This window comes from Urtica dioica, chromosome 2, assembly GCF_054948205.1.
Source record: "Urtica dioica subsp. dioica isolate 48M chromosome 2, U.dioica_male_clone48M_v1_H2, whole genome shotgun sequence".
Lineage (NCBI taxonomy): Eukaryota > Viridiplantae > Streptophyta > Magnoliopsida > Rosales > Urticaceae > Urtica > Urtica dioica.
Genome location: NC_142757.1, coordinates 55345855 through 55417943, shown reverse-complemented (window position 1 = coordinate 55417943; position 72089 = coordinate 55345855). Strand labels below are relative to the sequence as shown.

General features: G+C 34.9%; 7 protein-coding genes and 1 non-coding gene across 9 annotated transcripts in view; 3 read left to right on the top strand and 5 right to left on the bottom strand.

Moving 5' to 3' along the window:
- Positions 1-2411, bottom strand: part of LOC149405873 (uncharacterized) — a 3861-nt gene extending 1450 nt beyond the window's left edge. Inside the window, exon 1 of the mRNA XM_089630418.1 lies at positions 1-2411. This exon is cut by the window's left edge and continues 198 nt beyond it. Within this exon, the coding sequence (XP_089486544.1) occupies positions 1-1825 (1825 nt within the window). The 5' untranslated portion in view covers positions 1826-2411.
- Positions 2412-11182: 8771 nt separating this feature from the next.
- TRNAK-CUU (transfer RNA lysine (anticodon CUU)) lies at positions 11183-11255 on the bottom strand. The gene has a single exon. It is a non-coding gene; the product is annotated as a tRNA-Lys (tRNA).
- A 16198-nt stretch (positions 11256-27453) lies between these two features.
- Positions 27454-28584, top strand: LOC149405871 (YCF49-like protein). Of its 2 annotated transcripts, none has more exons than XM_089601718.1 (4): positions 27454-27782; positions 27872-27945; positions 28030-28098; positions 28202-28584. In XM_089601718.1, the coding sequence occupies exons 1-3, from the start codon at positions 27511-27513 to the stop codon at positions 28095-28097; spliced, it is 414 nt and encodes a 137-aa protein (XP_089457844.1). In that variant the 5' UTR covers positions 27454-27510; the 3' UTR covers position 28098; positions 28202-28584. The 2 variants fall into 2 exon arrangements, with proteins under 2 accessions (XP_089457844.1, XP_089457836.1); XM_089601710.1 differs by having other exon boundaries at positions 27872-27950; positions 28202-28574.
- A 133-nt stretch (positions 28585-28717) lies between these two features.
- On the bottom strand, positions 28718-29362 carry LOC149405870 (protein LITTLE ZIPPER 1-like). The gene is made up of 2 exons (XM_089601728.1): positions 29153-29362; positions 28718-29069 (listed from the first exon to the last, which is right to left on the bottom strand). The coding sequence occupies exons 1-2, from the start codon at positions 29257-29259 to the stop codon at positions 28841-28843; spliced, it is 336 nt and encodes a 111-aa protein (XP_089457854.1). The 5' UTR covers positions 29260-29362; the 3' UTR covers positions 28718-28840.
- Positions 29363-42411: 13049 nt separating this feature from the next.
- ARK3 (armadillo repeat kinesin 3) lies at positions 42412-49651 on the top strand. The gene is made up of 19 exons (XM_089630409.1): positions 42412-42919; positions 43411-43511; positions 43615-43737; positions 43865-44050; positions 44411-44632; positions 44719-44872; positions 44977-45126; positions 45594-45682; positions 45774-45977; positions 46061-46207; positions 46651-46779; positions 46906-47037; positions 47121-47259; positions 47339-47431; positions 47531-47656; positions 47987-48112; positions 48544-48687; positions 49019-49147; positions 49240-49651. The coding sequence occupies exons 1-19, from the start codon at positions 42709-42711 to the stop codon at positions 49398-49400; spliced, it is 2766 nt and encodes a 921-aa protein (XP_089486535.1). The 5' UTR covers positions 42412-42708; the 3' UTR covers positions 49401-49651.
- Positions 49652-51412: 1761 nt separating this feature from the next.
- LOC149405868 (Putative AT-hook DNA-binding family protein) lies at positions 51413-53503 on the bottom strand. Its single transcript, XM_089604058.1, has one exon. The coding sequence runs from the start codon at positions 52848-52850 to the stop codon at positions 51984-51986; it is 867 nt and encodes a 288-aa protein (XP_089460184.1). The 5' UTR covers positions 52851-53503; the 3' UTR covers positions 51413-51983.
- A 12708-nt stretch (positions 53504-66211) lies between these two features.
- On the top strand, positions 66212-67924 carry LOC149405867 (MATE efflux family protein). Its single transcript, XM_089630388.1, has 2 exons — positions 66212-67254; positions 67436-67924. Exons 1-2 carry the CDS (start codon positions 66379-66381, stop codon positions 67922-67924), a joined length of 1365 nt encoding a protein of 454 aa, XP_089486514.1. The 5' UTR covers positions 66212-66378.
- A 33-nt stretch (positions 67925-67957) lies between these two features.
- LOC149405866 (ATP-dependent Clp protease ATP-binding subunit CLPT2, chloroplastic-like) lies at positions 67958-69494 on the bottom strand. The gene is made up of 5 exons (XM_089630398.1): positions 69222-69494; positions 69090-69131; positions 68877-68986; positions 68360-68539; positions 67958-68272 (listed from the first exon to the last, which is right to left on the bottom strand). Exons 1-5 carry the CDS (start codon positions 69443-69445, stop codon positions 68115-68117), a joined length of 714 nt encoding a protein of 237 aa, XP_089486524.1. The 5' UTR covers positions 69446-69494; the 3' UTR covers positions 67958-68114.
- Positions 69495-72089: the final 2595 nt, after the last annotated feature.

Genomic DNA, 72089 nt, shown 5'->3' with positions numbered 1-72089 from the left:
CCGCCACTTTCGGCAGCGCCGAGAAGTGAGTCAAGTGAGTCTCCCAAACCAACCGGCTGCTCTGCGGGTTCGCGACCCTCATCGCCCCCGTGAGCGGGTCCCGCTCCCGCATCTGCACGGCCCGCGCGTACACCGGATCGAGCCCCTCGGCCCGCCACTTCATCAGCTCCATCAGAGCTATGTGGGCCTCGTCGCGGGCCACGAGCCGCGTGATCAGACGGTCCACGTCCTTCTCTTGATCCCCGCTCAGGCACTTGAACGGAGGCAAGAACTTCCCCGAGGCGTCTCGGACCAGGTACAGCGGGTCGAGCACGAACGCCGCGGCCCACGCCGGCCGGTAGTTCTTCCGGAACGTTCTCTCGACGATCCGGTCCGACTCGTCGTCCGAGTCTTGGTCGAACCTCGAACGCCATTCTCGGACCTTCGCTCGCAGCTCGTCCCACAACGGGAGGCACCGCGAGACCAGCGGGTTCTCCGACTCGACGGCTCGCGCGAAGTCTCGGGTCAGCTTCGCGAGCGAGTGGGCGGCCTCGGCGCGGGGCCAGAATGTGGGGTCCACCGCGGCGGAGGATGGGTCCCGCGGGGACGAGAGGACCGTCGCGAGGGCCGAGAGGAGCGATTCGGGGGAGGGGAAAGCGGGTGACTTGCGGTCCAAGAAAGAGGCGATCTCGGCGGAGACGGATTTCATGAGCGGAAGGTTCCGGAAGAAGTCGGAGAGGAGGGACCGGAAGGCTCGGGACTGGCACGGGAGGTTGACCATCCACGGGTTCTGCGACTCGAGGCTGCGCAGGGCTTTGGACTTGAAGCGGTCCGAGACGATCCCGGCGCAGCGCTGCGCGGCGGCCGGGTGGGTCCCGCAGATGCCGAGGGCGGTCTCCCACATGACGTTCTCGGCGAAGCGGGACCCGGCGGCGGAGCCGGGCTGGACGAACACGGCGCGGCGGTACACGCTGGTGCCGTTGGGGAGGTTGGCGGAGAGGCTGACGAGGCTCTGCCGGGTCGGCTCGGCCGGGTCGGATCGGCTCCAGCCGTGGGCGGCGAGCTGGAAGAACATGGCGTCTCTGATCCGGGCGTCGGACTCGGCTCGGGCGTCGTCGAAGCGAGAGTCCAGCCTGGGGCCCACGAGGTCTCGGCGGGAGATCGCCGGAACGCCGACCTGGTTCAGGAAGGCTCTGAACTTGGGGTGGTCGAGGCTGGAGAGAGAGACGGAGCCGCAAGACTCGTAGACCCAGTCGGAGAGGAGCTCCACGGCGGAGTCGACCTGGGCTCGGCTCAGCGCCGGGCCGGGGTTCGTCTTCGGGCTCTTCAGCCTCTTCACGCTGTCCTCGAGCATGGCCAGAGGGGCGAGATCGTCTTTTCCGCCGGAGAGTTGGGGGATCGAGATCGGAATCGGAGGGGGTTCGATCATGGAGAGAGGGGAAGGGGATGGGATCGGAATCGGTCTCTTTCGCGCTCCGGCGGCGGAGATTGGCCTCGGAGCTGGGTTTTCTCCGGCGGAGTTGAAGTTGGGGCAAGTTCCGCGCTTGAGGTGCTCGGAGGCGGTCCGGGAAGGGTTCGAGGCGGAGAAAACGGCGTCGCATAGAGAGCATCGGAGCTTGACGGCTTTTGGGAGACCTGAGTCTGGGCTTTGGATCAGAATGGGCTCTAAGTGGGCCCAATACCAAGCTCCTTTCCCTTTCACCGCTTTCGTCCGAACCATAACCAGTCCTTCGTACCTCTTCTGAACCGACTTCGCCGCCGTGGCTTCCGCCGGAGCTTCCGCCGGAGAACCGCTTGGATTGTTGTTGTTTGACGGCGGCGTCGAGCTGTTCGTCGTCGACGCCATGTCCGGCGAATTCTATTCTTTCTCCACCGGAGTAATGAATAATATTAAAGACACGATTTTTTTTTATTTCTTTTCCTTTTTTGTTGTTGCTTACGAGTGATTCTTCTCAGGTGGTGAGAAACGACGGCGTTTTCGCTGCATTTTTATTTTTCTCAAGCTCTTCTTCGGTGGACTGAGGTTCGGCTCGGTGGTCTGAACTTGAAAATCCGGCGAGTTTCCATTCTCCTCTCTCTCTCTCTCTCTCCCTCTCCTTTCACTCTAGATATGAAAAAGTTTAGATTTTGATTTTGGTTTGGGGTTTGAATGTATGAGTGAGTTAGTGAGAGAGTGTGTTTTTGGGGTTTTGGGGACAGTGATGAGTCCGAGTTCAGATGTGTCGTTGTTGAGACTTGAGAGAGAGAGAGAGAGAGAGAGAGAGACTACGTCTGTGTGTATGTGAGAGAGAGAAAGAAAAGAGAATGAATGAAGAAGAAAAAAAAAATTATGATAATAAGAAGAGCGCGCACGCGCTCTCACGCTCTACCGCGGTGCGCGTGGGGGAATGAGGCGGTAAAATATTAAAATAGGAGAGCCACGGACGGGAAACAGTTTCGCCTGACATTCGTCATTACTCTCTCTCGATTGGAGCGTGAACTACACAACAAAACATTACCTTTTCCTTATTTCCTCTTTATTTATTATTGATTTTTTTTTTCTTTCACAATATTAATAAATTTCTTCTCTATATTTTTTTTTTCTTCCTTTTCGTAGTGTTGGGGTCTTGTTTGTGGGGTCTTGTGGGGGAAGGTCTTTTTCTTGTCCGCTTCTCTTTTTTTTTTTTTTTTCTCTCACTTGTTTATCCCTAAAAATGACACAAAATATTGAGGGATATAACATTTTGTGTGTAACATGAAAATATGTAATTTGAGTTTCCTTTATGTGATAACTTCATGTGGTTTTATTCAGAATGTGGACATAAAAGGGCAACCTAGGAATTTAATGAATTCCTACCTGTTCTTTTGTGGGGGCAGTGTTGACCGAGACAAAGCAAGAGAATTGGCCTCAAAAGTTCACCAACTGCCATAGACATATATGCAATCAAGCCTTGGATTTTCTCTTTTATTTTTACCCTTTCATCATTTTTTTTTTAGTAATAACATGGAATATTTTTTTTTTCCAATTGGGAAAGAAGAATTGCATTGGAGGAGCCACATCTTAGACTTTCTATACCCCAATTCCCAAACGGTTATGTATGAAATGTTGTTTTTTTTTCAGCTGAGATTTTTGTTTTTGTGTTTAATGAGTAAGTGTTTACCAAGTGTATTAAGATTTTGAAAAGCCATGCTAAAAGCTCTCTAATTATGGTCACATCTTGTCGCAATACATAACCACCTTAAACAACTTGGATGATCCTAATTTCAATCCAAGCTCAAATGAAGGGGAAAAAAAAGCCTACTGTTATTCTAATTATACAAAACTGATGTTCTACTTGGGGCTTGCAACAGTGTAGCCTAAAATAAGAATCTACTTTTTTTTTTTGTAGACTTATAATATTGCCTTCTTATTTAAATAATTGAATGAAACTTCACAGTTCACACACCTAAAATTAATTTGAACATTATTTTCTATTTATATTAGTCCTTCTCAAACATTTCTATTTCTCTCTTTTATTTTTTTTTTATTTTTTAATCGGAAACATTTATATTTCTCTTATATAGCGTACAAAAATGTTAAAGCAACTCGAAGAAGATACTAGATTTTTTATTTTTATTTTTTTGGAACTATCATGATACTAGGTTTTGTTATTCGGAATCGGAGTTGTTTGCCAATTAGCCAACAACCAAAATATATGTTAGTTATAGCAGATAGAGGTGTTTGGATATATATATATATGTGTGTGTGTGTGTGTGTGTGTGTGTGTGTATGTATATATCGGTGTGTTGAACTTGAATATTTATTATTAAAAAAACAATAAAGAGATTGCCTAGAAAGTTAAGTGAACTCCCAAAATGAAAAAAAAAAATTTGATGTTCAATTAAAACCAATTAATATTTATGAATTAAATTATGCCATATTAGTCGATGGCTGCTTTTGGTATAGTTTTGCTTTTAAAAAATGTTTTTAGATCTGATGTACGAAAAAACTGTTGTTTTCAAAAACAGATGAATGTTGATAAACTATTGTAAAATAGTTGTAATTGTTAGCAATCTGATTTAATTTTTGGTACAATATATATTAATATTTGTGAGTAATAATTATTTATATAAAATATAATTACTAATAATGAGTTATTCTTTGGTATATAAAAAATATATTAAAGTGGGTGTCTATAGATTGTAAAAAATAAATTATAAATTTTTGATGACTTCACAAAACATTATTTGATAAAAACATATACAGATAATTAGAATTAAAAGTTCGTGTAAGAGAAAAAAAAATTAGGAGACAAAAGTATAAAAAAAAAAATACGTACAAAATATTTCAAATTGCAGTTTTTAGCTTTTTAGTTAAAATATTCAAAACATTTTTTAATTTTAGAAAAACCAATTTTACCAAACATTTAAATATGATTTAGTTTTTAGAAAAAACTAAAATCAAACTTAATTAACTAAGCCAAACATAGCCAATGTTTCACTCAGTCTATTATCACATGTTCTAATTATCATCCACCTTTTAATATGAGCATAAGTTCGATTGCCCCTAAATTTTAATTCCGTTATATATTATATGAAATTAGAAGTTTATATTAAATTTGATTACTACTCTTATGATCCCACAACTTCGATTTATTTTTATATCATGCTCATTTTTTTTTTTTTGATAAAAAATTTCTTATTAACAATTAGAACTTACTTTGGACATACAAAGATCTCAGACAGAGACCGGTACTTTATTCAAACAAATAGATGTCCTGAAATGTAAACGAGAAGCAAAAGATGGGCAAAGCAAACAAAGGAGTCTATTCTGTCTTGAATGCTAGATCCCAACAAGAACTCTCTTGGGCCCATTTAGCAGGGATCTTATGCACACCCTAGAGTGAGCAAGAAGCACTGCCTATTGAAAAACAAGAGCTCGATACATACGTCAACCTCGAACTCTCGAGACACTCCAGAGTTGGCAAGAGACTACAATACATGTCTCTCCAACCAACATATATATATATATTTTTTAAAAAAATCATCCACCTGGTAAACTAAACTAATTAAAGCACTCATAAAAAATCTAAGTAGAAACACAAGCCGGGAAAAAAAAAACTGCAAAATACGTAAAAAAAAGGGAAAATAACACATTTATACCATGTGTTTTAGTGAAATGTCGAGTTTAACCCTCGGTTTTCAAAAATGTCGAGTTCATACCCTCTGTTTAACTAAAATGACGAAATTATGCCATCTGTTTAACTAAAATGACGACATTATACACTGAAATGAATAACAGCGTCACAAATCTCTCTTTCATTGATATTAACTCTTATATAAGAAAAACCAAATCAAATATAAATCAGTGCCCTAACTTCCAAATTCTCAATTTTGAAATAAAAATAGCCTTAAATTGAAATTAAATAATAAAACTCATATCGCCTAAGATATGACTTCATTCCGTGTTCGAATTGTATCTCTAAATCCTGGATTCTCTGTTCGAATATGCGATTTTGATGACTATCAACTATCGATGTGTACCCCTTTGCCTCTTTCTGTGTTATTCACGATTGAGATACTGTTGTTTATTTTTTAGTTTTTAAATAAATTACATATATGGCGTGAATGAATAAAGATAATTGGTGTTTATATATAAATATTATAGTCAACGTCAATGAAAAGTCAATAAAAAGAATATTCATGACACTGTTGTCTATTTCAGGGTATAATTTCGTTATTTTAGTTAAACAAAGGGTATAATTTCGTCATTTTAGTTAAACAAATGGTATGAATTCGACATTTTTGAAAACCGATGGTTAAACTCGACATTTCACTAAAACACATGGTATAAATGTGTTATTTACCAAAACAGACATTGGTCCACACCCAACCTCACCATTCCGCCTCTAGCTAGGCCCTTACAGCCACCACCCGAGTCCTCTTCAAAGCAGCACTGAAACAACCTCCTCTCGAGAAGAGCCAGATTCGGCCTCCCCACCTCAGAAATCGTGCATAAGTTTGGTGAAGAGCAACGCCGGAGAGAAATACAAAATTCTAAATTCTTACTTTTTTAAATTTTTTTAAAAAAATTAATTCTTTTTAATACTTGCAAAATATTAATTATTATAGTCTAAATTTTATTGGCTCATGAGTCTTGACAAATAGTAAGATCGATTAAGTTTTAATTATAGTAGAAGTGACAATAGTTATAATAATACGGAGTTAGATCACATAGATGTCATTGACCAATGTACTTAGCGAAATATTTAGTAGGTAATAATGCAATTAATACACGTATCAATAATAGTGTAATTTAAATAGTTATTTGTTATACGTACGTACAATTTTGTTTTACTATAATTAGTACTTCAAATTCAAACACATAACTCTCTTTTATTCAGCACAAGATTGCAATTTGCTTTGCAATGAAAACTCGATACATTTATATACTTTCGTTTTTAAAACCGTTAACAGTTTATAAGATATAAATTTACTGTGCGTACCAATAGTAACCTAAATAAGGTCAAAACAATCATACTTTAAAAAATCAAATAAAAACACAATAAAGTAAGAATTTTATATCATAAAGACATGAACCCCACCACTTATATTTTATGGCAGAAACAAGGAATTCGACATAAAATACTTTTTTTTTTATAAAGTAGCAATAATCATAATAATTATATGACACGGACTTATATCAAAAGCGTATGATGATACATATAAACTTACCGCTAGGGTCACAAACTACAGTTTGCAGTATAACCTTATCTTTAATATTTTATTTTATGTCCTCAAACTAATTATGAATGATTCACGTACGAAATTTTTGTAGAAAAAGGGTAATAATAATATTCTCTCAAATTGAAATCGCTACTTTCCTACTGATCATCATGTATAATTATTATTATTATTACTTTTTTTTTTTTTTGCAAGGATATACTCTTGTTTCTCCGGTGATATATATATATATATATATATATATATATATATATATATATATATATATATATATTACTCATATAATCTATACGTTCCGAGCATGAGCTTGAAGGCTCCGAGAACATAAGGAATTGAGCATCGAATCCGAGGCAAATAAGCTCCCGATGACTCATTACGAAAAATGGACGACTCATTCATAAGTTAAGAACGAATTCTATCAAGCAGAACTTCGAAGAGAAGATAAGATGATATGTCAAAGACTAATCAAACCAAATATAAACACGCGTAAACAAATTCAAACTAACTTAAGTAAAACGTTCATCTCAACAGTTATGCCGAGCAGACGATGAAATAAGCACCCATTACACCCGTTCTGAAAGCGGTTAGAGACGTGAGAATGATCACTTCATTATTACAAGCACACACATATATATATATATATATATATATATATATATATATATATATCTTTAATTGTTTTTCTTAGGCGTGGCTTTAAATTATGAGAGCTCTCTCCACCAATATCTTCAGCCGTGAACATATTTTTTTTAATAGCTTTAATTTCTCTGTGTGATTTGAGTTTTTAAAGTTGTTTCCATATGTTGCATTTGGTTCTCCAACTATATATCCATTTAATTTCAAATCGCAGACCACAGTTTTTTACTGCAAAGTATGCGAAATACCTGAACTTCAATTTTGTCTCTGAAAGGACAAGTACTACCACCAACTTGTAAAGACTTTTAAAATGAAATTAATTTATTTCCATGCTAATTTATTTCATTCCATGCCTATGTTCTGCAGAATCACTAGTCCCAAACTATTGTTTCCAAATTCAGTGTTCATTTTATCACTCTAATGACTTGATATTCTTTTTTATTTTCCCGGAATGTCGAGCTAACTCATATGAATACTAATTCTATTTTGTATTTACAATCAAGTAGACTCATAGTTTTAACCATAGCGTTTCATATGCATGCAATTGCTTAGATATAGTTGACGTTAAGAGTCATACGGTTATAGTGTTTCAACTAGTATTAGGAAAAGAAAAATTTAACTGAGTAATTAACGATGTTTTGAGTAAAGATAGTTAATCAACCACTGACTTAAAGGGCGACGGACAGAAAGGCAAATTGTATTTTTCAATAATAGAAAAAGACACATCTATGTCACAAAATTGAGTGTTTTGTGTTCAAATATTGTAACAACACACTCATTTTTGTGACAATATCGTAATAAAGTGATAATAATTGTGTAATTTTTTTTAATAGAAAAGGAAAGTTAGTCAAATTTACTCATGGGAAATGACTAGATCAACTTTGATATTTTGGATTAATATAAGTTAAACTATGTTTTTGGACACTTTTACTAGTAACTGTAGACTTATATATTTATAATTATTGTTATTTGTAAACTTATAAATCTACATTTTATGACAACTATATATTTTTATGTTTACAGTAATTAATAAAAATGTCTAAAAATATAATTTAATTTATTTTGATTCAAAGTATTTACTATCATATTTGTGATCACCGTTTACTCATAGTCATCATAGTCACGGCCCCTCACTTAAAACTTATGAAATTCGATAGTGATGATGAATATGAGCCCAAAGTCACCATCTGTACATGTGTTAATAATCTCACATTAAACAAACAAAATATACATACATATATATATACACCTTACACAACATAGAAAATTGTTTATCTAATTGTCAATTAATTTTCGAGATGAAAACCTCGAAATGGGCTTGACACTCAAAAACTTCTAATGTTATTATGTTTCTTTTCTCTTTTTACTCGAGTTGAAAAATATTTTAAAATCTACAAATAGGCATGAAATTTCTCTTATATAACCACATGAATAAAAAGGCTAACATAAGGGTTACAAAGAAAATTTATCATACTTATCGGTATGTATTTTTCCCAAGCCCTAGAAGTTCTGTCGCTCACAAAATATGGGATATATCGTGCGTTTGGCTATAAATATTTTTCTCGTATAAATCATGTAGCGACATGGTTTAACGTACTGCTTAAGATATTTTTTTCCTCCATGTAAGATGCAAGTGGACGGCTGAGATTTATTTGAGACCAAACTCTCCTATCCCCCACAAAAAGAAAAAATTGATACCTCCATGAAAGAAATAAAGCCATCAAGTCCATGAAATAATGAGAGAAAGCTAATTTGCAAATTTCCCTTGCCTTTTTTCAAAAGGAAAATTAACAGCAATAATATCATTTGTTTGTCACTTATCAAAAAATAACCAAATTCAAATATTGACACATTTAATACCAAATCGGTCACGAACTGCAACCAGTTTGTGATCAATGTGTCATAAAATTAACTCAGTTCGTGATCAATTTGGTACTAGATATGTCAATATTTAGATTTTGGTTGATTTTTAGTAAGTGACAAATAATTAGTATTATTGTTGTCAATAATATCATTTGTTTGTCACTTATCAAAAAATAACCAAATTCAAATATTAACACATTTAATACCAAATTGGTCACGAACTGCAACCAGTTCGTGATCAATGTGTCATAAAATTAACTCAGCTCGTGATTAATTTGGTACTATATGTGTCAATATTTAGATTTTTGTTGATTTTTAGTAACGGATAAATAATTAGTATTATTGTTGTCAATTTCTCTTTTTCAAAAAGTTGAGTACGGTGAAGAAGGAAAAAAGAAAAATGAAACATGGAGAAAGAAAAGAGGAGCCTATAAATACTTGACTAATTATATATTTGAAATAAATAAAAGAAAAAAATTAAAAGCTAAGAAGTTTACAAAACAGCTGGCGATATCAACGGCATGATTGTTTGGTCCCACAAGACCATACACAAAGGTCTAAATAGAGAGAATTGTACTACTGGCTAGCTATACCAATAAAAGTAAAACTATATATATGACCAGTTTTTGTTTTTATTTTATTTATTTTAAATTTATAATTATACCAGCTTTTCAATCATCACATACTCTCATCTCATTACATGTAGAATATATCTTTTGGCTTAATTAAAAAAATTCATGTACATATCTGGAGACATTGTTTTATTTGTTTATTCTATCATTTCATTATGTTATTTCAGTCATGTGATCTAAATGCAATCTTGGTTATGTTAATGGTGGTATATTTATCTCCTTCCTAATTCTAATATGATTACTGTTCTCCTCTTAAAACCTTAGCTGGGAAAGTAATTATATTGCATATGCTACATAAAAAAGAATCATATAATTTATTTGCATTACTAATGGTAAAAAAAAAAAAAAAAAAAAAGCTGATAGTAATATACACATATTAATGGGCTTGACTGAATGGTCCATGATTATGGGATGAAAAAGCCCGAACGTTGCTTGGCCTTTATGCGAAGGCTTGAACAAATTCCTCGTATTTTTAATTTGTCTAAAAATATAAAAAAAAATGATGTATTTATGGAAGGTTTAAATCTATTAACTAATCTTAAAATTTATCGAAAACCAACCTTGAGTTTGAAAATATGTGGACGTGATTAGAAAATGTTACCAGGCAAACAAAATATAATGTGTAAGATATTTAATAGACTACTTTTTTTTTTTTTTTTTTTGGCGAACAAAATATAATGTGTAAGATATTGAATAGGCTTTTATTTTATCATGCATACCGTTTTATGAACCACAGGCTCCTAAAAAGATACTAATACATTTCGTCTTTTCTCATTGAAATACTCTATTCAGGTCAATTTTTTAAGAGCTATGGGAGTGAGTACTATCTGTTGATTTCTCTTAGTATTAATTTATATCTAAATAATAAGCTAATTGTACAAATTTATACTAGAAATATAAAATGTTGCTAATTTATACCATGCCTCGCAATTTTACTACATGATAAATGACATTATCTTTAGAGGAATGAATTGTTAAACTAATATTTTTTTAAACTCATGAATGAGATAAGATCTTAAAAAAAAAAGTTACTAAGCTATTTGAAAGTGAACATATTTATATACATATGTTTTCTTTTTTTTTTTTCTTCCCTAAACTGGTACTATCTTTGTTGATGTCAGCATTAGTGCTAGTTCTCTCCGTATGGTTAAATTATATGACATTATTTAAAACTCCAAATGGTAGACAGTATATTTATGTAATTTAAAAAATGAGGCAACAAATTTATAGAGGAAAAAAAAATACAAGTTGTTCCTTTATAATTTACCACAATTGAGAAAAGAAGGCTATTTGCAATAACAATAAATAAATAAATAAATAAATAAATAAATAAATAAATAAATAAATAAATAAAAATACAGAGCTTAAAACGCCCACCGTGGGGCTCGAACCCACGACCACAAGGTTAAGAGCCTTGCGCTCTACCAACTGAGCTAGACGGGCTGTTGATGTCCAAGGTTGAATATAATATTACACAACAATAAATTTGATTGTCTCCAATCACACTGAATATTATTTAACTACAATTATTTCCAACAAAGCTCGCACAATCTTTCTTGTTCCAACTTCCAAGTATAGTAATGCCAGATATTTTCCACGATTATTAATGTATTATATAATGCTATCTTTTAGTTTTGTCGTTCTCTCATAATTCATAGTTGTATATATTTTGCAACCTTTAAAGCTTCTGTGGGATCTCTGAATTGAGAGTATGGAAAGAGTATCCGAATCACTTGAGAAACAAATGCTTATTAAAATAAAAATAAACGTCACACTTTACACTTGTAGAATAGTGGCTAAATAAGACATCAAAAGATAATAGTGCTCTCTTATTGTTCATAATTCATATCACAGCAAAAAGATTATAGTACTCTGTTATTGACCATAGCTTCAGGTCAAGTCCAATGCCATGCAGACACGTGGCTTCTGTGGTATATCTGTGTGCACTGCCTTACGAAACAAGCTACATGCAAGGTACAAAGCTATAATAACACAACGGTAGATTTCAAATACATTTTGGTCAACAAATTCAAATGAATTTATACTTGTTACAGAATAACAACGGGAAACACTAAAAAAACGAGTGAAACAAAACATAAACCAGAAATAACTTCTTGCACCAAGAAAATAAGAAGTAATGATTATTTAAAACATATATGGGAAGTTTTCTTTCTAGATATATGTATAATGTTAATAATTGTTCCAAAGTGAGGTCAATATTGGTTGAAAAGAGATACGTCGCAGACAACAACGACAATGGCACGTAATAAAGACATGTAAATCAAATTTTATAAAACCACTCGCGTAGGTTTATAAATTATATTCTGTTTTTGGCTTGGGAGGAGATATTTTATTCTAGCCCCACCCCACGAATATTCAAAACCACATGATATTCCTTTTTGTTTTTTTTGGAAAAATAACTTTGTTAGAAATTATTAGAAGTGTGATTGTGTGAAGCTCAGCTTTGGCCCAAAGTTTTAATTGTTGTTCCAAATCCAAAGTAAGGTCAATATCGTCTCTTCCTATTTTTGAAGAAGTCCGACTGCACAACTTATCTTCTAGGGTTATAAATAGAAATCGATCATTATACACAAAAGTCAACCGCTTCTGTGAGTATTATTCCAAATCCAAAGTAAGGTCAATATCGTCTCTTCCTATTTTTGAAGAAGTCCGACTGTAGAACTTCTGGTCTAGGGTTATAAATAGAAATCGATCATTATACACAAAAAGTCAACCGTTTTGTGAGTATATAGGGAATGGCGTTGACTCGTCGGATTTATGAGATCGCACTTGATATTGTGCGGCCATTAGATCTTTGCCTCGACAAGATTGCGCATTGGCTACTCGATATTGAGTGGATATTGCGTGTCGCTCCATCAAGTGTCACAATCTCCACGGACCATCTCGAAGAAAACGATTCCGATTCCGATTCCGATTCCGATTACGACGAATATGACGAGTATGACGTGGAAGACACGACTCCGGAGAAGATTCCGACGATTTCGGCGTTGGAAAATTTGGAGAGGTTGAGATTGGAGTCAACGGAGGGGTTTGACTGCGCGATTTGCTTGGAAGATCGAGTCTTGGAGAGTTCGGAGATTATAGCGATGCCGTGTTCTCACGCTTTTCACGCCGATTGTCTTCTTTTCTGGTTGACCAAAGCTCACACGTGTCCCATGTGCCGTCACGAATTGCCGATCCGACCCCAGCTTGACGATCCTTACACGTGGTCGCCAACGATTGGGTCTGAGCTAGCTCTTACCAGATCGTAGGCGCGATATCCAGTTTTGCGGCATTACTATGCTACACTGAATCCTTTCAACTATTATTATCCTTATTATTATTATTACTGAATGTTCAATTCAATTATTAGTCTTCTGGTGTTTTTAGTGATCAATCCCTTTTTTGTAAGTATGGATCACTATAATTATAGCAGAATTAAAAAAAAAAAAAAACCCTTGGACACATATCACTCTCTTCTAGGTTATAGTATCTTCATACAAACCAAAAAAAAAAAACTAAATCTCGCTTTAATAAGTTGTAGGGAAGTCGTTTATTTACTAACAATCAAAATCAAAGACAAACAAAAAAGATTGAGCAAAACAACAAAGGATCTAAGCATGGAAAATTAAGTAGCTAGTTTAGTTTAGGAACGATAAAATTAAAATTAAAGGAGCATGTCCACGTTTTAATTAATTTGATTAGTATTATGCTTTGATTTTTTTTTTTGTTATATGCTTTGGTTGATTTGATTGCAAAAAGCCCATCAACGTACGGCGTTATAGCTGATTCTTTTGTTAAGAAAATATATGTCACTCCCCAAATTCGTGCCATATATGCGTTTATTACTCTACGTGACCAATCTTCATGCATGGTATTTGTGATTCAAGACCCAAATAATGTGAGTGTATGAAGTTTATAGAAGTTATCACTATTTTTTCACAATTTTTATTGTAAATGATAAGTACATTTAAAATGGTAGGGGAAGTATGAGGAATATTCCGGCGAGTTGTCGCTTCTAAAACATTTATCGAGATTTATAAAGAATAACCCACGAGCATGGTCTGTTCGAGTTAGTACTAGAATTCTAGCAAGAACCGAACAAATCTATTGTTCTGTTTGTTTGAGCTGCCTTTGTGAATTCTACAACGTGTGCCATAACGACCAGCGGAATCATTCACAAAATTTATGGAGTATCAAGGATTTAAAATAAAATTGTAAGAATGTTTTTTTTTAATTATAAAAGGAACTAAATAGATCTATTATATAATTATATTAGACTAATAGCAAAATAAACATATGAATATAATAAATAAACAAAACAAGAAGTGCTAAATACTATGTAAAAAGAACTGGAACTTAAAAGGAAAATGTCGATCTAAAAGTTCTAACTGGTCGAGCCGGAGGCCGTTGCGTGGTTGGCGATTGGCGGCGCAGTCAGTGCACGAGTTGGTTCTAGCGAGGGACGGCCGCAGAAGATCTTATTTGTGCTTTGGAATGAATATGAAAATTAGGGTTCGTGTATGTTAGAGAGAGAGAGAGAGAGAGAGAGAGAGAGAGAGAGAGAGAGAGAGAGTTCAAAATTGATTGTCAGTGTATTTATATGTATTTAAGACTATTGAGTTTTTTATTACCTGAAAGGGTTTTTTTTTTTTTTTTTTTTTTTTTTTTTTTTATCAAATCAAATAAACAATTCACAAGGATACAATTGGTAAGCCAAAAAATAGATTCATTGTCACGTCTTCAATTTGGCTAGTTAGTAAAGAATATTGAAACGTTGGTTATAATGCAATTTTAACGTTTGAAGTTGGTTAGTCCGTGTAATTTTTCATATTTAAAAGCCTTTTTTTTAACCATGTACACTTGTATTTAGAAAAACAAGTTTTTTTTTTTTTTTTAACAGTTTTAATTAAAGAAATATTGATATATTAATGCAATATATATGTGTGCATATATATATATATATTTTACTTATCATTAGTAATCAATATTAAAATAATACAGTAACCTTAAAGTGATGCATTAAAAAAATATAGTCATCAAATTTTAGACGCCAAAAATTCATTATCATAACATACATACTCACATCCCTCTCTTATACGTGTATTTTATTTGGACATCTCCTCACTTTATTTATATTTTGGGTATTATACAAATACAAATGTTGATGTGGCTCCAATGTATTAGTTGCGTGGGGTTTTTATAATATATGGTTTTGGATTTTTGTATAGTAAAATCTGATTAGTTTCGGAGATAATTCACTCTTGGATACGAAGAAAACTAACTAGATATTGCGCTTTTATTTTTTGTTCAAAATTGTGGGGAGGCAAGCAAATCTACAAAAAATACTATAACGCTCTCAAATTCGAAACGCGAGATGTATTATTATGTGAGCAAGAGGAGTAATTAATTTCCTTCGTGGGAAAATTAAGTATCAGCACAACACACACAACACACCTAAATTGTTCTACTATTTTCTCGACATGATATTTTAATTGATAAAATTTTCTTCCAAATAGTGGACCCTAAATTTTTACATACGGAAATCCTCTTTGGCACGGGTCACGATCACTCACGATCCACTCACATTTTGACACGTGGCAGCACAGTGCCACGTGTCAAAATGTGAGAGGATCGTGAGGTGGTCGTGACCCGTGCCCAATAGCAATGCTCTTTTACATAACATTAATTGATTACTTGCGAAGCTGGAATAATATATAAAGAACATACATATAAATTTGGTTCATATCGAACTAAAAAAATTAATCAACGCTAAAGACAAATAACACTACATCATACAAAAATATCCATTACTGAAAATACACAGATCGAGGTTACAAAGAGATAGTCTAAAATTAGGAAACAAATAAATCTGCCATATTCAAATTACAACTATGACAAAAAAAAAAAAAAAAAAAAACAAAAATTCAGATTCTTTATCTGAAGAAAATGTTAATGGCGTGGGTCAAAGGAAGATTAGTAGGGCAAAGTTGCAAACGACACATAGGACAAGAGCAATTCTTTTTCAACCACAATTCGATGCACTTCATGTGAAACCCGTGCCAGCAACGCGTCCACGTCACCTTCTCCGCCGAGAAGTCTTCCCAGCACACCGGGCAACTCTGCTCCGAAGCCACGTCAGCACTCTCTTCGCCTCCTACGTATCACGTGCATGGAATATTCTTAATATGATTGATCTCAATTCTTAATAAATAAATAAAATAAAAAAATAAGAACCTGTACGGACGCGGGCGGGCCGCCACGTGGGCCTTCGCGAGACTGTGCGAACGGTCACGTGCATGACCACGTGACTGTGCCATTCGGCTGCGGCGACGGCCTGGGCGGCGGCGGCGGAGATTCTGGAGAGGAGGTCGGAAAGTCCGGCCACGGGAACGGCGGACGCGTCAGCATGTGGGCCCCAGAAGAGAGGGCTGGAGCGGCGGCCGCGGCGGCCGCGGCGGAGGAAGAGGAGCGCGTCGGTGGCGTCGCCGTTGGTGGAGAAGGCGGCGGAGACGTTGGCGAAGTCGAGGCCGAACTCGAGCCACGTGGCGGCGGCTTTGTCGCTGAGGAAGGTGAAGACGAAGGTGAATTCGTCCTCCGGCCACCGCCAGGAATAATAGAAGGTTTGGGTGTTGACGTAAGTGTGGTAGGGTGGACTATTTCTGCTCCTCATCTTCCTCATCTTATTCGATCAATAATATTATTACGTACGTACTCGGATTCAAATATGTAGAGAAAATAATTAACTTGAGATTCCTAGAGAGAGAGAGAGAGAGTTTTGACGAAAGCGATTAAAATATTTGAGGAAGAGTTAGTAATAGGTGGATGTTTTATATAGAGGAATATCGGGGGTGTACAATAATCCTATTAATTACGTTTAGGTCGGATTTGTGTTATTAACATATTTATATCAACTCCGACTCGTTGGTTTCAAATTTTTAAGGGGTTTTTTTTTAAGACCGACTCACTTTTATTTTTTATTATTTTATATATATGATAAAAAAAAAAGTGGCTCTTATTAGACCGTATTTAGGGATGACAATTTGACCCGTTACCCGCGTTCCGGCATGTTACCCGATTTATTCGGGTCGGTTGATACCCGTTCTTTTTGGGTAAACGGGTTATACCCGTTAAGGTTTTAGCGGGTCCGGGTACGGGTAACGAAATAGTCATCCCGTACCCGGTTATCTGGGACCCGACCCGTTAACTTTTAAATATTTAAAAAGATAATAAATTTTTATATGTTGCAATGAAGATGATAGCATTGCAATGAAGATGACCAAATTTACAATCAAGATGATCAATATGCAATGAAGACTTCTTTTGTATTTTTTATTTATTTATTTTGAATTTTAATGTTCTTTATATTGTAATAGTACTTTGATATTTTTCACCTAAATTTTATTATTTTTAAACTTTATATTGTTGATGGATTTTTATTTTATAAACGGGTAAAGGGGTAAGCAGGTCTACCCGACCCGTTACCCTTTATTTAAACCGGGTAAACGGATAACGGGTCCAATATTTTTAACCCGCTTACCCGGCGGGTATCCCCGTTACCCGGCCCGTCTCAAAATCCGGGTGAACGGGTCCGGGTAACGGGTAAAAAATTATAGCGGGTACGGGTAACGGAATAGGTGTACCCGGCTTTACCCATACCCGTTGCCATCCCTAACTGTATTGCCCCATTTTTCTGAGCGGTAGGCTTTTATACCCAATTCTCTTTTTGTTTTCATATCTATGGTTTTTTTAGTGTAAAATATTATGTATAAATATGGTATTAGATGGATGACCAAGCCGGTTGTGCCATATGTGTGCAGAGACTTGATTTGTGCTTCCATGTATATGATGTTGACTGTCGGTCAGCACGTACAGATCTTCTACACAATCACCCCTCCCAATCGTCCTTTTCGTGTGTATGTCGTTAATGTCTCCATATGAATGAATGGGTATGATTGTATTGTTAGGAAGAGTGACACTCGATCTAGCGGTGGATTTCAGCGAAATAAACATGGATTTATGGTTACAGATGTGCTTAGAAGCCCCTGAGTCTATAATCTATATTTTACCAATTTTCCTCTTGATTGCGACGCACATTTACCTTTTCGCAGATAGGTGTTAGAAATGCGTGGAGTCTAAAATAATATGAGTGAAAAAAGTCCCACATGGAAAATAGATAGCAACTTTATAAACTCCAAGAGTATATAAATAGGGGTCCATATGGTGTATTCTATTAATCTCAGAATAAGAAACACTTGTATTCTGTAAACACTTTCATATTGGGTTTAGTGATTGTGCAGCGATAAAGTAAATGTAGCACGTCTTTATTATGCGCTAGATGGTCTTTGACCCCTTTCTATTTGCTCTCTTGTTTTCTTATTACTTTCAGAAGCACCCTTGATTTCGTCAAGACAACACTCTGAACGCCGTTATTTTGATGACGTGATTGTTAGTAAATAAACGACTTCCCTACAACTTATTAACGCGAGCTCTAGTTTTTTTATTTTTTTATTATGAAGATACTATAACCTAGCAATGATATAGAAGAGAGTGATATGTCTAATAGACTCCCTTTAGTCCAGGGGTTTTTTTTTTTAATTCTGCTATAATTATAGTTGATCCATACTTCAACTTTATTGAATGTATGCAGAAACACGAACAAACGAGTGTCAAAAAAAGGGCTAGAAAACTTTTATTGATCACTAAAAACACAAGAAGACTAATAATTGAATTGAACATTTAGTAATAATAATAATAAGAATAATAATAATTGAAAAGATTCCTTCATCGTCGCTATCGTAAGGAAAAAGTGTAGCATAACCACGTACGATTGCTCTAATGCCGCAAAACTGGATATCGTGCCTATGATCTGGTAAGAGTTCAGACCCAATTGTTGGCGGCCACGTGTAAGGATCGTCAAGCTGGGGTCGGATCGGCAATTGTTTACGGCACAAAGGACACGTGTGAGCTTTGGTCAACCAGAAGAGAAGCCAATTGGCGTGAAAAATAGATTCGTGAAAAATAACATCACGTGAGAGAAAAACTTCCTGACTGTTTAAATCGAGGAGTTTGTATCCTTTGACGCCGTGTGTATATCCTATAAAGGCACACTTGCGTGCACGCGGTTCAAATTTTGTCTTGTTACCTCTTAGAGTAGAGGCAAACACAAGGCAACCAAACACGCGGAGAGAGGTGTAGTCAACATTCTTATCAAACAAGACTTAATAGCGAGTGTTGTTAGCAAGAAGATCAGATAGCGTGCGATTAATTAAATAAGCTGCCTTGAGAATGTAGTCAAACCAAAAAACAATAGGCACATTAGATTGGAAAAATAAAGCGCGACCAACATTCAAAAGGTGTTGGTGTTTTCGTTCAACAACCGCGTTTTGCTGCGGAGTCTCAACACAAGAATAATGATGTAGAATACCCTTAGAAGCAAAAAAATCAGTGAACCAAAGTTCTTTGGCATTGTCCGAGCGAAAACATTTAACAGATTTTCCAAGTTGCTTTTCTATCAATGGTAATGAAATCATGAACAATTCTAATCACATCAGACTTTATTTTCAAAAGATACACGCAAGTGAATCCACTAAAATCATCAACAATGGTAAGAAAATATCGAAAACCATTGTGAGATATAGTATGAAAAGATCCCCAGACATCAGCATGAATCAAATCTAAAGCACTTTCACTAGTACTAGTAGAGCCAGTGAAAGGAAGCCGATGCTGCTTGGCTAATGGGCAAATGCTACAAGGGTGAGAATGAAGAGAAGTACTAAACCGAAGAGTGTCTTTGAGGGAGTTGATTTTCTTGAGAGATGGATGACCAAGCCGGTTGTGCCATATGTGTGCAGAGACTTGATTTAGGCTTCCATGTATATGATGTTGACTGTCGGCCAGCATGTACAGATCTTCTACACAATCACCCCTCCCAATCGTCATCTTCTTGTGTATGTCTTTAATGTCTCCATAGGAATGAACTGGTATGGTTGTATTGTTAGGAAGAGTGACACTCGATCTAGCGGTGAATTTCAACGAAATAAACATGGATTTATGGTTACACTTAGAATTCCCTGAGTCCATAATCCACATTTTACCGAAATTCCTAGTCGAATGAAACAACTCAACGGAACAGCAAAAACTTGCATTGTAGGTGGCCTGATTTGCCTTTGCAGTTGACTTCGAGGAGGATGCAATGGAAGAGGTGAGCTTATTTTAGAGCAATTTAATGAGCTGATGGCATTGATCATCGGTCATCGCGTTGACCGAATCACTTTTGCCTTCTTGCTTTGTCTCTGTAGGAATGTTTTGATTTCTAGGCCTCGGTGTATATCCCGGTGGATAGCCATGAATTTTGAAGCATTTATCGACGGTATGGCCAAGGATCTTGCAGTGAGAGCAATAAGGTCTGTCCTTCTTGTTGAATTTCTTGGCGTTTGAATCACCCCTGACCGCCATCGCCATTACACCTGCTTGGTCCGATTGAGGAGACTCCGATCCAAGCGCCCTATGCTTTTCTTCTTGGGAGATGAGAGAAAAGACCTTGTTCATCGGAGGTATTGGATCCATGAGGAGAACTTGCCCTCTGGTGTTGGTGTATGAATCGTATAGTCCCATCAAGAAGATCATAACATAGACGTTTTCATTGAACATGGCCAAATTCTTCGCCGCTCCACAGCTGCAGCTTCCACAAGTGCAATTTGGCTTGAAGTTCTGAAACTCCTCCCACAGCACCTTGATCCTTGTGAAGTGCTTTGCGACAGATCTGGATTCTTGCGTGAGGTTGACTAGCTCGCGAAGAATCTCAAAAATTCTAGGTCCATTGCTCTACCGGTACCTTTCTCTGAGGTCTTTCCATATCGTCTCCGTTGAGTCGCCGAACTGGATGCTTGAGGCGATTTCTTTTGAAACTGAGTTTACCAGCCATGAAACCACAATGTTGTTGCATCTCCTCCAAACATTGATTATAGGATCATCTGGCATCGGCTTCTTGATAGATCCGTCAACGAAACCTAATTTGTTCTTCACCGAGAGGGACATTTGCATCGATCTACTCCAGGCAACGTAATTATCTCCGGTGAGGAGCTGCGAAACCAAAACTGCTCCTGGATTGTCGTGATGATGACCATAGAAAGGATTCGCCAGCGGATCTTCAATTTGCGAACTCTGTCCGCCTATTCCACTGATCGCGCTATCAGATTCTTTCTGCTTGCTCTACGGACTTTCCATGGCGGTGCGGTTTGAAAAAGATCAGGGATTCTGATTGTGGTTTAGGTGGAAGAGCAAATACTAGCGGAATTCAGCTCTGATACCGTATTGGATTCGGGGTTCTTGGATGAGAAGAAGACGAGCAAGAACTCAGGAAGAGAAAAGAATGAAACAGGAAAAGAAATTCTTTATTTGATTTGATTGAAAATCAATTGTTACAGCTAAGACACGAGAGGTCAACCAAAATATATATATAACAACGTGACTAGCCACGTGTACAGAATAAAATGACTTAAAGATGATAAACGACACTAGACTGATATAAACGCTTAATACTTATTAAGGAATGGTACTTAATTATGTTTTTTTTTTTACTTATTTATGATTTTTTAAATATTTCGTAATATAAAGGAAACATTTGTTATTTCGTGAATCTGTATGTTTTGCTAGGAATCCCTTTATTTTTAACAAAAATATATGATAGTGTGCTCTCAGCTCAATCAAACAAGTGGGAAGTTGGAATAATATAAAGCACTATATATATACGACCAGGGACTTGTAAATATATTTTCATTCATATATCGTACTCATGAACGATAACCCTTGTAAACATGACTCGAGGTCAAACAGATGATCTTAAAATTAGGAAAATAAAATAATGTGCTACTTAAATTACGGCTTTTTAGTCATTAATTTTTTTTTTTTTTAGATACTATAACCTAGCAATAAATACAGAAGAGATTGACATGTCTAATTACTGAATTGAACATCGTAAGGAATTAAACAATAGCCACGTGCAATTACCGCAATGCCCCAAATCCGATACCGAATTTCAGATCGAATGTACTCAAGCCCGATCGTTGGCGGCCATGGATAAGGATCGTCAAGCTCGGGACGGGTCGGCAATTCGTGACGACACGTGGGACACGTGTGAGCTCTGGTCAACCAGAAGAGAAGACAATTGGCGTGAAAAGCGTGAGAGCATGGCATAATCATAATCTCCGAACCCACCGGGAATCGATCGTCCCAGCAAATCGCGCAGTCAAACCTCTCCGTTGACCCCTTCTCCGCCAACCTCGACCTCTCCAAATTTTCCACCGCCGAAATCGTCGGAATCTTCTTCGGAGTCAGCGGAAACTCTTCGTCATCGGAATCGTCGGAATCATCGGAATCGTCTTCGCCGATGGAGATTTTTAGGATTAACGGAGTCTTAAGCAAGCACATAAACCGTGTTGACTCTATCTCCGTTGATAATAACTCTAGCCAGTAATTTAAGCGCAGCTTAAAATTACAAAGAGTCTCATACCAGTTCTGGAGAATCCGAGTCGCCATTGGAATCAGAGAATCGATCATTGTACCTTAGTTGCCTCACAGACCTAACCTAGAGAAGGGTTTTATATCCTTAGCATTGCATGCATATATTTTATATTGTTTTCGTTATTTTATTTTATTTTAGTTTTGTTTTTTAGTCTTCTATATAAAAAAAAGCTTTTTAGTTTACGGGGCTTTGCATAAAACTGGATTACGTAACAAATCATACACACGTGTCGTTTTATAGGAGAAAGGGAATAAATGGAATACGAATTTATGGCCTATTTTAAGTTATTTTCTCAATTTTTTTTTTTTAAAAATTGGTATATAATTAGTAATAATGTCTATCTTTACAGACTCCTTTATAATGCTATTATATACCCCTTTTTGCGATATAAAGGTGACATTTGTTATTTTGTAAATAGATTTATGATAATTAATAGGAATCCCTTTAATTATTTTTTTTTATTATACAAAAATATATGAACTATTGTATTTACAGCTTACCCCAGTTCGACTAACCATGATCGATCTTCAGCTTGGTCCTCACATTTGTTTTCAGCTCGCAACATTAATAAAATACTCTTTATTTTCAGCAAAATTAAATGATTTCTCAAGCATATAATGATTTTGATTGGTGATTGACCCGAAGTCACCAATTATATGTTTCAAGGTCACCTATGATATGTTGTTATGACTTTGATTTCAAGTTTCCCGTGTTAACATATTTTAATGTCAGCGGAGCAAATGCAAATATATTTCGGGAAACCGGCCGTTTTTCTAATTTCTAAAAGCAAGTGGGAAGCTTAATAACACAGGAACTTGTAAATATATTTTCGTTCATATCGAATTCAAGAACGAAGCAAAAGTACTAATAATATTAAATCAAGAAAAAATGGCATGAAGTAGCCAATTCAAACTATGGTTTTTGCAAAATAGCCATAGTTTCATTAGGTTAGGCAAAATAGCCAATTCAAAAATCATTCCCCAAAAATTCCAAACAAAACACGGTCCTCACACAATTTCCTCAAACAGAACACGTTCGATCGTGGCTGATGAAGAGGCGGCTCCGGCGGAGCCCGATGCTACAGCGGCTGCTCCGGCGGCGGCGGAAAAGGGTGCTCCGGCGGCGGCCAAACAGGGCGGCGATGCTGCTGTGGATGAGGGGCTGCCGTCGAATCCACTCCTGAATCCCCGTCGATCTCCTCGCCTCCGCCGCCGTGACGGAGAGTCCGACAGGAAGTAAGATCGACGGAGCGATCGGGAACATCGCGAGCGTCGAGGACGCAAGAATCGCGTCGCCGAAGAAGGAGATGTTTCGGTTCTGCTTCAGATCCTCGATTTCCAGATTGTCATTAAATTTAATCATGCCTCGATTAATTTTAATCCAGCCGTCATAAACCTTACATTATGTCTTTATAGTTCGTTGAGATTAAATTTAATCTAACCTAGATTAATCTTACTTTGGCTAGTTTGCTTATAGTTGACAAACTATGGTTATTTTGCAAAAGATTAAGTTCTATTTGACTATATAGCCGCTTGACCCTTAAATCAATTCACACCAAAATATCCACCGCGTACATAAATCAAGGTTAAATAGAAAATCTATAAAAATAAAAAAATAAAATTCAAAATAATGTGCCATTCAACATACAACCTTTTACTCCTTAAAAAAAAAATTAAATACTTGATTTTAAAAAAATGTTCATGGCGTCCTTCAAAGGAAGGACTGTATAGGAAAGAGTACCGGCGAACGACACGTGGGACAAGAGCGATTCCTCTTCAACGGTTCAACCATGAATGGAAACAGTCTCTGTGGAACCCGTGCCAGCAAGGCAGCCACGTCACCTCGTCCTTCGACCCAACCTTGAAATTTTTCCAGCAAACCGGGCACTCCAAAGACACGTCAGCACTCTCGCGGGTGGGTCGCCACGTGGCTTGGCGAGCGAGACGGTGTGAATGGTCATGTGCAAGATCACGCGTCTGTGATCCTCGGCGGCGGCGACGGATCAGTTGGCGGCGGCGGAGATTCTGGAGAAGCTGCCGGAGAGGGGAACGGCGGCGGAGGCCACGTCAGCGGAGATTCTTATTTAGTAATGTCTATCTTTACATGATCCTTTGTATTGATATATACCTAATTGATGCATGAAAAGCTGGATTACAAATTTCTTTAAATTTGGGATCGTCGTAATGGAAATGGACTCATGATAGTGTATTTTTTTTTTTATAAAAAAATTGGCTAAGTAAGCCACCTAAATTATATGAATTGTAAATTAGTCAACCTTTCGTAAATACTTTGTAAATAACCAACTTACATACGTGACAGCTTATTAACTATCTTTTTTACATGTTTGACTGAGTTAAATAAGTCTTTTACTAATCTATTAATAAGTTAACTTGACTATTTACAAAAAATTAAATAAAGGTGGGTTATATCTCAATTCACTATAACCGTGTGGCTATATAACTTAATAACCATTTTTTTTATTGGAAACAACCTGATAAGAAGACACATAATTTTAGCCTAAGGGTCTGGTAATTTAAGCCAAATTTGGACGTTTGACTTCCAAAATGATGTTTATGATTTGATCATTTGTATCGAATTTATGTTTTTTTTCCCTTGGTTTTTAAGTTCATCTTGATTGTGTGTATTTATTGGCTTTCGCTTTCGGATTGTAAAACATTTCATATTTTGTCGGTTTTAGTTTGTAAAAAGTCTCAAGAGAAATATTTTGATCAATGAAAATTTGGAGTTCCTTCAAACTTTCTTATTTTGGTGTTAATTGTGAATCAACGAATTTAATATACTTTTAATTTACTATTTGTAATTTATCAAATCAACAAATTTTGTAAGAATCATCGGCTTATATTCGTGAGCGAATCTAACAATTAGTAGTGATGCAATAATAATGAAACCTTTAGTATGCTCTCAATTTTCAATCAAAACAACCGCGAAATTGGAATAATATAAGGAACTATATACGAGGAGAAACTTGTAAATATATTTTCTTTCATATCGAACTCAATCAAGAACGAAGCCAAAACGCAAATAACATCAAATCCCACCAAAATAAGTAACCAATGTAATCATAGAAATTAATGTGCCATTTTTTAAACAAGAAAAAAAAAAAAAATTAGATACTTGATTTATAAAAAATGTTAATGGCGTCCTTCAAGGGAAGACTAGTAGGGAAGACCGGCGAGTGACACGTGGGACAGGATTGATTCCTCTTCAGCGACGAGTGGACGCAGTCCCTGTGGAACCCGTGCCAGCATGGCAGCCACGTCACCTCGCCCTTGAAGCCTCTCCGGCACAGCTGGCACTCCGAGGACACGTCAGCGCTCGGTCGCCACGCGGGTCCTCCGTCCGGGCCCGGCTTGGCGAGCGGGACGGTGTGAACGGTGACGTGGAAGGTCACGCTATTGTACACGTCAGCGGCGGCGGCGACGGCTTGGTCGGCGGCGGCGGAGATTCTGGCGAGGAGGTCGAAGAAGCCGCCGGAGAGGGGAACGGCGGCGGAGGACACGTCAGCGCGGCCCCAGAAGAGTGGGCTGGAGCGGCGGCCGCGGCGGAGGAAGAGCAGCGCGTCGGCGGCGCGGCCGTTGCCGGAGAAGGCGGCGGAGACGGCGTTGAAGGGGAGGCGGAACTCGTGCCACGTGGCGGCGCCGTCGTGGGCGAGGAAGGTGAAGACGACGGTGAACGGATCGCGGCGGTGATAGTAGTCAAGTTCGGGGAAGAAGGTCTGCGCGTGAACGTACGTCTGTGAACTCACTTGCTTTTGCGTTTCTTTGCTCTTATTCTTCATCTTCGTCTTCTCAATAATATCTAGAGAGAGAAAGAAAGAGAGAGAGAGTTTTGAGAAAGGGCAATTGAAGTGTTTGAAGTGGAATGAACATGATCAATGGGTTGGTGTTTATATAGCCAAGTACATCGCGGATATACATATACTCGGATTAGGATTTGTATTGATATGTAGTTTCCTTTTTTTTTTTTTTGTCTTTCCAAAAATACGACCAAACGACAAATGATCGAAAGACACCTATAGAAACGACGGAGAATAGATAACCAACTTTTTAAGTGTTTGGCTTTGAGGCTCTTTCCGTACTTTTACTATAATACTACATATTTATTGATATATATTTAACATTGAATATTCAATAAAACTCCTCTCTTAAAAAAAAAAAAGAAGACATCTCCAAAAGTTGTAGACACAAATACCAAGCATTTTATGATGCAAGAACTTGAGATGAGTAACATTGGATTGTTGTACTATCTTATTGGAGCATAAGAGAAATTGGCAATTAGAGTATACAAATGAGTTTCTCTAGCAATTCAACATAGATGCAAAGTTGTAGTTCGAAAAAGACGCAAAAAGAACTATGTTATGTAAAGGAACGAATTCTATTCAGTGAGATGACCGGCAACAAACCTCTTTCGATATAATTTTTATGTTAACAACAAGTCAATAATTGCATTGACGAAAAATCATGTGTCCCATGGACGCATCATAATGATAGTCGCTTTCATTTCATCTGCGAGTGCGTAGAGAGAGGACATATCATCGAGGAGTTTGGGTGCACTATAGAGCAACGAGCTGAGATTCTCAGCGAGGCCGTCACGCTCGACCATGGACGTTTTCCATTCAGTCACTAATAATTTTGTCGCCATTATGTGTTTGGTTGATTTTGGTAAAAATCTTTGCACCTTTTAATTTTTCTGTCCAAATTCATATTTTATCTCGATAGTAATTTGTTTGGTTTCTATAATCGGCCCAAATAGTTATATTAGAGTCTCATGTACCCATAATATTAAGTATTTCCTTCTCAAAAATTATATAATTATATATATAAGTTTGTTTTTAAATAAATCTTTTTCTTACAACTTTAATCTAAAAAAATTATTTTTTTAGTGTGAAATTATATGTAAATATAAGGTATTATTAGAAGAAAAACATTGAAGAGTATAATTCTAAAAATACGGACAAACAATACCACCTTTTTAACGATATTTTTTCCTTTCATAAAAACAATAAAATATAGTTAGAACACTATGTAAATATTAGGATTTGTGTTAAGAACTTAAAATAGTTTCCTGCTCTTTTTTTTTTATTATTGATGTATTTATTTCCCTTAAATTAACTTCACATTCTCAAATCTGCGAGTCACCTCCACACAATCCATGGCGACACTTAACACCGTAATGTTATCGAAGCCTTGTCACGCCGTCAAACCCGCTCCGACGCCGTGCCGAGATCCTCCCAGAATCCTCAAGACCAATCACCGGAGATCTCTTTCGCCGGCGACGAGTCTGCTCGGACTCGGACTCGGACTCGGAGTGAGCAGCCTGGTGGGACCCGCTTCGGCTTCCGAGTTGGTGTTGCAACTCAGTGAGCCATCCAACGCGCTCTCTCTCCCCACTTGGGCTATTCACGTCTCAAGTGTCGTCGAATGGTAATCGCAATAGTCCCAAACCCTCGAATTTGATTTGGGATTTATTCATGAATTTTATTTTTTTTTATTAAATTTTTTTTTTTGCTCAGGGTCTTAGCAATGGGTTTGGTTTGGGAATACGGAGAGATATCTGGGAATGAGTCTTGGAAAGGCCTTTCTTGGGGTATGGTGAGTCATTCTCGAACTCGAATCTCTCTTTATCGAATCTTGAAATTGAATGTGTTTTGGGTTTTTTTTTTTTTTTTAGGTGCCATTACTTGGTGGAGCGTTTTGTGCGTGTACATGGCATTTCTTCTACAATTCCGAGTCTCTTGAGGTTTTAAATTACTATCTAATTAGATACTTTTGATTCCAATATATATATAGAAAGGTATGAACTTTAATCTTGGTTGATTTTTTTTTTTTTTTTTTTTGGGAAGATATTGGTGGCTCTTCAAGCAGCGTTGACTACGATAGGAAACGCGACGATGTGTTATGCCGCGTTTCGGATATACAAATCATCGCAGCGCTCCGAAACTCCCTGAAATTTTTCTGATATTTTCTGAATTGTCTATTCGGTGAAGTTCGAGCTCAACTCTTTCGCAAAGTGGTTACCTTGGAGGATAAGGCACACAAAGCTCAAACCATTACTTTGAATTGAAGACATTGAAGAAAGATTTCAGTGTGTTTTTGTTCTTGCACTTGTACAGTGGTTTTGTTATCCGATTTCTATGTCAATGTATTTCATTCGCTCTTTCTTTTTCGGTGCTAATTAAAGGAACTCTGTTCATAATAAAAAAAAATGGCCTCTGTTCGTGATCGTTGAATCTACCTTGTGTTTTAAGTAACTCTTTTAAATCTGATGTATATCGAGTCAATCTAATATTATTTATTTGACTCCATAACCTATTTTACATTTGAAGCAATTTATGGCAGTGAAGCAATCAAAGACTTGCACTATTATTAAACTAAAATACATTATAAAACTATATGACACGTGCAATGAAGTTCATGAATATGATACAAGCTTAGTTCAGTTGCAATATTGGTAGAGAGAGAGAGAAGAGAGATGAGATGCGTCATTTGTGAAGAGCAAAAAGAGCCGTTGATCTGTAGTCTGAATTCGGTAGCTTCTTCTGCAAGTCGGAGAACAAAGTCAAGTTCTCGCGGCGAAGAAGATCGGCCGTTTTTCTCAGCTTCTCGTTCTCTTCGACGATGGTTTGGTTCTCCAAATACAGCTTTATGTTCGTCAACATAATGTCGTCTGATCTCAGAGGATTAATCTCATCGCATATCATTCTTTTCCGGCTATATATATAATTAATATCATAACATGATCAATCCGGTCTAATTTGCTAATACTAATAAACATAAACAAATAAAAACCTTACTTGGTAATTAACCTGCGAACTTGAAGTTTTGATCGCTTTGTTCTTCTGTTATAGTAAAAGAGAGAAGAAGCACTAGAATGCACTTTTTCTTCTGGGCTCAAACACATTTTTATTCTTCTCTTTGTCAAGTATGTGAATAATTAGGGCTATATACAACTCGTGACTCGTGTATATATATTGCGTGAGGGCTTCAAATGTTAGAGAGAGAGAGAGAGAGAGAGAGAGAGAGAGAGAGATTTCTCTTCTTAAAATGTAATGATGGAAGAAGGAGAGATCATGATGACAAAGAAGATTAACTAAGAATTCCATATGATTTCTAGGAAGGAAAATAAAAACGAGAGAGCCTTTTTTTTTTTTTTTTTTTTTTTTTTTTTTTTTTTTAAATTTAAATAGATCTATATTTGCATGTTTATTTAAATAGATCTAAAACATGTGGTTTTTAGACTTGGTTTAAGTTAATCGTCGGATTAAAATATTCCCATATTCTTAATTAAGAAATTAATTCGTACGTATAATCATTGGAGTGTTGAGTTGTGGAGCTTAATCCAACAATGACAATTAATGAATACTTTACGCATTTTATACCCGAAATTAATTATATTGTAAGGTTGTTTAATTGATGGTATTCTGAGAATTTCAAAGTTATATATGTTAGGTTCAATCTCTCTATATATAACATGTGTGCCGATGCTCTTGATAGAACATAGAGAGCTTGTAAACGCTCTCGTTTTAGATTATTAGTGACATGTATAACGACAAAATGAAAGTAGTTCTCAATTGAGAGTGAACCACTATAAATTTGTGTGTAATTTTTATTATTTTTTAGTTAGTTATTTTTTGTATTTGGCTCCAATTTTGAACTCAAATCCATATTGAAAACTCCATATAGCAAAAGAGTCTCGTTTTAGTTAAAGTCCAAGTCTCTCTCTTAATTAGGTAAGAGAGAGTTACCGGCGAATAGGGAAGAAACTTCTAAAATTTGTGATTAAATGATTTAGTTACACTTACAACAACAACAACAACAACAACAACAAAAAGATAAGTAAGAAACTATACATCATTTTTGTAATGATTCCATGGAAATATGATTTAACTCTATATGTAAGAGTATACGACTATTTTTTTTTTAATATTTGGCCAAATAATTATAACATAACAAATAATGTTGGAGAAGTCCATTATATCGGCATTGATGATTAGGAAGTATAATATCTCAAGTGGCGGCATATTGGTGTCCCCATAATTTGGCACTACAGTAACAACAACACGTACAGTATATCTCTCAATAGTGTCTATATCCATATATTAATATTTATACACTTGATTTCTCCTTTCTCATAATACCACTTTGAAGCCGTATATTCTTCTAAGTATTCATTGGCACTTACACTAATTGAAGAAATATGGTTCCGGCAATTCAAAGATATATAATTGCACCCAAAAATTTTTTTTAGCTAAATGATCAACATAATTGACAATTTCCAGTGAATGACATTTATATATATATGATATATATACCAAAATAATTTACATTTATATATATATATATAAATGATCAATATAAAGTAATTAGCTAAAAGATATATATATATATATATATATATATATATATATATATATAAATGATCCACATAAAATAATTATTATATATCTTTTCACTAAACCCTAAACCATAGAACTTAATTTTTACTTTGTCCGATAAATGATTATTCACGGCCTTATGATTATAAAGTTGCTGATATTTTTATGAAACCGCTTAGTGCACATTACGTCTTTCATCGCCTTCATTCCAAGTTAGGCGTGCTTAACATTTCTCAATCGAATTTAACTTGACGGGAATTTTGACTGATTATTTTGGTATTTCCACATATTTATTAAAAACACTTATCTGTTCTTTAGGATTTATTTTATTTTATATCAGATTTTTTGATCCCGCATATTTAGGATCATTAACCTCTTTTATACACGTTGATATCAATTAAATAACAATAAGATTTTTTCTAATTTCAACATGCCATATGGACTCAAACGAGTCACAATAAGATAATAAACATGTGTGATACTTAGTTTAATTGGTTTAGATTTCACACGACAACAGCAAATAAATTTCTTTTTTTTATAAAATTAATTTTATTATTGATTGTTATTCGTTTGCACCGACTCTTCCCTGAATTAATTATTGCTCTCAGCCTTCAATTATATATCCTTTGACGTAGTTTGTGAGCAGTACTAATCATGGCTATATAACCGTAATAATTGACGAAACCACATATAACCAAAATAATTGACGAAACCACATATATACATGATCCAATTTGGTATGAGTCACACAACACAATTATAACGATGGAGGGTAATTTACTTGTCTAAATTATTTCGTTTTTGAATCATAGCTCAATTCATAATGTATGTATTGTATTTTAGTTGCTTAAAATTTAAAAAGAAATTCTTTAATTTAATTTGTTTTTTAGTTCAACTGTAATTTGTTGATTTTAAAAATGATCCATGTCCATACTTTCAACCAAAAGAAAAGACTTAGAAATTGAGCTATACTATAGTATTATGAAATCAAATTGGATATTACACTCGCTTTAGGAACGAAAATAGGGTATCTTCTTGAATATGTTTTTTTTCCTAAAAAATTAATAATAAATAAAAACACACGCACTCAATGTGTTTAAATGGAAAAAAAATGAGGACAAACTGTTTTGATATACGAGTTTTAATAACTTGATTCTCTTTCCCATCCTCAAATTGGAAACTGTCACTATGCCTAACCATCACCGTTAAGTCAACTACATACAAATTAAAAAAATAATATTTCATGGACCAAATACTTATTGCGACTTTCATAATGATATATCACAGAAACCATAAACAAAAATTATTTGTTCTCTAGCGATTTAGTATAAATATGATAGTTTGTGCCCATATTTTAAATTTATTTTTCAACTCCAACATGATTGTTATTACTTGATTGTTATAATTGTTGCGTTGTTTCAATTTTGTGGAGAATGTGACGTTTCGAGGGAATCCACATGATTATGACAATTTTGTAAATGGTTCATATCAAAACTCATGAAATATTATGAGCATTGAGCAACGGTTGAAACTTTAAAAAGTTAGATAAAAAGGGTTCTTTTTTTTTCTTGAGTAGCCACTGAATAAATGCCCGGCACTTTTGAATTATTGCCTATATCAATCTATATGGATGGACATGGATGGACATGGATGCCATCAAGTTAGCTAGGCAATAGGTGCCACTGAAATCTCAATATATATATATATATATATATATATATATATATATATATTAACTAATAAGAAAAATAAAATACGGATGAACGATTATGAGAAAAATAAGGGCAATGACTTCACAAGTCTCTCATATGGTTTGGATTCATCGAATTCACACTCGATTTATAAACACCCTTACTTTGTCAATCACGCTCAAGTTAATAATATTGCTAAATCTCTCTCGAGCATCTAACAACCTAAGTATATGCCGGAATATCATCTCTCGATCTCAACTCCTAAAAGCACGGATAACGTTAAACACAAGAACGTACACATGACTCCGCAACAACTTAATCATCTCTAGTCTAGGAATGTATTACAGTAATTTAATTCAAGAGCACGATCAACCTAATCTTTCTCAAACATCATGTCAATTCTAATATCATAAACGAGGTAGCTAATTACATTCAAACATTACGATAAGAATTAAATTAAAAAAGCAAGATGGAGTGAAAATAAATATTTCAATTAAGTAAAAAGAATCCATAACCATAATCAAGACTCGCTACACCATCATCCTCTCGGGAATCAGTTCTTGGCGACGAGAATAACAAAAAAGAAAAATAAATAAAAATAAACCATGAAAACTAAATTAAACAAGTCATAATAAACGAGAGTTCCATAATTAAAGAGAAGAAGATGGAAAAAAGCTTATTTCGGTGGTGGAGGTGATGGTGACGATGAACGGCTCCTTCTCGTTCTCTCTCAATGAGCAAAACAAGTAATGAAAACCTAAAATAAAACCTTACATCTGGTTATGAGAGTTATAATATATATATTTATATATATATATATATATATATATATATTGTTTTAGGTTGGATTGGATCAAATGACTAAAAAACGCTTAAAATTGTGTAATTAACGAAAAAAAATGTTTTTGGGCCACGGTGAAACTGAATAGCTGCGCAGTGATTTTGAATCGGCTATAACTTCTTGCTCCAATGCCCGATTCGCGCAAATACAGAAGATGATGTATTGTTTCTTGTTTCACTCTAAGCTGCTCAAAAATATTTGAATCGTCTTGACTTGCTCCGATTACATCCTTAACACCAAAATACTCTCTCAAACTTGTATATCACTCACAAACACATTAAACACACTTAAAATCACTCGATAACGTGTGAAATTCAAGAAAAAAAATTTAATGTTTAGAAAATGCACCCAGAACCATGAAAATACTCAAAATTTAGTGTGTATTTTTATTTCGTCGGTTAAAATTTATACTTGTTGTGCTATCATTTGATTATGGTGTTGATTTTTTAAAAACCTGAGCTCTCATTCTTGAAAGAAATTCGATTTTTTTACTTGTGGATATTATACTCGTTATCTGAGAAAAAGTCTCGTGTGTTCTTCAAAATAAAAAACATAACTTAGAAGTAACTCGTGAGTTTATAGTTTTATTAAGTAGTTTCATTTGTGGGTTTTTAACATGTCTCGTGAGGATGGATATTTTTTATATTCGCTCATCTTTAGTTAGGTCTCCTTTTTTTTTACTAGTATTTCGTTTGAATTTGTTGTAATAAGATATAGGACTTTCATTTCAAACTCAATTAAATAATGAGACACCTATCATATGATTATGGTGTTGATTTTGAACAACTAGAAGTCTTAGCTCTCATTCTTGAAAGAAATTCGATATTTCTAGTTGTGGGTATTCTACTCGTTATCAAATAAAAGTTCTCGTGTGTTCTTCAAAATAAGAAATAGAATTTAAAAGTAACTCATAATTTTATTAAGTAATTTCATTTGTGGCTTTTAAACATGCTCATAAAGATGGAGACTCTTTATATTTGCTCATATTTAGTTAGATCTCCTTTTTTTTTTTATCGATATTTCGTTTGGACTTGATGTTACGATGTAAAAATTCCATTTCAAACTCAATTAAACAATGAGACAACTATGTTTCGTGTATTACAATTTGAATATATGTGCCTTTGGAGTTGCTATCAACGTAAGCATTAGGGCTAAAACTGGTTCAGTTCGGTTCGGTTTTGGCCCGTTTTACGAATCGGAATCGAATTTTCGATTTTCAAATTTTTGGACCAACCGAACTGAAGTGGTCCAAAACCAAAATTCGGTTAACCGAATTATGAAAATCGATATCTAGTTTGAAAACCAGTTTTGAAAAGTGGTTATCTAGTTCTGAAACTGATTATCCAAAAAATCGGTTATCCGGTCAAACCAATTTATTTTACAATAATTTTTTTACCAATTTAAAAATAAAAAATAAAAATTTGGTTAATAAGTTTCAAAGGTTATCCGATTGAAATCGGTTATCCAGTTCAAATTGGTTATCCGGTTTCAAAATTGGTTATCCGTTTTATATATAATAAAAAAATCGGTTAAATAACCGATAACCGAATTTCCGGATATTCAAAATCGATAACCGATCCAGTTTTATAAACCAGATCCGTTAAGCGAACTGAATTTTTTGGTTTGATGATGTGGCACTAAATTTCGATTCGAGATCGGTTCGGTTAATTTTTGTACACCCCTAGTAAGCATATAAACCAATGTTTGTAAAGAGGGGATTCATTTCTGGTCAAAAAAATAAGCCAAGATGAGGCCCAAAAGAGAGTCTAGAGCAACTGAGCTAACTTACTCAGCCCATTCCCATTATTAGGCAGCGTGTCCCATTATTGAGTTTCAAAAAATAAAATAAAATAGTAACCCCTCAAATTGTCCGTCCCGTTACAAAGTCTTTTTTGGTGTCTATGCGATAAATAATAAAAAAAATCATCTAATTAAAAAAAATAAACCACAGTCATTATTTTTTTTATCATACCATATAATGATATAAAGTGAAGGTAACATTGTTTCTCAGGAAGAAAATCGACTACAAATATAAGATGTCAATATATTTTGGGATATCAATAATTTTCTATGAATTTTTTTAAATCCTCAAGCTTTCAGTTTATGTATAATTGTATTTGTAAATAAAAGTACGTATGATATATTGAATTTTAGTTTCGTATCATATATTCAATTTTATGATAATTCTCACTCGTGGGTTAAGTATTTTCTGATATATAACTTGCCACTTAACTATAAATATCAACAATCCGAACCTTATCGACTCCGCTTAAATAATTTAAAACCACAGCCGCTAATCCGAATGCTGTGTACCCACATACACTTGCGAGTAAAATAAATTGTCTAAAAAAAAGAACAAGAAGCGGTACATCAATAATTTTGCGTGTGACCAAAAATATTGTCCCAATGAGTGAGTTAGGTAGATTAAAGTTTGGTCATATGGTTTGCGTGTACATTAAACAAGGTATATATATATATATATATATATATATATATATATATATATATATGTTAAGGCACATGAGACACGAGAAGTATTTATTGGATCTTATAGTTATGCAACTAAATGCGCACTCAAGCTTTTTAGTCTTTATTTAAGTACATGAGCTTGAGATTTGGTCATCACATCGACAAGTTATAATGAATTAATTGTTCTATACTCCTTCTCAAAAGGATTAATGTCTTGAAGTACTCACAATACCTAAAACTAGTATTTTGTAGTACTATACTGTGCAAACCCTACACATATAGTATATATTAATCCTTACAATTTGAATTATATACCTATAATAGGAATACTATCATTATATATTATGTGCATGTGCTTGTGTTTCCAATTATAGCATGACATTTGAACAATGCTAAGAAGTTCAGTTTTAGGGATAGTATTATATTTTGATAATAATTATATTTTGGGATCGTACAAACGACATTATGAAATAAAAAACTTTTATTAATATGTTGAATTGACTTATTTTATGTAATAGCCAAAGTGTCCAAATGATATGGAACATGTTGTAATATTTTAGACGGTTTGGGCAAATCTCGCAAGATTTTAGCTGTTGTAATATGATTTGCACTAAATTTCTACAACCGATTTATTCTAAAAAATCTTGCCTAATCATCCGGCTTATTGACCTCTAAATATAAAGTACGAATTTGTTTCCTTAGAAGCCTTTTTACGTATCTAGTATTTTTCTTATCTTGAGTGTTTTGTGAGAGTCGAGATAAAACTGTTGTGTTTGTGTGTGTGAATCTTTGTGTTGCTCATCTCGTTTGTTCGTGAGCCATAGAGATTAAATTTTGTAATTGTGTTAATGTTTACGAACAATTTTATAAGTGTCAAACACTTTGGAGAGCGTTTGAGTGGAAATGAGAGAATCTCGGATTAAAAAAAATATGAGTTAAAATTCATAGCTACACGTACGAAAATGTCTCCATACAACTTAACTAAGATGTACTATTTTCTTCCATTTGATAAATGAATAAGTGAACTTTTACTCCACCCAAAAAAAAAAAAGAAAAACCCAAGACATAAATGTGATTATATTCAATCAAGTTAACAATTCTGATTGTTATTTTTACGTTTGTTTAAACTGTTCCACATCATATTACTCTCTATAGTAAAGATTACATAATTTATTCTATAATTTTGCGTGACATGTTTAAAGAGGTAATACATTTTTATCGTATATAGTCAAATCCAAATACTCAAAATCTCGTCCGTGTATTTATAACTCAATCGTATTTATTAGGTCACAAATATAGAATAATGCAGGACATAGATGTGTTAGTATTATTAAATAAAAGCGTATCAATTATTAGCGTGAAAAAAAAAGACACTAAAACGGACGAACTTTGGTGTTACTAAAATGAAAGTTTTGCTCTTCAATTCAGAGGCCACGTGGGTTTGCCTTTCACCTGATCGATTCTTTTATAAAAATTATGCATGACTGAGCAAAAATATTTCATGTGATTCTGATATTTATTACAAACATTATAAGGATAAGTTTATGTACTGTACCTCTGTGTGCATGCGTATATATTGGATAAAATGTAAGCTGTATAAAAAGCATAACTCACTGACCTAACTTTATGATTGAATTGTCTTTGTCAAGCAAAGAAAAGTGAAGAAAGATAAAAAGCATACCCTTTGAATTCAGTGAAGATTTAGGATTCGGAGAAAAAGAAAAAGTCCGAATAATGAATTGCATAACAAAGAATAAAATAGTCTGAGTATATATAACCCTAATAGTCTGAGTATATATAACCCTAATACAACAAAAAAAAGAAATAAATGAAAAGAGAAATAATTTTAAATAAAATAATAATAATAATAATGATTAATATATTATATATACGCTAATATTTAGAAGCCCATTTGCCTTCACTATCCAACCTAAATATAAAAAGATGGAATACTATTTAATTAGCTAGTATGTGTTATATATATATAAAAAATTAATTAGCTAGTACTACATTTTTAAACATGTTTATGGTATGATAATATAAGACCCTTTTGTTTTGCCTATGCATTCATTAATTAAGGCATTAACTATGAAAATGAGAGATTATTCAAATAGTTTTGTGGGATAATCTCAAACCCGGACTCGGATATGTTGTAAAGAAATTAGCGAGTACTCATATGAAGAAATACAACAAAGAGTCTCCATTTTTCAAAAAACGACTGTCAAGAGACATAACTGACAAGTTTGTAACAAAGTGATCTAGGTTTTGAAGGTTTGGATAAATAGTCGTTACCAAACAACAATTTAGTAATGTTGCAATTGTTATAATGCAAATTGCTAAGAAACCGTGTCATCTCCGTTCTTACTCGATAATACGTGAGATCATATTTAAGTGCTTCGATTGCACTTAGAAGATATCTTATTTAAGTGACTAACATTTCCATATCCGCGACATTCTCATAGTTAAACTTAATGAAACTTCTTCCGGACACTATATATAAATAAAATATACTATCTTCCTTAGTTTCTCTCTATTGAGAGACGATTTTTTCACACACATTATTTGCTAATACACATCTATCATGGTATAATTTCAAACTACCCAATAATTTACACCCTTCATCCGCAAAAAAAAATCAATAATGTATGTGATATTGGTTTCTAAAAGAAGGATATATCATTGATATGACCTTATGATCATACAAAGATAAGGCTCTCAAGTGTGGTACTTCAAATCATGAGCATAGCTTTATCAATTCACCATAGACATATATAGGACAGACCATGTGATTAACACTCAGAAAATAGAAGATATGTTAATTATACTAATACTCTAATCTCTATAGTTTTAATTGTATCGATTGTGAATACATGGAATATAGTACAAAACCTTTTCAACATTTATTTTTCCCTTTGGAAATTTGTGGGTACCCCTTTGACTGCATAAAATTAAGTCTCCTTTTTTTTTTCTTCCCTTTCTTCTTTATGGAGAGTCAGAAAAATAATAAGAATTTATCTTTGATTGGATATATTTGTCTCTCCATTATTGTCCCCATATGAGTTAGAGCTCACATCATCTAGTGATTTCTTTTCATATATAATAAAGTATTTCAATTTGAAATAAAAAAAGGGATTTCCATTTTAAAAAGGCAATAGTACCTTTACGAAGTTAGTCTATTGTATTAGATATTGAAGATGTTTTTGGCACCATTTTGATTCAAAAAATTATTCGGAAATAAAGCACCTAACGCACATAGATTACAGAATCTCCTTTATCTCAAACGTCTGATATATTTATCGATGCTAATGATCAGCTTTTTCTTTTTGTACCAACAATTATTATTGTTTACATATTTTCTCATACTAAATAATACCGTTTGTGAATTTTAATTCAAACTCTTGGCGCCTCACAACAAATCAATATTCGTAGTAAAAAGTACAAATTATATTAATGATTTAGTACTCTTTCTAACCATTAATTTGCAAACATATGGTCTATAATTACCTTATTATTTTAATTTAAGGCACTTAATCTGTGGGGCCATGGATCTAAAACGGAGGCCACCCCCGATCTTGTAATATAAATTCATAGTGTGTTCAAGACATAATAAATTATCTAAGTACATAATTATAACAAATTCATAACTAATTAAGTCACTTCAAAAGAAAATAAATGAAGTTAGGCTAGAATGATATGAATATGTAAGAAACTTTATTATTTATGAAGAGTTATAGAAAATGCTGAGACGAGAATATATGAACATTGACTAGGTTAGATATATGTATATATATATACATAATATATATACATATATGTATGTATATATATATATATGTATGTATATAATATCCGCCTTTTTTTAAATTAGAAATATCCTTACATGACGGATTTTAAACATCATGCAACGTATTTTCATCATGTCGGAAAATTTTTGTCCGCCACGGTGATACATTTTATGACGGCCCTTATTTACTATTGTGGGACCCCACGCCGCATCGAAGAAAATCCTCGCCGCGGAGGAATGTTAAGATGTTTTAAGTTTGGACGACATAATAGAACCGTCGTAGAAAATGCTATTGTCGCGGCGAGAATTATGCGACGATGCTCGTCGCAGCTCGATGCACATCTTAGATTTTTAATCATATAAGATGCACAACTCGAAAATTCTATATACATAATTAGAAATATATGTATGTATCGATGATGAATTATGACTGATTTCAAAATTTTCATACAAGCTTACACTATAATGACGTGGACGACGGAAAAAACACCGTCACTAGATTTTTATGTGAATATCTAGATTTTTTTTTTCAGGTGGTGATAGTTTCTTTTTATTCTCCAAATATATAGGAAATGATGAGTCTTTAGGAATATAGTCATGTTATCTTGCTACGACTCTAACGAATTTATAAGGAATTTCATTACTTTATTACAAATATTCAGTACTTTATCATTATAATAATATTTTTTTTTTAATTAATTAGAACTATGTATGTGATCAGCCAAGATGATGAGTTTGATTTTAATTTTCATCATCCGTGTTTACAGAATGTGATAATAAGTCTAAACAGATATCAATCATTACAGCAAAAATCCAGGTAGCAAAATACAATAAAGAATAGTTTTTCTTTTTTTGGGGGCTCGGACAATAAAGAATAATAATAGTGTCATTAGTAAAAAAAAAAAATAGAATGTGCGAGGTCAAATCACGTTGCATGTCATGTAAATCCAAAACCATGCATGTATATTATAGTGCCGCAAACCACGTAGTCAATAATTGATCACTGTCTTGCAAGTAGTGTTTTGGACAAGGGACACTATTATACTTAAAACAGCTATACTTTCTTTTTCTTATTAGAGTAAAAAGAAAAAAAAGAAAAGAAATTGCACATGTATACCTAAACATCATCATCCTCATGCCTCAATATTCTCTATTGATTTGAATCGACATGGAAACCCATATTAAACACAATCTTATGGATGAATTCATGATGATGTATTTAGAAAAATAATTTTTCCATTGCAACAAAAAGAGATACTAAAATAAGAGTAGTTTATTTATCCTTCTTATTATTAACATAGCGAAGGTCATCTCTCTTCTTACGCCTGTGCATGATCGTACGTATCCCATCTAAAATAGTTTTGAAATTAGATCGGAACATTTTAAAATAGCTTAATTTTTTTTATCAGACCCAAACAAATGAAAAATGATCGATGTCGTTCGATTTGATCTGATTTAACTCGTTCTACTAATTTTCTTTTAAGTTGTATAAATTTAACTAGAAAAAATAATTAAAATAAGCAATTCTGAGCTTAAGTATGAACATGCTAACAATTAACATGTTGTACTCAAATTTAATATATTCTTAACTCAAACCTAACTTTAAATACACGAAAAAAAAATTGCTTAACCCGATCTGGTCTAAATCGCATTTTCAACATTTGAAGTTGATCACTTAGAGACAATAAGACCGAACTTTCCTTCATACCCCATCAAAATATGCCAATGACTGGGTCCACTGCTGGTGGGGTGTATTGATACAAGTAATATTGTATAATTTTTAATAGTTAAAATTTGGTTTGTGTTAACATGCAAAAATATAACAACAATTGTCATGGGAAGAATATTAGGCTCCGCACACGCAGTCCATATAAAGGTTTCGGGCAAGATTTTCTCTAAATACAGATAAACCTTAAAAAAAGAGAATATAAATGGGGATGCTGTGTGATAGGTGAGATTTTTGACGTGTACTTCGGTTCTACCTTTTTTCTTTGTTGCTTTTCTTCTTTTTTATAGTGGTGACCGGTGAGTTTGAAAATCATGGGGTGATCAAGCCCATGATATGATAGTTATTTTAAGAGCATTGCTATGTGACACGGGTCACGACCAGCGAACGACCCACTCACATTTTGACACGTGGCACTGTGCTGCCACGTGTCAAAATGTGAGTGGGTCATTCGTGGTCGTGACCCGTATCACAGAGCATTTCCGTTATTTTAAACTTCTTATTTTTGATGAGTGCGTGTTTATTTTATATAACCGCTTTGGAGTTATTCTCTCTAAAGTAAACGCTGAGCATGTGCTCTCAGGCAGTTATTATTTATATTATGATGTGATCATGTTTTCTTGGTTTTGACTATTCTTTGGAGCTATAAGTTTCTTTTTTCTTCGAAGTTCTACTCGGTAGAGTTTATTCTTCCCTTATGAACGAGCCGTTTCTTAAAGTTAATAAGTCTTCGGACCTATTTGACTCGGACTCAATGCTGAATTCTTACTATTTTCGGAAGTACCGAGGACATGGACTGTGCTAATTATATGATTAACAACTTGTAAAATAATAAAATAAATATATGTTTCAATCGTAAAAAAATGATTTTTTTTTTTTTGCTAATTTTTAAGAAGAAGAAAATGGTGAGAGTGAGACTGTCATTATGTCAATATAGTAGAAATCATACGTGATTGTTTTATTATCCTATACAAATATCGTGTGAATATGTACTAAGTGGACTTTTTAGTGGATATTTTTTTTATAAGAAAAAGCACATATACGGATTCATCTGAGTCACGTCTAACCCGATTTTAGGTCCACTGTTCCACCACTCTCACTCACCACCTAAAAAAAAACCATGACTTCAATACACTTTCTCAATTAAAAAAAAAAAACCATTTCTCAATCTCTCTCCGACTCTTTGTGCATTCATAACTTCAACACCGATTTCAAAACCTAACTCTATATTCTGATAAAATTAATAAGAGAAAAAAAAATATATTATTTGCCTTTCTCTTTCTGGGTTTTACTTCAATATCAATTTCCCAACTTGGGTTGTCTCTGAATTTATCTCAAACCACCGAAAGCTCAAGTCTTTTATTCGTTGTTGAAATAAAGCTTCAATCTTTATTCTCTCTCTCTCTCTCTCTCTCGCATGGCATTTCTGAGCTCGTGAGTGCTTTGAGCTCGCTGTGTGTGAAAATGGCTGCTTCGGGTGGTTCTAATTACAGGAATGGAAGTCAGAGAGGGTCGCTGAAAGCAGATAACAAACCTCCTTCCGTGAACTCTGCTCCAAAAACGACGCTGAAATCGAAGTCTTTGCCCTTTTCTTCTTCTTCATTTGGGCCTCGTCGGAGCAGTACCGGCTCTATTGGTGGGTCCCACTCGGCTTCAAAGGACGATTGCTCTGGAGGTTTGTGTGTGTGTGTGTGTTTTTTTTTCTTTTTTTTTTTTTTTGTCATTATTGGGATGAAGAAACATGTGTGATTTGAGATCTTAGGTTTGACATTTGTAATGTGATTATTGCTGCGTTGGGTTTGTGATTTGCGGAATTGATTAAGCAAAATCAAGAATTTAGGTCCCTCTATGGGTATCCAAAATCAGTTATGGGAACAGATTATCTCGGCTGGTATATTACATTCTTTTTTTTTTTTCTTTCTTAAAAGGGTCAAAGAATCACTACATAATAGAATGATGATCTCAATGTTTATAATACATGTACTTTTTGTGTTTAAAATTGGTAGAAGAAATAAATTTTCCATATACTCTGTCATCATTATAGTCCTAACCCGTATTATTGTCTGGGCAGGTCTTCTAAGTCAACATACTGGTTCGCATTTTTCAAATCTGACCTTAATTGCAAATGAATTCCCTAATATATGTTGTATGTTCATGTATATATAGTTTTGGGAAGAGTTCGAGTGGCTGTAAGACTGCGACCCCGAAACTCGGAGGAATTGGTATCCGATGCCGACTTTGCTGATTGTGTAGAGTTACAACCAGAGGTATATATATGCACACATATAAATGTCTTGATATATCTCTATAGCTTCAATACCAAATTATATGGCTCTCAAGTAATTCCATATCTTCAACTTATTCGTATAGCTCAAAAGATTGAAGCTGCGTAAGAACAACTGGGATGCCGATACGTTCGAGTTCGACGAAGTTCTGACCGAGTTCGCGTCTCAAAAGCGTGTCTACGAAGTCGTGGCAAAGCCGGTCGTGGAGGTATGTAAAAAAAAGCCCCCGAATTTCAACGTAGCAAATTTCTAGTAACATGCCTTGTTTTTTTTTTATTTTTTTTATTTTTTTATATTATTATATATATAATCATATATGTTTATATATTTGGCAGAGTGTGTTGGAGGGTTATAATGGGACGGTGATGGCGTATGGGCAGACTGGAACGGGTAAAACGTATACACTCGGGAGACTTGGAGACGAAGATACCGCTGCTCGTGGTATTATGGTCCGCGCCATGGAAGATATTTTATCCGATATCTCCTTAGAGACCGACTCGTTGTCCGTTTCTTATCTTCAGGTATATGCATATTTCTTTGTATATACTTTTCCCTGTAACCGTGACTTCTTGTTTCATGCTCTTTTACTTCTCGGATATTACGCGCCTTTAGTAATTAGGAGCTGAACAAGATTCCCTGTTTTGTGATATGCTTTGATATATTGGTAATTTTTTGACATTTTGTTTTTTTAGTATGTACTTTTATCATTGTTTCGTGCTTTATTACTTCTCGGAATATGATGGGCTTTTAATAGTAACTAGGAACGGAAAGAAATTCCCTTTTGTCTCTCAGACATGATGATAATTTTCTGGTGTGATTCATAACAGTTATATGTATACATATATATTTATTTTTCTTCCTCTTTTAATGGGTATTTGCAGCTTTATATGGAGACGATACAAGATCTTCTTGATCCCTCAAATGATAACATTGCGATCGTGGAAGACCCAAAAACCGGTGACGTGTCACTACCCGGGGCTAGCCTAGTCGATATCAGGGACCATCAGAGTTTCATGGAGCTTTTGAGGCTCGGAGAAGCGCACCGTTTCGCCGCAAACACAAAATTGAACACCGAGTCGTCTCGTAGCCACGCGATTTTGATGGTAAAACACCAAAGTTTAACACTTTTTTTTATCATTTTCAGGGGATATAAGTTTGGATCTTTAACTAATGAAGTCTACTGTAACAGGTACAAGTGAAGAGACATGTTAAGAAAAAAGATCAAAGTACTTCGAATGAAAATGGAAACTCTCAGGCAGTTAAAAATCTTAAGGCTCCTCTAATTCGGAAGGGCAAGCTGGTCGTAGTCGATCTCGCCGGTTCAGAGAGAATAGACAAGTCGGGTCGGTGTATTAGGATTTAAACTTTTAAACATCTTATAGTTTATACTCTTATATTATTAGGTATCTATTATTACAACGATGTTGACTTGAGGCTGGTTTTGCAGGTAGTGAAGGACACACGTTAGAGGAAGCGAAATCGATCAACTTATCGCTGAGTGCGTTAGGGAAGTGCATCAATGCTCTGGCCGAGAACAGCGCACACGTTCCGGTACGAGACTCGAAGCTCACGAGATTGCTCAAAGATTCGTTTGGAGGTAAGAAAGACGAAACTTCTCTCTGAAAAATTACACGCACTAAAGTAGCCAATTTTGATGATGCGACAACTAATTAAAAGAAATTGCATCCCGATTCTATCCTTTTTTTTCGCAATTGATGTTAACCAACATATACCTTTATAGACTGTTATTAACCAATATTAACCTCCAAATTTGGAGGTATATAGTTTCGAATGGTTTTGTTTTTTTTTTTTTTTTTTTTTTTTTACTTGATCTGATTTTTTCCGTACATGCGTGGTTTTCCTCGATTTCTAAGGGTTTTTTTTTCTTTTTTAATTGGTAGTCGATAAGGGTAATTCTATCAGCCTTATCTTGTTCAATTTAGTAAATGGCTATATTGCAATATATACAAACTGTTGGCTACTTTGCAAAACTCAAATTTCAATTTAGCGATTTTTTTTAAATTTTTTTTTTGTTTTTTTTAACTAATTGTGGTTATGTTACAGGCACGGCAAGAACTTCGTTAGTGATTACCATCGGCCCATCACCGCGCCACCGAGGAGAGACGACCAGTACTATCATGTTCGGGCAAAGGGTGTGTGTTTTTCGCCAAGTAATTTGAGCCCATATATAGATAGATAGATATATATAAATGCCGACTTAATTCTCTCGTCTGTTTTTTTTAGGCCATGAAAGTGGAAAACATGTTGAAACTGAAGGAGGAATTCGATTACAAAAGCTTGTCGAGAAGCCTCGACATTCAGTTGGACAAGCTCATGGCTGAGCATGAAAGGCAACAAAAAGCGTTCAAGGACGAACTCGAAAGATTGGCTTTAGAGGCCCGAGATCAGATATCCGAGGCCGAAGTGAGTTATTCCGAGGCATTGGAGGTATGTGAAATTTTGCTTTTTTAAAGCCCGATCGAACGAACTTATTGTGATCAATGTTTCTTTTTTTCATTCATTTCATGTAGAGGGAAAGATTGAAGTATCAAAAAGACTATATGGAGTCGATAAAGAAGCTCGAAGATCAGTTGATGATAAATCAGCGAAGCCACGGGAATGAAAAAATCGCAAACGGGACGAGAGATGATAGTGCCAAAGTCGTCTCTAACAAAGAGGTACCAATTGAATTGATTTTTTTTTTTTTTTTTTTTATAAATAAAACAAAACTAATAATAAAAACCTTCTGTATATAGATTCACACAAACCTACAAATTTTCCCATCTGTACCTAGTGTTTCAACATTCACATTGAATGGTCTTAACAATGTGATGTCCAAAATAACCGTAAAGAACCACCATTTAAATATGATAATTTGTAACTAAGATTAATGATAACATGTTTATAGTTAAATTTGTAAAATAAAAAATAAATAATCTTTCAAACAATTCAAACCGGATCGGACTGGCCTGCAACGGTTCAATTCGGTTCGGTTCGGTCCGGTCCGGTTAGGGTTTTTTTTTCTTCTTATTTGGTCTTATCAATGTTTTTCAAACTGTTTAAGACGTCCGGTTTAAAGATCTAAAAAGGCAAGCTAAAAAAATTCCATGCTATTTCACAGAATCTATCAGCTATAGAGGAAATTGCAGAACTGAAGAAGAAGCTCCAGAGAGAGGCTCATCAAAGGAAGGTCGCCGAAGACGAAGTTTGTTCCCTAAGAAACCAACTTTCACAATGGAAAAGGTCTGAGGTATATAATTATTCCCTTCTCTCTTTCTCTTTCTGACTTTTATTTCACCTTTTCAATTCTGTTCTTTGTCCGAACCCAACACAGTTCTCGTTTTCATGTCCCGGGTGTGTTATTGTTCCAAAATAGGCAGCGGGTAATTCCGAAATCGTCAAGCTTCGGAAAATGCTTGAAGACGAGGCCCATCAGAAAGAGAAACTAGAAAACGAAATTGCCGCGCTTCAAAGTCAGTTAATGCAAATAAGTTTCGAAGCTGACGAGGTAAAAAAAAAAAGTTGAACTTGCTTATGTAAGAAATGACCTTTCATTGTTGTGTAAAAATTATTATTAATTTTTTTTTTCAGACAAGGAAACAGCTCGATATTAGTGAACCCGGAAGAATTCTCGGTGGCCTAGACTCACTGATGGATCAAGTTAGGAATACACAGCTCAAGGAATCAGGAACCGAAGAGAAAGCTTCGATAGCCAAACTCTTCGAGCAAGGTTTTAGGCTCGATCTCCTACAATTCATATCGATTTTCCCTTAATTATATAAATATATAACACAAAATCACTTTTTCAGTGGGATTGCAAAAGATCTTGTCGTTGCTTGAAGCCGAAGACGCCGATGTTCGTATCCATGCTGTTAAAGTCGTGGCGAATCTTGCAGCCGAAGGTAAGAATCGCTCGATCACCTTGTTCATAAAACTTTTTCAGAGCCAAATTTTAGAAGTGCCAATTTATTTTTTATTTTTTATTTTTATATGTACTTCAGAGTCGAACCAAGAGAAGATCGTGGAAGCGGGCGGTCTAACGTCGCTTCTGATGCTACTCAAAACATCGGACGATGAAACCATCCACAGAGTCGCTGCCGGTGCCATTGCCAACCTTGCAATGAACGGTAATAATAAATATAAAAATAAATAAATAAATAAGACCATGATTTTGTAAGGGGTGTGAACGGTCCGGTCCAATTTAAAATCAGTCTCAAAACCGGACCGGACTGTTTTAAACGGTTCGGAAAAATTGAGACCGGAGTCACGGACCAAACCGTTTTAAGAAAATAAACCAAACTGAACCGAACCGGACTGGTTTACGGGTTTTAAGTTTTTTTTTTTGCACACTTTTGTTTTATCTTACTACCACGGTTTCAATCTACCGATGTTGATCTCTGAAAATAAATATATATATATATATATATATATATAATTAATAATTATTTATTAATCAGAAAGCAATCAGGAGCTGATAATGGCTCAGGGCGGTATCGGATTATTATCGATGACAGCGGAGAACGCCGGAGACCCGCAGACTCTTCGAATGGTCGCCGGAGCTGTGGCCAATCTCTGTGGAAACGGTAATACTAAACCATATACTATATTGCTATGATTAGTTTGGCTTTTAAGCGCAAATAGTCCTTGGAACTATTTTTTATTTTTAAACTTTGGTAGCATTAAAGTCCTTTTCGAAAATAAATTAATTTTTTCATAAATTAAATAATACCTTAAAACATATTTAAAACACCTAATAAAAGTCCAATTCTTATATATTTTTTAGAGTAAGATCTGTGTTAATGTGACTTTTTAAAAGTATAAATGAGTTATTAGATTTGTATATATGTTTTAAGTTGTTTAGGTGTTGCGTTTGATAAAAATTAAATTAAAAAATGACTCAAACTATTTCAAAATCAATCACCTATAAAGGTCACTTTGCTCCCCCAAAAAAAAGGAAAAAAAAAGTTCCTGAAATTCAATTGAAGCAAGCGAAAATCGGGTGGTTGTGATTCAGATAAGTTACAGACGAAGCTTCGTGGGGAAGGTGGAATAAAAGCGTTGCTTGGGATGGTCAGAAGCGGACACTCTGATGTTCTCGCTCAAGTCGCCCGTGGAATCGCTAATTTCGCTAAATGCGAATCTAGAGCTTCTACACAAGGTATACACCAGATTATTACCTCTATGTTTTCATTGAAAATAAATTAGGGTGTTGTAGTTGTATAGCCAGTTGAAAATAATGGATTTGTAAAAAAGATAAGGTTTATCTAAAATTAGTAAAATAACAAAATTTACAAAACGTACAAGTATTCAGATGTCTATAATTTTTTTGACCATGTCAATATTTTTTTTGACAATGATAAATTTATCTTTTATAATTAAAAAAGAAAAAGATTGGCGATTTTGTTAGCTACTAAACTTCGGCTATCTAGCTAGTAAATTAATTTCAAATGGTGCTATTTTGTCTAATTATTTCGTATTAATATTATCAGGGAGCAAGAACGGAAGGTCTCTATTGATCGACGACGGTGCACTTCCGTGGATCGTACAGAACGCCAACAACGAAGCCTCGGCCATCAGACGCCACATCGAGCTCGCCTTGTGCCACTTGGCGCAACACGGTGCGTACGATCTTTTTTTTTTTTTTTTCCTTTCTATCTTGATAATGGACCAAAAAGAGATTTAGGGTTTTTTTTTTGTGTGGGCGGTGCAGAAGCGAACGCGAGAGACATGATCGGCGGAGGAGCTTTGTGGGAATTGGTCCGTATATCTCGAGACTGTTCGAGAGAAGACATTCGAAACCTCGCCCAAAGGACTCTCATTTCCAGCCCCGCTTTCGTCGCCGAGCTCAGGCGACTCAGGATCGACTTTTGACATTATTATCATGATTTTTTGTTTATTCATATATTATACATTGTGTAGTCATATTTTTTACTCACCCCAAGCTTTCAAGTAGTTCATTAAGTTGTTTGTTCTGGATTGATTGGTGTCGTTTATATGATCAGTTTGTATATTTTTGTTGTATAGAATAGAAAGTAGGGAAAGGTGATCATAAGAAATATATATCTCCTTATTAATCACCGTAACAAATAATTTGAATGCCCTTGGAAGGGCCTTTCTTCTAATTTTCTGTTATTGGTATATGCTAATATTCTGCATAATTTATTGTCATATATTTAGGATAAAGATTGACACGTAGACAGAAATTATCGAAGCCTCTCTTATTGTATCCGAATTGTCATATACTAATAATAGTGGAAGGAATTTGCAAACGTTACTATTATTAATTAACGGTGTTTGTCATATGTAAGTCTAAAAAAGCGTCCAATCTAATATATGGATTCGATGGTGTAAGATAAATATAAAATGCAACACTTTTTGCATGCTTATAATGGGTTACGTTAAATGAAAGTTTTATCTTCCTTTTTTTAACCAACTCATTTGTTTGCTAATTGCTTCACACATTGAACCCAGATTGTCCGTCTCATTATCATGTCTCCTTCAATGTCTCCCAATAAAAATAAGTCACGCCATCACTTTTGAATTAGATTTAAAAAAAAAATGTTTATAATGAAAAAAAATTGATGACATTGTTTATAGAATCCAGATTCATTTCATTACACCTACAATTGATTATTATCATTTAGTGGGTCTAACATTTTAAAGATAAGAAACTTGGGACATGAGAAAAGAGTTGTAAGCGAAAGAATTATTCCATAAAAGGATAGGTCACAATTCATAAAAGGACGAGAATGATTTTGGCAACCAACGACAATGATTAAAGCATCTGTCGAACTCATAGTATCAAAATAATGACACAATAATAGATATAATAGTACTAGAATATAATTGCCCGTATATATATCCAAACAAAAAAACAGATGATAATTTGTTTTCTTTCTTTCTTTCTTTCAACACTTCAACTTCATGACATATATCTCTAATTTTAATAGTGAGTTGACCATGAAAAAAACAAAAGTGGTAGAAGAGGATTCAGAGAATCGGATATTTATATAAAGCAAAAGAAAGGACCATAAATTTATAGTATAAGAATCTCATGAGATACGACACATTTATAGTATCGAATCCAGAGAGAGTGGATAACCTCATCTCATGAGTCATGACTCATGACTATATCTCTATATCTGTATGTATCTATAGATGTTGTCTCTTGGGTTCAGAGAACCTGTACTTTGTAGCTCATTGGTCTCTTTTTTTTCTTTTTTCTTCTCTCATTGTGGGCATGTAATGAAAGTGTTCACTTCAAGAGAGCTTTGATTTGTGCCTCGTGAAACAGCTTGTTCAGAGCAGTGCACGTGTATCGCAATACCTCTCTCTCTCTCTCTCTCTCTCTCTCTCTCCCTCTCTCTCTCTCTCTCTCTCTCTCTCTCTCTCTCTCTCTCTCTCTCTCTCTCTCTCTCGTTGAAACATGTTATGTCATGGAAAACTCTCAGCCCATACCTCTTTGCTCAACCTCTCTCTCACACGCACACGTGAATTACTAATTAAGGGTTTTTAGGTTTTGACCACTTTATTTACAGTGTACAGACACAAACATGTGTATATATATTTTAAATATATATAATGTATAAGTAATAAATACTATGTCCAGGAATGAGAAGCAGTTTTATTATATGTATATATATGTATATATATATATATGTATATATATATATATATGTATATATATATATATATGTATATATATATATATATATATATATGCACTAGAAGAGAAGAGACTTGTACTATATTTTGTTATTTGTATTCTTCAGTTTATTAATGTATGGACGAATGTACGAATATGAATGGGAATGCAAATTATATGAGGCGATATGGATATATAGAAGCTGAAAAAACCATAAGTTAATAAGACGGTCAAGTCATTTAAAATACGATGACAATAATTATTCGACTAACTCCACCATGAAATTCATCTCATGAAATATACAAAACAAAAAAAAAAAAAATCCTTTCCTTTCCCAATAATAATCAACATCATCTGATCAACTTAAGAATTTTAAACAATAATTTAAAAAAAAAAAAAAAAAAACTAACCATCGTCTTACTCATACTGCTCTAATAAACATCAAAAATACCAAAACACAAAAACCACAACATAGAAAAACAACTGAAAATTAAAAAAAAAAAAAAAAAAAAAAGAACCTTCTGATCATCATCATCATCAATATCACTACAACAGACGTGACTACCTGAACATTTACCATACATACATACATACACACACACATATATATATATATATATATGTATATATAATGCACGTCCACATTTATATTTCTCCATCCGAATATTCTGTTCTAGTTCCTAATGCTCTCTCGCTCTCTCTCCCCTCTATCTCTTAGCTAAATATGATCAATAACCGGAATATGAGAGAGAGAGAGAGAGAGTGTAAGATAAATGACCAGACCTTGATGACGTGGACAACCACCACAATCAGTACGGCGGCGGAGGCCGAGCTCCAGCGGAGGAAGGCCAGTAAGGCTGCTGATGATGATCCGTCGGCATATGAATCGAGTTCAACAGATTCTGCGGCAACCCGTGAAACCCCGCCGCCGCCGCCGAAGAAGAAGACGAATTCTCCGCCATCAAATGCTGAGGCGGCGGCGGAGATCCAATCTGCGCGTCGACCTCCGGTCCGCCGCCGTGGGACCCACCGACGGCGTCGTCGAGAGGGAGGCGCTCGTAGGCGGCGTTGCTGAACGAGGCCGCCATCACCACGACGGGCCCCGACGCCAGGAGCGACCCGACCACTGACCCGCCCACCACCTGCCCCTGTCCTCCGGCGAGGTAGATCGTCAATCCGGTCGCCGCCGGTGGGGCGGGCGGCGGAAGGAACGAGCCGGCCAGGGACAGGATCTCGAAGCGGCCGTGGAGGGTCACCACCGCTCCCGGAGAGGCGGGCTGGCGGAGAGTGACGTTGGCGACGGTGCCGGTGCCGGACATGATGCAGACGCCGCGCTGGCGGCGGCGCGCGAAGGTGGCGACGGAGTCCACGACGTCGCAGCCGTCGGCGATCTCCATGACGTGGGTTCGGAGCGCGTTAGCGCTGTCTCTGGTGATGATGATCGGCGGCTTCGGCTTGTTTTTCGATCCGGCGGGGCGGCCTCGCGGCCGGCGAGTCATCCTGTCGCCGCTGCCGCTCCCGCCGCCGCCGTCGTCGTCGCCGCCGTCGTCTCTTCCGGGGCTCTGATGGTGGTCCTCTTTTCCGGCCGAGGCCGGGTCGTCTTGCTGGTCGTGGAATTGCTGCTGGAAGTGGAAGTCTCGCGTGTTGAACGGCGGTGGAAGAGAATGAGCGTCCATTTTTAATTATGATCTCTTCTTTTTTTCTTTTTAATTTGGAGGTTTTAGTGTTGATGATACAAGACAAGAGCTAGAGAGCTAGAGAGAAAGTTAGAAGAAGAAGAAAATATAGTTAATGATCTCTTTCTTTTTCTCTATGGTATGGTACTACTAAAACCCTAGGTTTTTTTTTTTTTTTTTTGGTGGAACAATATTGAGTTGATTTTTGAAGGAAAAAAAGAAAAAGAAAAGAAAAGAAGAGAAATTTGAGTTGACTTGGTCTCTATCTACTAATTGTTAGCTAGAATTGATCTACACAGAATAATAAAAAAAAAGAGTGAGTAGCTAAACCCACCAAATTCCCAGCTGAAACATATGATCAATTGCCTATCTTTCTTCTTTCTTCTGTTTCTTCTTCTTCTTCTTCTTCTTCTTCTTCTTCTTTCTTCTCTAATGGATGGATATTGACTAAATATAGTATGAGAAATTGAACATGATATGTGTGGGAGTGTTTGAATGTTTTGGGGGTTGTTTGTTGGAAATTTGGGAGAGAAAGAGAGAGAGAGAGAGAGAGAGAGAGAGATGAAAATAGGGATGTAACTAGCAAAGGGCTTGCTTTGAAGGTGTTAAGTGTTGGGTTAGGGTTAGATTGGTTTTTTTTTAAAAAAAATTTAAGAAATAAATAAAAATGAAGAATGAACAGAGAATAGGTAATATAGATCGGAGGATGGATGGGTTTTGTTTCGGTAGGACTGCGTGCTCATGGGCGGTGGATGGGTCCCCACTTTCTCTCTCTCTCTCTCTCTCTTCATACATACAATATTTAAATTATAATTAATATTATTACACCCCTCAATAATTTTGAAAAAAAGTCCACATATTCCTATCCTAAGCACTACTAACTAATAATCGTCATCTCCCAATTTCATTTCCCTCTCATCTCCATTGTTTTTTGTCCTCTAGTGTTTTCAGCTAATATAAACCCTGAATTTGAATTAGCTTATGGTAATTTTTTTTATTATATATATAAATTGTCGTGATTAGATTTATGACGAAGTTTCACCTTTCCCTAATCTGCGCACAGTTATTAAAAGGCTTCAATAATTATTATTATAACTTATTACTATCTCTTTAGTCGTAGTTGCAATCATAACTTGGGCTCAACAGATGAGGGAAAACATTATTATTCCTTTGATAGTTATAATTATACCTCACTTTGAATCGATGATCATTGATCAGTCAGGTAATTTTTTTTCCCAGCTAACTCGGAAATATTTAAACCTACCCATGACTAAGCTAAAAGCTTCTAAACTAAACTAATATAGAAAAAGAAAAAGAAAAAGCAATAAACAATTTACAATTCGTCAAACATACAATTTATTTATAATAATGAACTAAATGTTTTACTTAAAAAAAAATGAACTAAATGTAGACGTAGACTAGACAGGCATAACTAATATATAATATACACATATATATAGATATAAATTAATTATATACATTTTTTTTGCATCAAATAAATTATATACACATATATCTATGTCTATGTGTATGATTCAATTTTCCATGACCCACATGCACCACAATGGGGTCTCTCAAATAAAAAACCTCAATCTTTATCTCTAAATTTAAAACCCTTAGCATAAGTGGAGGTCCAATTGCTTTTAAAAAAAGAAAACAGTCTGCCACGTGGCACATCCCCCGCTCATCTCGGGTCGATTCAAAATTAAAATACTTTTTTTTTTATTCTTTTTATTTTAATAGGAGAACTCGGTTTGGTTTCAGCTATCTTAATTTATTCTCCATGATGAACATCGTCAATTACTTTACCTAATTGGTCCACAAGTACATAGTATTATTAGGGGAAAGAAAAAGGAAACCAACCCTATATATGTTCACCAATTAAAGTAGAAAATATAGACCACTCTACTAATAAGTAATAACCATTCGTGTGTGCTTTCATTTATATTTCAACATCAATCAAACTCAGAAAGACAAAAAGTCTTTAGTAACACTTGTCCTAAAAAAAAAAAAAATTGGCTTAATATTTACTAATTCTTAATTATCATATTTTTTAAGCGTGTTTTAGAAATCTAACCAATATCAAGCAATTTCCCTACTAGGTAAGGTAGTACTAGCTAGAGAGAGAATCGGTGCTCTATAATATCCAAAGTACGTGACTAAAATGAACAATCCTTGTTATTTCTATTTTTTTGTGTTTATTTCTAATTAGCCCCTCAAATCATTTCTAAAACCTGTCTAATAAAATCTCGCAACACAATCTTTTTTGGTTTCTTAGAACGATATGAGAAATGACAGAAAAAAAAAAAACACTATTTTCTAAATATAATTCCGAGAATTGTACCGAGTTACTATTTACCCACGAGGGGCTCTTATATATATCAGTCTCTTTTAGTACCACTTTAGTAATTCTTGTACTTGTAATGTTTTGAATAATAGTATATTAAGAAGAAGAAGAAGAAGAAGAAGAAGAAGAAGAAGAAGAAGAAGAAGAAGAAGAAGAAGAAGAAGAAGAAGAAGTGCTTTGTTGATGATTGAAATAAAAGCACGGAAATGAGCTCAATTGATTGCAAAGTGTAATAGGAAATATGAGACATCGAGTTGTTCAATGTCTGAAATCACCTGCAATCAAAACATGACTAACAAAGTTAATAATGAAATTGAACTCCCAAAAAATAGCTAATTAAGATGGGGTCGAACTTTTAACATCTTATACATTTTCGTTATGTAGCCAACATTATATCCTATGTACCCTAAAAAAAATTAATTGATAAGGTATCACCCGTACTCATTTACGTTACGCATTAGTTACTATCTCTATTTCGATCATTGGTACGACAACGACAAATGCAATTTCTAACTTACTTTCAATGCATAATCTCAAACAATATTTCATGATATATAAAATTATTTTCAATTTCCTAACAAGCAACCTTGTAAAAATTTTGTCAACCTCATATGTGACAATATATTAGTTTTTTTTTTTTTCATTTACATTTTTTGTGTGTTTGTATTAGATGGTAAACATATTATTATAATATTCGTCTGTATATCCCTCGATGATAACTGCTCTAAACAAGTTGCTTCAAGATCAATTAAATTACAAAAACCAATTAGTATGAAATAATCGAGAACATATTAATGGAGTTTTAGGATATATATATATATATATATATATATATATATATATATATATATATATATATATATATATATATATATATATATTGAAGATATGGGAGTGAGATTAGGAAAACGACGCGTGGATTTCGCTGACAAAAACGCCACAGCAAGCACGAGCCAACGCCGGAGACTTTGCTGTTATATTGCCTCTGCCCAATATTTCATGCACAAAAATTCATGTTATACGCTGCTTCAATATATAAAATAATAATTTATATGACCGAAAATAAAGCTCATGAAATATAATGTTGACCAAACACACAAACGACACTATTCTCATAGCTTTGCATGCTTAGCTTAGTTAGCTATAATACACACATGATTTACATATATGTATGTATCTATATAGGTATGTATATGTATGTGTGTGTATATATATATATATATATATATATATATATATATATATATATATTTGTATGCCTGGAGGACGCAAACCCATGTTTATATATTATTGTAAAGATGCTCTTTGTCGGTCTCTCTCTTAGCCCCACTTATTCCCTCCCAACACCAATCTTATCCTCAACTTTCAATAATATATAATAAGAAATAAAAATGACATTTTGTAAAAGTAAAAAATAAGAAGTATATGATAATAACTGTTCAGAAGTACATTCCCTAAAAAAAAAAAAAAATACAGGCTATACAATTTTACTCTGCGGGTGCATTATAGTTTAAAATAAAGTTTCCAATAGAATTTGTTTAATTGTGTCAATAAATATACGGTGATAGATTATATTTGTATATAGTGTCAACAAATTTAGACTTATGTTAAATTTTGTCAATTTTGCTAGGAAAAAAAATTAAAAACAATGATTAATTTGCTAAGAAATTAGAATTTTTGAGTATTTTTCTAATTAATTGGTTTCAATAATAATTTTTTATGATTTTTTCTTAAAAATATTGTTATACGTATTCTACAATATAATATACTTATAAGAAATTTTATAAAAATAAAAGAGTGAAATTAAACATTTTATTAACCCTGAATTGTTCGAGAAAGAAAGTAGTATATATTCATACGACCTTTCGAAGTGAATTTTTTGTATCAATGTGGAAGCAACTTAGATCTTCCTTGACAGACGACATCTAACTACTACAAAAATGACTTTTAAAAACGACGTTTGGAATTAGAAGTGACAAGTCGCTTCTAATTACAAGTGACATATGTCAATTAGAAGCGATTAATCGCTTCAAAACTATTCCACGGAAATACAAACATTTTGTCTTGAAAAAAATCATTTTTTTAGATTAAAAGTGACAGGTCGCTTCTAAATTTTCTAAAAATCAACTTTTTTTTTTGTAGTAGTAATATATATATATATATATATATATATATATATATATATATATATATATATATATATACACACACATAACTCCTCCCATTATAGTTACCCTTATTTTTCTAGTGTACTTTCAAATTTCATACACAAAAGCTTGATCCTATATATATATATGTATTTCAAATTACCCTTATTCTATGTATGGTTACATACTTACATTGTTAATAAAAATATATGTCTAGATGACTATCTAGGTTAGGGTTTAGCTATCATTTTTTTCTAAAGATCGTGGACTAAATACAATCATAAGAAAACGTGTATTAATATTAATACATACACACATACAAACACAAAAGCTTGATCCTATATATGCCTTTCAAATTACCCTTATTTTATGTATGGTTACATGCTTACATTGTTAATAAAAATATATGTCTAGATAACTATCTAGGTTAGGGTTTAGCTATCATTTTTTTTCTGAAGATCGTGGACCTAAATAAAATCATAAGAAACGTGAATTAATATTAATACATACACACATACATACACAAAAGCTTGATCCTAGATATGCCTTTCAAATTACCCTTATTTTATGTATGGTTACATACTTACATTGTTAATAAAAATATATGTCTAGATGACTATCTAGCAGTCAGGGTTTAGGCTATCATTTTTTCTAAAGACCGTGAACCTAAATACAATCATAAGAAACGCGTATTAATATTAATACACACATACATATATTTGTATACATATATTTACATTCAAGCATGAATCTTCTAATTAGTATGGATATATATATAATAGGAAAAATGTCTCAAAGACCACATTTTCGCAGTTTTAGACTTTGCAATTTTGTGGAATTTTATTCATTTTTCCTTCTTATTATCTGTAATTTCCTTAAAATGATTAAAATTAAAATAGAGAACAACCAAACAAAATATATTATAGCTCCCAGTCTCACGCCTCTTTTGTCGTCTAGCTCTCCACGTGTCTGTGGAGTTTTTACTTTGAATAGCTGACCACCAATAGTAGGACTGACATTGATGATTACCAGGCGATCCAGATAGAAGACGACAAAAATGGTCGATTCCATCTAAATTGACTTAATTCAATTAAATTACATATGGTCATGGAAAGAAGGATTAGATAATGATAATAATGTAAGAACGACCAATGGTCCGTATGGACTACTAATTTATCATATATTTAGGAGGTCATGTGGGATACATGATTACTACATCGACAACAATTATGTTGCTATTATTGAAAAATAAATAAATTATTTTCGTAATGTCTTTTATGATGATGTTATAACAAGTTAAGCAACACCAAATAATTTATCAAATTAATAAAATTAAATAAATAGACACACAATTGATAATTTAATTCGACAAATTATGCTTACTTCTGGAAAATATGATATTCATGATAGAAGGAGAACTTTACCAAACGATATAGTAAGTATAACATCCATAAATGTTCAACTTTTTAATTTCTTAAATTTTAAAACTACCCAATTGAATTCTAACTCATATCAAATGTCAAATAATAAGGATGATATGAAAACGTCAACTAATTTAATCAATATCATTCTTAGTAAAAATGAATTTGGTTATCTTCAAAAAAGAAAAACCCTAAACCTTGAGGTGGATTATTTAAAAACTGACTTGATATTGTAAGATCTCATAAATGATAACGATTATTAAACACGTCCATCAATAATGAAATAAAATAAAATAAAATAAACCATCACCATCGTTCTGCATAATAAACAAATGTTATGTCTAACAAAGAAAGGTCCATGGCGGGTTAGTGAACAAATAAATTTAAAATAATTTAAAAAAAAATGAGCTGGACTGTGGAAACAACGTAATAAAATAAATTACAATTAAACCCTAACTGCTCCCATGTGAAAGGCATACAATTGCCTTGAATCTGCTTGTTTTTCCCTCTCAAAACCCTATATTTGCGGTTAAAAGTTATTTATTTATTTATTTATTTTATTAGTATATTGTATTTATATTTGTTTCTTGTACAACGCTAGATCTAAGAACTTTCCCATGTGGGGTTTAATTTATTATAAAGCAATTGAGTTAAGAGAATATTTTTTCTAAAGATTAAGCTAAGCGACAAATAAGGTACCCACGTGAACAATGGAAATTATTTAATTTAGAATCATTTTTTTACATAATATATTCGCTTTAATATGATCTAACTTCTGTTAGCTTGAATATTAAAAAAAAATTAAAAATATGTTAGCTTTGTTTCATCAAATTATGTTTATAATCTTACATATATCCGTGAGCCAAAGCATGCTGATATTTTAGGGTGATATATATCATAATATATGGATCTCAGGTTAATTTAAAGTTTTTTTTAGTATAGCTCTCTCTCTCTCTCTCTCTCTCTCTCTCTCTCTCTCTCTCTCTCTCTCTCCATGATATTTAAATATGATGATGCAACCGATCACCGATGGATATTTAACCAATAAAAATGATCTACATTGATGACTTAAATATTCGGATGTATATATGTGATCTTATTTTGAAATCCGATATGACAAAAGTTTCTGAAAGGAAGTCAATATCTTATAATATATAAAACATGCAATGCACTATAGCATTTTCAATCCCTCATCAGTCTACAGCTAGAACTTGGATGAATTTAAAACTATTGTGCAATATATGATTTCATAACTGATGCAGCGGATTTTTCAAAGATAGGAGATTGATTTATAAAAACCAAAATAAAAAGTAACGTAATCGGATAGTCGAACTTGATCGTTGATTCGCGCACGAATAACCGATCGAAGAACTTTCCTTCGCCTATTGATTCGCTCGTGAATGCTAGACTCGGGGCATCCAATCACCGTTGATTCGCGCACGAATACCGGTTTTCGGGCATCAACTCGGAGCTCGCTCACGACGCTCGGATTTGGGAGAAACACTCAAGTTTCAATTTTTCATTTCATCAAAAATCTATCCATTACAAAATAGGTGCTCATGATTTATAAATGCATCAAGAGACTTTTCATAATCCAAAACTGAATATTAATGCATAAATTAAATCTACTTAATACAAAAATAAAAGCTATAATTAAATTAATCGAGAAGAACACAAAACGTCATTTTGAAAGCCTAAACGTCAGAATTCGGCTTAAATCCCGAGACCCCACTTTGTGGATCTTGTTTACTAGGTCGATTCCACTCAGAAAACACTACTCTTTTGTCCGTTTCGGTGATCTCAACATTCTTGAAACTGTAGCCCAGTTTGCCCTGCATATTCAGCTCCATATCAAACTGTAACGTTTTGTTTCATTGAATTCGCAAAATAGTCGAAATTTATTTAAAATTTATAAAATATACAAAATAAAAAAAACAAATCACAAATATTAGGTGGTAATAAATTTTTTGAGCATGTATATTAATTTTATATATAAAAGAAAAAAAAATTATTGATAGTGTTAATATTTTTATTGACCATGTCAAATTTTTCCTATTTTTCTAAGAAAATTTAAAGTTTAGGTTATTTTGCTAAAAAAATATTACATCATGGTTATTTTGCTAAAAAAATATGACATCATGGTTATTTTGTAAACAATTTTGAATGGTTATAATGAATGATTTTAATTGGTAGTTTTTTAAGAAGTGGTAAAAGAGCATTTAGTACTCTCTCTCAAAAAAAAAAAAAAAAGAGCATTTAGTGGACTAAACAAAATTGGATAACATTCAAACGTGGTGATTATTTTAACAAAGAGCATTTAGATGCTTCATTATTTTGTGCTTTGCAACTTTTTAAAGCTGTTCTATAGTTTATGATTATACCAAGGTTTAAACTTTAAAGTGATCTTTAATTTATTTTCAGTGTATAGCCACTTTTGACAACTTGTGATTTTATTAGAACATGTGTTTTTATTCATTTACATCATGATTAATTTATCTGTAATATTTGTATTTGTTTGTACATGACGCAAAGTATAAAATCCCCCAGGCGTTACATCTGTTTTGGATAGTGTCTATAGATAATTAAGTTATATCCACAATGTTCCAGGAGTAAAGTAATTTAATAGAGCATCATAAAATAATTAGTAGTACTGGGTTTTTTTTAATTTACTGCACTAAATAACAATATCCGTATTACTCACAATTTATATTTTTCTAAGCAAAAATTATTAACATATTAGTGTTCCTTGAGGAAGAACTTATTGACATTTTCATGTCTTTGAAGTGCATTGTTTCTTTGCTTGTCTCCCTTTGGATTGTACATATACATATATATATATATATATATATATATATATATATATATTCAATTCCATTTTTCTAGTAATCATGCATAAGATCAATGAAGCTGGCTTATCATTATTATTTATCCAGCTTTAATAAATTACTAGATTTAAATATATAAGCCGTACATTTTGCAATCTTCTATGCTTAAAATTACGTGCATAAATAGTACAACGTAGTCTTATTATTTTAAGTCCATTTAGAAAATTTGATAAAATTAACGCAATAAGAGGTAATTTTCAACGAATATAACAAGATGATATCATCAACCAATAATTATAGTTAGTTTATAAAATAATTTCCGCCGCTTTTCAATATGAAAAACAAAAGGTGCAGTTCACTACTTAAAAACATTTTTTTTTAGACACTCTAAACTAATTTTTTATGTTTGCTTTCACTCATTGTTAGACCTTTGTAAGTATATATTATTAAGGATGAGGATCCCATGAAGACTAATAATTACAATAAATACGCTATGGTAGCAAGTTTTTTAAAATATAATCCAAAGAATTGAGATTTAAATAAAAGGAAGAAAAAAAATTAAAAAAAACGAACAACTGTGAAAAGAAATTAAATGTAATAAGAGCCGCCTTTTAAATAATAAGAATAAAACCAATGTTACCATTTCTTTGAAATTTCGTCTTCCCTACATTTTTTTTTTTTTGCTGAATCAACACTGTCCTATTTATTAGTCTTTCCCGAGTCGCCAATAAATTTATCCTTTTGTTCAAGTCTTGCCTACCAACATCAAATCATATTAGAAAAAATAAATGCACTAAAAACGACAATTCATTCAACGACAAAAAAAAAAAAAAAAAAGTCAATGTAACCTCTAACTCATTTAACTGAGCACTTTAATCCTTTTCCTGTATCATAATAATATTAAAATCATTCTAAATATGATCAAGCATAAAAAAAAAACACACACACACTAAGACTTGTTAAAACTAAGCAAACACCCCAATTGAATCTAAAGTTTTATAATCTCCAGAGATGGCACTGACTCGTCGTGTATTGCCTAAGATATGATGAGAGAGAGAGAGAGAGAGAGAGAGAGAGAGAGAGAGAGAGAGAGAGAGAGAACAAAGAAGGATTCAACGTTGCAAATCTATCAGTTTCAGTTCTTAATAGAAAGAAGATGTTCAGAACTATAATTTGCAATCTATTCTTATCACAATATGGCTACGATTCGAAATGGTTGATCCAAATTGGGTTAGTTTTTGCGAGTCTACGTACATTAATGATCATGGTCTCTTAACCAGTTAAAATAATGTATTGCGAGTCCTTTAAATTTTCTCATAAGATTCTTTGAGTGATTCTCGAAATAATGTAGTGCGAGTCCTTTATGCCATTTTCAAGTCCGGGCCAAACCCTGGGTCCAGAGAGTTGAGGACTTGATCTTGGATTGGGCCTAACGTCCTTTTCAAAGTCTGGCCCGCCCATCCAATAAATTAGTTTGGGTCGCTGAGTTGAGTGACTTTTTTTTCGGGCTTTTTGAGCCCTTGTTTGTGAAATTGTGTCAAGTATTTTCCTCGTGACTTTGACATGAATATTTTGTCAAGAAGATGAGTCTGAGAACTTCATTGGAGAGCTACATTTGTGGGTTTGCTTTAGAGGTGTTTTGTGACTGCTGGTTCGGAGTTTGGCATGCGAGTTTGTGGACTTTATTTGTAGTTGTTGTGATGACTCAAAAGATGTCTCTTAGATGTGGTCTTTGATCTTCGCGTGGACTTGAGATTTGACTTGTTGACGTGGTCTTGAGATGTGTCTTTTCAGACGTGGTCTCGAACCGTTTTGCAAAATTTTCTTTCGAGAGTTTGACTCGAGGTTTGACTTCAAGAGCTCTGTTCGTGGCTTGGGCCCCGTGAATCGACTTTACGTGTCGTTTTTACCTTGCAAAATAATGGCATAATAATGCTTTTTTAACTTCTTATGGACAAATTAATATATGATCAGAAATACACAAAAAGAAACTCTCGGATATTTTAGTAAGCGGTATTTATATAACAAATAATGAACAAAGGGATGCGCACGGGGAAGGCGAGGCCTTTGCCAACATTCTCAGAGCGGCGGACTCTCTCGAGGTGAGTAAGTTTGAACTCTATATCACTATCATTTGGGAATTGTGGAATCACAGGAACAATGTCGTCTCGGGGAGGAAAGCTTGGAATCAGTCAGAGCTTGTTCAGTGGAGTGGGAGTTTCCTCGAAGAGTTCAGAGACGCGAACAAGACATCAGTACGAGGGGAAGAGAAGAGGACGACCAAGCCTAGATGGATCCCTCCGACGCAAGGAACAATCTCGGTGAATGTGGATGCTGCGCTAGATCGGGACCAGGGAGGATTCGGCGTGGGGTGCATTGCTCGCGACCACACCGGAAGGGTGATAGCCTCGCAAACGTCTTCCCAAGCTAGAGGGTTTTCCCCCTAGCTTGCGGAGGCGTTTGCGGTCCTCCAGGGTGTAGTTTTGGCTAGTAGCATCGGCGGGTCGAGATTGGAGCTTCATTCGGATTGCTTGGAGGTGGTCAAGGCGGTGGCCGGGGGAGAGATTCCAACGACTGAGCTCGGGACGATTTTGCACCTCATCAAGAGAGAGGTAAATAATCTGATTGAGTTTAAAATTATGCATATTCCCCGTATTTGGAATATTGCGGCACACAATTTAGCCCGTTTTGCTGTCACTCAAAGCTCGAACTCGAGATGGATGGGGCTTGTCCCTCCGTGCTCGGAAGAGGCTATTAGAGCCGATGACAGAGAGATTCGATCCCACATGTCGGGATAGGTTGTTGCTTGTTTGGTTTGCTTTGTTGGATGAGTGGTTGTGTATCTGTTTCCTATATCTTGTAACCACGGTTTTCCTCCACCATACGTGAGGGCATTAATGATATCTCCGTGGCACCGCCCACGTTTCTCAAAAAAAATATGCAGTCTTCTAGTTCTAGGACTATTGAATCATTAATTCATTACATCTCACATTTTATTGTTAGACTTAAAAAAAAGGAAATATTCTTTGCTTTTTAGTACATCAAAATAAAAATCACTAGTTCATGATTTAATGTATATGTTTGTAGTAGTGACTAGTAGTCCATTCTCTTATTAATACTGAAGAACTAAGAATTTTAATTGAAAAGAAAAGAACAATAATTTATGTGATTGCCGATAGAAACGATAAGGTTTAACCACTTTCATAAGTGGCCAGCAGTGAATAATTCATTCTAATGTACATACAAATATTAATTCTCCACGTAACCATTAATGTTTAATATTAATATAGAGCTGGTATATTTCCTTTTTTTTTTTTTTTTTTTTTTTTTGCTTGAGTTATTTATAGTTTTATACATCACAGTATTCGTATCAACTAGGGATTTTTAACACACGCACTCATTATGCCAATGGAAGATAAGAAGTGCCAACTTGTCACTTTACAATTTCAAACGACAACAAATTTAGCATGAGCTTTTGAAGTGATAAGTGACCTCACTTTACAATATTGGCTCTTACCAGACTATGCGTTTATATATAAGTACCTCTCTTATTATGTACATACTAAATTAATTTTCTTATTTATACTAATATCGCGCTGTTCGTTTTCTCTTTATTTATTGTAGAAGTATTTAAAGTTTTTTTTTAATTTGAAAATTTTGGAAATTTGTTTGAAGACTTATTGAAACTTTTGTCAATTTATTGACACGAATGTCAATAAATCTTCAAAGATTTTGGAATTTCTTTGAAGATTTATTTACATCGTTGTCAATAAATTTTTTCCATGTCGATAAATTTTTAACAGACCAAATTATTTGAAGATTTGTTGATATCCAAAAAATTTATTGACAACGATATCAATAAATTTAAAAAAAAAAAATCAGAATCGTTTGAACATTTATTGACATGTTTGTCAATGAAAATTTAAAGTACTACATTATTTTGATCGGTTATAAAACCATGATCATTATGTAGACTCGTGAAAACTAACCCAATTTGGATCAACCATTTCGAATTGTATCTCTATCTATAATGACCAAGTACGAAAATGGTGAGTTGATGTTAAATCATTTCAGATTTTATTATTATTATAAGAAATATATATTTATTGTAACCTTTTGATTGTGTCGTGATCTAAGAATTTATAAGCTCAAATTTCAGTTATTATGATTGCTTTAAAAAAATTATAATTTATGTCCAATGACTATAGAATATGAATAAAGGAAAAACTTTATAACCTCAATAAATTTATTCTGAGAGGTATTGATATGCCACAACGGAACACACTATTATTTTTCATATTTCTTCCTTTAACTTTAAAAAAGGAGAAGAAAAAAAAGTGTAACTTATTGAAAAAAGTTATGGACATAAAAAATATTTGTATTGTAGTCATCCAAGTCGTCATTTGAACTGAAGTCGAACTATTTATAGAAATTTCAAGGTCTTGTTCTTTATCTTTTTTTTTTTATCTTTATTTTCTTCTTATCTATATATATATACACACACACACACATCAAAATTTCATTAATTCAAAGAAAATTCACGTATAGCAACCTAACAAATTAAAAGCTGTAACAATCAATTAGTTAATCCATATCTCTTATCTATTAAGAGCAAAAAAAAGATCCAATGAAATCTCAAGCTCTTTCACTCTCATCACGCACTACTAAAAATAAAAACACCAACCAAATATAATAAAACACAGAGAAGCATTATGAGTAGTGTGAGCTTGAGTGCTTGCTTTCTCTCATTCAAAAAAAAAAAAAAAAAAAAAAAAAAAAAAAAAAAAAATGGACGAGACTTGGAGTCCTAAAGAAGAGCTGAAGATCCAGAGAGGAATAACGGTCCCATTGGCGGTGACGAACCTGACATGGTTCGCGAAAGTGGCGGTGACCACCGCGTTTCTGGGGCGGCTCGGAGCCCTCGAACTCGCCGGAGGAGCTCTCGGACTCACCTTCGCCAACGTCACCGGATTCTCGGTCCTAAACGGGCTTTGCTACGCCATGGAGCCCATTTGCGGGCAAGCTTTCGGGGCCCGAAATTTCAAGCTCATGCACAAAACCCTCCTCATGACCGTCTCTCTCCTCCTCTCGGCCTCGGTCCCGATCGCCTTTTTATGGCTCAACGTGGACAGAATCCTCGTCCTCTCCGGCCAGGACCGAGAAATCTCCGGCGTGGCCAAAAGCTACCTCCTTTATCTCCTCCCGGATTTGGCGGTCACGTCGGTTTTGTCTCCGGTCAAGTCGTACCTCAGCTCGCGAGGCTCGACCGTCCCGACCATGATCGCCTCGGCTCTCGGGTTGGCCTTGCACGTCGCGGCCAACGCCTTTTTCCTCGCCGGAGAAAAGGGCGTCGCCGGAGTCGCGACCGCCGCGTGGGTCTCCGACCTCGCGACGGCGGCCCCGCTGGCCTCGTACGTCTGGTTCGCCGGAGAATGGAAGGAAGGAGGGTGGTTCGAGCAGAGCCGCCGAGAGTGGCTGAGACTGGTGGGACTATCGGGCCCGAGCTGTCTCACGACTTGCCTCGAGTGGTGGTGCTACGAGATCCTCGTCCTCCTCTCCGGCCGGCTCCGGGACGCCAGGCTGGCGATCGGGGTCGTCGTGATCGTCTTCAATTTCGACTACCTATTCTACGCGGTCATGCTCTCGATCGCGACTTGCACTTCGGTGAGGGTAAAGATGGGCAATTTCAACTTAGTTAAAACTAACCGGTCAGTTGATTTACATTTTAACTAGTTAAATCGTTAACCGGCTGTTTCATGTAACCACAAATTAAACTAACATAATTGATTAACCGTTCTAAAAAAAAATCACGGTTAACAGGTTTACCGTTTTTGGCCACGTTTAGGTAAGGGTCTCGAACGAGCTCGGGGCGGGGAACGCGGGGCGGGCTTTCAGGTCGGCCCGGGTGTCGCTGGCGGTGGGGTCCGCGGCGGGGCTGGCGGGCGGGTCGGCGATGGCGCTGACGAGGCGGGCGTGGGGCCCGCTCTTCACGCGGGACCGGGCGACGCTCGAGGGGGTCGAGAGGGCGTTGCTGATCGTGGCTCTGATCGAAGTCGTGAACTTTCCGCTGGCGGTCTGCGGCGGGATCCTCCGAGGGACGGCGCGGCCGTGGCTCGCCGCGTCCTCGTTCCTCGGAGGGTTCTACCTCGTGGCTCTGCCTCTCTCGGTGGCTCTGGCTTTCGAGGCCGGTCTCTGGATCGGAGGCTTGTTCATCGGCTTCTTGGTCGGCATCGCCGTTTGCCTCGCTCTCTTGCTCGTCTTCGTTTCGAGGATCGACTGGGAAAAAGAAGCTCGAAAAGCGCAAGCGCTTTCCGTTATTCCAATCCCGTCCTAGTAATAAATATCTGGTTCTTATCAACAAACCATATGCACAAAACAATAGGCTATTATTTGAATCAGAAAACAAAGGCATGATATTTCTGTTAAAACTCGTCAAAAGATCAGTCTTTGGCCGATTTTTCAATTGAATAAAATTATATTATTACGTTACAGAAAAGAAAAAAGAAAAAAGAAAAAAGAAAAAACTAATCGTCGTCGTATCCGGGTAGAGAAGATAAAATTTCGAGCTCTTGAGCTTTCTTGTCGGTGAAGCCATAGTTGGCCATGATGTTGTAACCGGGCGAACCGACCTCTTTCCAAATGCCGAGGAGGATAAAAGATGTCGGGATTTCTCCACCGTCGCCTGTAATTTAATTCGGAGACGACTTTTAGAGAGAGAGAGAGAGAGAGAGAGAGAGAGAGAATCCAATCAAGGAAAAGACTTTTATACCGGATTTTATCTGCTTCTCCATCGCCCAATCGAGGACTCTCTGGCCCGCCTCAGTCAAAGGAGGATGCTCGGGCGTGAAGTAGAACATGTCCGATATCCCGAGCAGCTTTTTAGTCTCTTCTCGAGCGTTTAAAAGCGTAACTCCGTTCGCCCGCAAAAACCTTGAAGCCAAGCTAGTACCTTCCATTCAGAAAGAAAAACAAAAATTCAAAAAAATTGTCATCGTGGAACAACAAACATGGAAAGTTCTCTCATTTGTGATACTATTTGAGCATCAATGTTAAGAACATTTGATATTCATTTATTAAAAATGACACAAAAAAAGACGAGATAATCGCGCCGTAACCTGTCCACTCGTATTCTAGCAAATTATCATATGAATCTGATTTCCAACAAATAGGGTAAATCATGGCTAATGTAAGGCTTTCCCTTCAATTTTTGCAAGCTCTAATGATTAAAAAAAAACTTGATTAATTTAGCTCTTCTTAAAATTCGAATTCTCAATTAAAGATCTGACCTTCGTTGAGAATTCCCATGAGAAGAGCCTCGGTGCCGGTGGTTCGCAGCTTCAACTTCCGAGCTTCCAATTCGCCCAACGCAAATGACTTAATTGCCCTCCAAGACCACCTGTTTGCATAAATCCCCAAAAATCACGAACATTTCAGAAACCCTGGGAACAAAAGAGCTTAAAAGATTCAAACTTTGGAATAACAGTGAAAACGCATCTCACTTTGGGAGCTTCTCCGCGGATGTCGAACCGGTTTCACGATAGCTGCGAATTTGCCGAATCAGAAGCGTGAACGAAAATGAAAAAGAACAAATACGCAATAAAAAATGGAAATGAAATTAAAAATCGTCTTACGTGACTGGGAGACAGAGAGAGATAATGGTGGAGAATAGAGGGGGTTTTCTGGGTGAAGGTATTGAGGATTGGAGTGAGAGAGAGGTGTTCGTGCCGAGCCATGGAGTTCTGGTTCTGAGAGTTAGGGTTTGAGGCAAAGAAGAAGAAGAAATTAGGGTTTTGGGTTGAGAAGAGAGTGAGTGAGTGTGAAGATTAGAGACGAGAGTCGAATTTCCGGTAGCCATTTTTATTTGCAGAGTCCAACGCAAAAGTCTCTTATTTGCTTTCTCTCGCTTTTGGATGTCTAAAAACGGATAGGCTGAAAACGGCGTCGTTTGTTTTCGTTCACTTGTTATTTCTTTTGAGAAATTCCAATAAGTAAAAGGTCTTCTATTCATAAAATCACAAGGATTTTTATATATTTTTTTTAAGGTTACTAATGATTTATTAAATTTTAGAAGGTGTCTACCTATTATTTAATTGAAACTTTAGCTACTTTACAAAAGTTTAATTCGAAATTACAATCTTTGAAAAGCGACTATAGAATATTTACGTTTTTTTGTTTCTTAACTTAGTTAAAATTGAAACTTAAACTAGTGACTTTGCAAAAAATTGTAAGTAAAAGTGTTACGGTTAAGCACAAAGCAATGCTAAACCGGTTCGACATCTGCAGAGAAGCTCCCAAGTATTAAATACTTTATAACTTTAGCTATTATATTTGCACCAATATAATATTAAATACTCTCGATAATTTCAATCTCAACGTATTTATACTCAATATATATAGTTATATAAATGTGTATGTACATATATATATATATAATTTATATATGACACATTTTTATATAACTTAATTCATAATATTTATAAATTTATTGTTTTTTTATATTAAAATTCCCGATTTACATATTTTATATTAAAATTGTATAGAGTATAACAAGTTGGCAACTTGATGTAAAGGTAAGCACTTGTGCGTCTAAGACGTAATGCTTGAGTTTGAATCCCAAGTACGCCAAATCCTTTCTAATTTTTAATAAAACGACAAAAAAAAAACGATGATAAAACGAAAAATATGCTCTTCATCAGCCTTTTTTGCTCCGGCAATGACGCAACCGTCGATTTTCACCGGCATTTAAAACATTTGCCACTAACCAAATAATGGTGAGAGCATTGTGTAATACTAGTAATAAATGTCGTCTTCACGAAGCGATGACTAATGACATGTCGTTTGTAACTAAAACATATTTTTCTAAATTTGTTTTAAATTTTATTACAAAAGCATCTGTAAACAGTCATACAAGATGGCATTTCGTCCGGTGGTAAGCTAGGCTTAAACAAGGTAGACCACGTCATTTCGAATATGTTAGAGGTGTAGAGTCTAATCGGCGCCGAGGTGACAACTGAAGATCTTATGACGATGATTTGCAGTAGACCACGTCATTTTGAATCTATTAGAGTTATTAGTTAAGGGTATTTTGAGAATTTCAGGCTTGTCTGTTTAGCCTTAATGTGTTTCCTATAAATACCTCATGCGCCGATGTTCTTTGTAGAGCGCCAAAGAGTTGTAAACACATTTTCTCCAGATTTGGGTTTTTATTGAGAATCTGAAACGGTAAATTGGACAAAGGCTTCGCATTAAAAGTGAACCACTATAAATATGTGTGTGCTAATTTTGTTCTTTGCGAATTTTGTTTTCTGATTATAAGTCGGATTTGTGTGTCGAATCCTTACAGGATCCACAAAAAAACGAGTTAATTTTTTTATTGATTTAAAGACAAGCATGCAAAAAATGAAAACGACAAAAAGCAACAAATCGGTGAAAAACAACGAAGAAATGAAAAACATGTCTTCTGATTATGCGTGCAACGACTTTCAATGATATTTAAAACCAATTGTTTCTGGTAGCCGTTTTTGTACTTTTTTTTGCAAAAATAACATGTTTACATCTTTTAATGCAAACATAGCTTTTTTGAAGTTGTAAATTACAGTCACTTTTCTTGATGTTTATAATTTTTTTTAAAAAAAAACTTGTTTACTATTTTGGACTTATTTAACTTTATTTACTGTTTACAATTTAATTTAGAAGAAAAATTATTTATATTTTAAACAATTATTAGTGAAAGGATTTGAAATAACAGCTATCTTAAAAAGTTTTTTTTCCTGATTTTGAAACAACAGGTACGCAAAAAATGGAGGCCAACGTAACAAAGATAAAATTTGTGATACGTACACTGAGTAATTTCAGATATATGCCGAGTTGCTACATATAAGCACGAAGTAGACTAACAAGACCAAAATGTAAGGTTCGATAACCTCTTAAAAAATTGGAGATAAAAAAAATTAGTGGTTACTCAAAAACTGACGATCAAATCAAATATTTACCGTGGTCATGTAAACACAAATAAACGTTTAATTAAGGTTCTTAGGGTCACTTGATTGCCAAAGAACTAACATCACGTGCTGTTTTTATGTAAGAATTGATCAATCCATGATCTCACTTCAACCATCCCTACAAAAAGATAAACAAGTCCAATGTTAAGGCTCTATATTGAGACGAAATTCAACTACGACACTTATTTTTATCACGCTCATCTTTACTCAATTATTTATTTATACATGTATTGATATTTCTCTTATCTAAAAAATATAAGGGTTATTAAGTTATATAGCCACACGGTTATAGTAAATTGAGATATAGCCTACATTTCGTTAATTTATTGTAAATAGTCAAGTTAACTTATTAACAGATTAGTAAAAGACTTATTTAATCCAGCCAAACATGTAAAAAATGTATAGTTAATAGGCTGTCACGTATGCAAGTTGGCTATTTACAAAGTATTTACCAAAGGTTGGCTAATTTACAATTCCTATAGTTTAGGTGGCTTACGT

Bases quoted from the DNA above. Each gene is read 5' to 3' on its own strand.
- LOC149405871 (XM_089601710.1), top strand. From the start codon at position 27,511: ATGGCGACACTTAACACCGTAATGTTATCGAAGCCTTGTCACGCCGTC. The intron at 27,783-27,871 runs GTAATCGCAATA...TTTTTTGCTCAG, and splicing joins GTCTCAAGTGTCGTCGAATG to GGTCTTAGCAATGGGTTTGG. The intron at 28,099-28,201 runs GTTTTAAATTAC...TTTTTTGGGAAG, and splicing joins ACAATTCCGAGTCTCTTGAG to ATATTGGTGGCTCTTCAAGC.
- LOC149405870 (XM_089601728.1), bottom strand. From the start codon at position 29,259: ATGTGTTTGAGCCCAGAAGAAAAAGTGCATTCTAGTGCTTCTTCTCTC. The intron at 29,070-29,152 runs GTAAGGTTTTTA...TTATATATATAG, and splicing joins GTTCGCAGGTTAATTACCAA to CCGGAAAAGAATGATATGCG.
- ARK3 (XM_089630409.1), top strand. From the start codon at position 42,709: ATGGCTGCTTCGGGTGGTTCTAATTACAGGAATGGAAGTCAGAGAGGG. The intron at 43,738-43,864 runs GTATGTAAAAAA...TATATTTGGCAG, and splicing joins TGGCAAAGCCGGTCGTGGAG to AGTGTGTTGGAGGGTTATAA. The intron at 47,432-47,530 runs GTAAGAATCGCT...TATGTACTTCAG, and splicing joins GGCGAATCTTGCAGCCGAAG to AGTCGAACCAAGAGAAGATC.
- LOC149405868 (XM_089604058.1), bottom strand. From the start codon at position 52,850: ATGGACGCTCATTCTCTTCCACCGCCGTTCAACACGCGAGACTTCCAC.
- LOC149405867 (XM_089630388.1), top strand. From the start codon at position 66,379: ATGGACGAGACTTGGAGTCCTAAAGAAGAGCTGAAGATCCAGAGAGGA. The intron at 67,255-67,435 runs GTGAGGGTAAAG...GGCCACGTTTAG, and splicing joins CGATCGCGACTTGCACTTCG to GTAAGGGTCTCGAACGAGCT.
- LOC149405866 (XM_089630398.1), bottom strand. From the start codon at position 69,445: ATGGCTACCGGAAATTCGACTCTCGTCTCTAATCTTCACACTCACTCA. The intron at 69,132-69,221 runs GTAAGACGATTT...GCAAATTCGCAG, and splicing joins TCTCTCTGTCTCCCAGTCAC to CTATCGTGAAACCGGTTCGA. The intron at 68,273-68,359 runs GTATAAAAGTCT...ATTAAATTACAG, and splicing joins GGAGAAGCAGATAAAATCCG to GCGACGGTGGAGAAATCCCG.